Genomic DNA, 70,722 nt, shown 5'->3' with positions numbered 1-70,722 from the left:
ACCAATGAGACGGGGAGACACAGAAGGGTTTCAGGAAAGAGAGGGTAAAGAGAGGACGTGGAAGGAGGAAGAGTTGTAAATGGATCACAGTCATAGAAAAGTAACAAAACATGAAAAGGGGGAAGTCTCGTGGTGATCGGGAGATAGAAGCAGGGAGGAGCCGTCACTGTCATCATCATTACTTTCATCATCCATCATCATCCATCATCATTATCACCTTTGTCATCACAATCATCATCCTTTCCATCAGATTGACCTTCCTTATTTGATATAACCACCGTCTTCCTCCTCGTCCCTGGTTTCTATGCCCCGATCACCACCGCCCTAGTCACAGGCTCGTCACCCGCTGCATCTGTCCGTCGTCTCCATCCGAGGTGGGCTCTGGCGTGTACGCCTCTCCATTGGACGCAAGCGGCGGCGGCTGGTAGAAGGTCTGCAGGTGATTGGGCCGCGGGCCGAGCGGGGGTCGCCCCAGGCTGTAGGGCAGTTCCAGGGCGGGCCGCTGGGGGGGGCCAGTGGGGCTGCTGATCTCCTCGGGACCTTCAGGGCTGCTGTCCGGGTACGAGAGGGTCGGAGGGGAGTTGCGGGTGTAGAAGCGAGGAGGGGAGCTGCTTCGGCTGTACACCTGAGGGGAGTGGCGCGAGTACAGATTGTTTGGAGGCGAGCTAGCGTCTCGAGGAGCGAAGATGTTCGTCGGGGGAGAGCTTCGGGGGAAGATGCTGAGTGGAGGCGAGCGGCGGTCTCCGGGGTAGAGAGGGGAGGGGTTTGAATCCCGGGCGTAGATAGGTGAGGAGTCAGGGTCAAGGTCAAGGTCAGGGGTCAAAGGCAGAGCAAAGCTGTCGGAATCCTCTCGTTCGCCGTGATAGCGAAGAGACCCTCTCTCTTTCCCTCTTTTCCTCCCGTCCAGACCGCCATCTTTGCTCTCGAACAGGAACGATTCGTCCCTGTCTACATCCATCCCTCCTCTCCACACATCCAGTGCTCTATCCTTCTGCTTCTCATTCTCTCGCTCAATCCCTGCTCTCCATCCATCTCTGTCCTTTAAAAACAAGGATTCATCTTTCTCTCTGTCCATCCCACCTCTCCATCCGTCAATCCCAAACTCTTTCTTCTGTGTTATAAAAGTCTCTTCCTGGTCTGTCTCCCCCCGCCACACCTCCATCCTTCCACTTCTCTTCTCCAGCAGATGAGATTCCTCTCTCCCTCTCTCCATCCCGGCTCTCCATTCCTCCATCTCCTCATCTCTCGTCTGAGAGGTAAAAGATTCGTCCCTCCCTCTCTCGTTTCCTCCCCTCCAGTCGTCCATCATTTCGTCTCTTTTTAAGAGAAAAGTCTCGTCCTTCTCTCTGTCTTGGCCACTTCTCCATGCCTCCACACCTGCCTCCCTCTGTTTCATCAGCAGCGGCTCCTCCAGAGCCTTGTACATGGACTCAGACTCCTGTGGAGGAGGAGGAGGAGGAGGCGGGAGGGGCCTGTCCCGGTAACGCTCCCTGTCCCTCTCTCGGTCTCTGTCGGTCCCTACGCTCGGCTCCACAGTGCCCCGGTGACGTGACAGTGTGCCCGGTGTGCGGCTGAGGGTGGAGTAGGGCCGTGCCTGAACATCAGGAGGGCGCGCCTGCTGCCTGTCCTGGAGCCCGCGGCGACTCAGAGTGCCCTGCAGCGACCTGTCCCCGTCTTTAAGCAGCTCGTGGGACTCAGAGTCTCCAGAAACCCTTGAGTGTGACCAGCCATCCTGTAAGCGCGGCGTCGTGGCGTGATCTTGTCCACGTGTTGCGGAATGTGTCTCAGCAGCGTCTTGTGTGTGGTGCCGCGTGTGCGCCCAGGGCTCTTGTGCATTGTGCCGTGCGTTTGGCTGCATGGTGGCAGCCCAGCCCTCTTGGGGCGGCTGTGCGTGTCGAGTCAAAGTGGCAGTGTGTGTGAGGGCTGCCCTGTCGTGGTGCTGAGGCCGCGCCAGGCTTCCGTAGCGCTCAGGAGGAACCGGCATGGCGACCGAGGGCCTCAGGTTGCTCTGCACCAGCTCTGAGATGATCATCTTTTCCAGCGCCGCTGCGTCAGACAGGTTACGACGCATTCCAGCACCGCCGCTCAGATCTGTGGCCCCGTGGGGGGTGAGGAGGGCTGGGGAGATGTCGTCGCCTCCCATCCCAACTCCTCCCTCTCGTAGAAGGTCAGTGCTGCCCACCACTCCAGCTCGGGACCCGGGTGTGGTTCCCAGACCGTGCAGGGTGAAGGTGTTGGGGGTGTAGCCTCCATTGAGACACACGCTGTCCAACCCACAGGACTCCTGGCTCTGGGACACTCCACCTTCTGTTGGAAGAAACAGGAAGGTGGAAATTAACTAACAGGGAATTCATAAAAGATTCACAAGAAGATGTTTAAGTGAATGAATGTATGAATGGATGAAAGCGTTTGGGGTTCATGTTCCTACTGAGGGTGTGGCTTTACCAGAAAGATTTGGATATTGACAATATTCTTTAATGAAATGTTCAGTTATGTAGCCACATGAGAGAGATGTATGTGTGCATATGTTGCACAGGTAGTCTATGAATTGAACAAGGAAGTGGCGCTCAATGATTGGAGTGAGCACAATAAAGGAGGGCTCATACTCTGCTTGTTTCTGAAGGTTCCTACTGGTCCACGTTAAGACAGAGAGACAGAGAGGGAAAGGGTCAAAAAACATTTAAAAGACACACATTTCAAGGTCAAAAACTAGAAACAGAACAACACACGGGTATAAACCAAAAACTTTTTAAGCATTCAGAATGTACAGAAACAGAAAAATGATAAACTGTACAGTGCAAAGGTCTTAGGCCACTCAGGGAAATTCAGGAAGTAGAGCCCAAGCGATAAATCAGTCGCCTGATATTATTGGATAATATTATCTTATCACAGATATAAAAGGTATCCGCAACAAAAAAATCTGTTACTGAAATGCAATAGATAATAAGTGCACTAAGAAGCAGTGTCATCCTCGCTGTTTGTTTATTAGAGGGCAATCGCAAGTTATTTTTTATCCAAGTGCCTTGGTCTATACATATCATGGTCACCAAACTCTCCAATATAGATACCTGTATTGCCCTAAAAAATCTCGTATAGGTTGGTCTCTATTCAACACACAAAAAATGAAAAATAAGTAGACAAAGAACAGTTATGGAAAATTGTCAAAAAGTATGTCAGAATTGAACACATTCAACTTCCTTGAGAGTTGATACTGTGCAACTTAAAAAAAAAAAAACTTTAGGGAGTGGCCGTACTTGGACAATTTTGTGTGGCATAGGAGTTTTGCAAAGTACTGGGAGTACACATTAGCAAAAGGACAATAAAATATGCCAACATAAAGAGGGAGAGTAACTAATCTTAGAGGAAAACATTGACTCAAAATCAGGAAGAATCACAGAGCGTTGTGGTGAGATGTACCTGTGGAGGTGAAGGGTTGGTTGTACCCCTGGGCCAACATCGTGTCATAAGGAGAGGCTCCAGCATGAGTCTGCAGCACCGGATTAGTCAGGAAGTGATTCCCCAAAGCAGCTGAGAAGAGAGGGAGGGAAATAAATAAAACCGAACAACAGAGGACCCAACACTGACATTGAGTAGAGATAAAATCTTAACCTCGGTTAAGAGTAGGTGTGTTGTTAACGTCTGCAGCGATAAAAGACGATTCAGTCTGTCTGCGAACGGTGTCATTCCACATTCTCCTGATACGACTCTGGAATAGAAATATTTCACACAAGGTCAAACTGACTCAGACACAGTAAAAGAGAGAGACAAAGACCCAGAGACTCAGAGGTGCGGTGTATTGTAGTGTACCTGTCTGTTAGCTGTAGCCCTCCGACTCTGGCTGCTGGTGTATCGGCTGTTGGATCGCAGTGCAGCACCCTTCACCGAGTCCGGAGAGCTGGAGGAGGAAGTTACGCAGCACTGGGAGAGGCGCAGGCAACGGCCGTAGTCCTTCTGACCCTACATGGAATATTTAAAACATGTGACATATCTCTTTAGTCACCAATGATGAGGTTACAGATAGGGTCTTGCAGTTACATAAAGACACATGAACACAGACCTTCCTGGCAAGGGTGCAGTGCAGTATGGTGATGAGGAGGCCCTGGGCGGTGTTGAGGGAGGAGAAGAGGTAAGCCAGCAGGAGGGACGGAGCACACAGGAACATCAGGCCTGAGGACCAGGTGACACTCTGCAGGAAGAGCAGCGTCAGGGAGCCCACCGCCCACGCCCTGGAAATCACAGTTTATTTTCATTCTGACAAGAACAAGAGTTTACTTACATAAATCTGTTGATTTTTCTGGTCCCCGAGCTTAAAAGCTACCGTTGGAAACTTGAATGCAAATTACTTTCTGTCATATTTGCTTAAACTATATCCTGGCAGTAGTGGATGATACATATAATCTGTGCAAAATTCAGGTTCCTCCTCTTAGTGCTCCTAATGGCAATCGCACCTCCCCCGAAAAAAAACAATTACTCAGAGCCGAGGAGTCTCTAACGCAGCATCAATCACTGATTGTTAACTCCGGTAAAATTGTCAAACTAATATTTTATATTTGATCTGTGCTGATCAAATATTAAACCAGGATTATGTTACTGCATTTCCTATTTCCCGCATCGTACGTTTTCAGAAACATATAATAGTGTAGGCTACTTATAGCATAGCGTTCACATTTTCCATTTTAAAATCCAATACTTTTCCAAACCCAAATTTTCAAACTTCCAGGTACATTTCTTTAGACCATATATGACTTTGTGACTCTGGGTACAGAGGATGCTGTACCCAGAGTCAGTATATGGCATACAATAGCTGCCCTATCCACATGTTGAAGACAATTTTACACAAAGTTTGCATTTAGCTTTCTTTTCCAATTTTGTAATCCTCAGTCAACCAGGATTTATAGCATTTTTCAAGTCAGCTCTCAGAAAATGTGCATTTTCCCTTTAAGTCTGTTCAGTCCACAATCCTACACAAAAAGTTGGGCAACGTTCCACAGTCAAACATCTTAATCTTGGCAAACATTTAGTCTGTGCTGGCTGCCTGCTACCAGCACATAAAAAACACTATGCTTGTATGATCGATTCATTAGGGCATTTATTAGAGGCAATGGTCTGGAAACACAAATATTTTCCCGCACTCCCTTTTATCCATACTTATCCAGACTAGGAAATTGCTTAAATCAAATTCCATACTTTTCAATACTGCTGTCAAGACTGCTGTATACCCCTTTTTTTCTGATCTTGTAAAAACTGTGGATGTTTGACTTGAAACTTTTTAAAAATGTTGCTGTTTAACAAAATGCTAGAGCTTTAATATAATACAACTGTTTCATTTAATTCACATTGACTATAAATAACAATATAACAAATAAACATGCAACAGGACTGAAAAACAATACATTTAACTTTACTATTACTATTTATAATTACTATTATTCAGTTTACTTTATTTTTCAAATAACTTTGTGGTTGGAGCCAGAGCTACTTAAACACAATGATATCTACACATAATACCACACAACAGATCAGCATGAGACACTGTACTTACCTCAGGTTGTCATGGCGACTGGAGTCTGGCTTCAAAGCAGCAGTGCTGTGCATCTTATGTAAGGTCATCACCAGGACAACCAGGTTTAACTGAGGCCGAAAAAAGAACAAACACACATTAATAATGACCCAACATGATGTTCTTACACACTGATGAAAAAAAAAATATATATAAAAATGTTTGCGTCTGTATGAGAGCATGAATTCTCTGTACTCACAGTAATAACGACACCAACTGGTCCGAGGAAACTCCAGATGAAGTAATTGTCTGTTCGCAGCCAACATCTACACACACAAACACAAATCACAGTAAGAAAATAATCTCGTACATTATGAGAATAATCTCATACATCCCCCCCCCCACATGCACACACACACACACACACATTAGTCAACGTACGCAGTTTTTGAGCCGTAGCCTCTGAAGTCTATGGCTGCGGAGACAGCCACCACCAGGCTGGGAATAGAGTAGCCACACAGGTAGAAATACTTCCTCCTGGAGTTACGTCCCTCGAATACCTCCCGCTGCAGCAAGTACAGTTCCACCGCCTCCAGACACAACCAGCAAAACACTGACAGCAGTGAGAAGTGCAGCAGGCCAGCAATGATGGAGCACACAATCTGCAAATTCAGATAGAGAAGAAGGAATACTTCACAAAAAGAAATGAATAAACAACATGCTTTAAAATACAACAGTAGTGAATGAGCACTTACTGTATACTGCGTCTTGTTGGCACCGACAAGGAAGAGCAGTTCAGTGATGAGCAGGTTGGCCCACAGGTTGCAGTGGATGGTGCTGTGGTCTGTGTGCCACGGCGCCCCCTGGCAGCACAGGGTTGTAAGGCAGGTGGCCAAACACACCAGCGCCACAGAGATGCCAACCCAGGAAACCACATAGACGAGAAGCTCTTCTACACCGACGCCAAACTGATAAAAAGAAGCAGACGAGAAAGAAAGTGCAGAGGGATTTAAGATCATTTGCTATCTGCTCATAAAGGGTACATTTATGAGTGCAGGAACAAGTGCAGATGCAGGATTGTGAGCAATTATGGATGTATTTTGTGGTGTTGAGTCCTCGTGTTCCTCTGGACATCTTGCTCAGAAACACTTAATTCAATTTCATGGCAAGACAAAATAGCCTGCAGCATTTATCACTCTCTTTCTCTCTCTCTTTTACAGCTACAGTCCACAATTATCACCCCCTCTGTGTTTGACTTTTAAACAACATTTTGGACAGCAGGGTGGGGGTGAAGTCCAACTGTGCTTAAGCAAATGGGTGCATAAAGATGGAGTCGGAAAGCCTTTGTTGGTCGAGGATGGAGCTGGATTTATGAAGTGAAGGTTTGGCACCTGGCCAGCTTAAAAGAAGCAGCAGAGGCAGTGATATTGTGTAGAACGGTCCATTCATACATCTGCGCAGAGGCTAAATGCTACATTTTGCTCCACTGTCATTGTGCCCATAAACTGTATGAGAGAAGGTTCACGCATATCAAGAGAAAAAACACCCACACACCTAAACACTGTAGTGTTTTTGTGGTGTGTGTTACTTACAGCAGGTTGCTGATATGTCATGAGGACGGCGTAGCTGGACAGGTGGTTGCAGGCGCAGGTAGTGTGTGTGTTGTTGGTGTGTAACAGACGGCAGCCCTGTGTAGACCACCGGCCGCTCCCAGAAACCCCGGTTCCGTTCCAGAAAGAGCAGTTGGGGCCAAAGTGGTTCTCCAGCTGTGAAGGCAAACGCACAGCAAAACATATATAAGCGCATACAATATAAAGATACTTAGTGAACAGAGGGAATTTGTTAATTTTAGAGGTTAATAGATTTCCAAACAGACCTGCAGGTGCCTGAGAGTGAAGATCACTGGCTCGGAGAGATACACTCTGTTGGATCCTCTGTGCACAGAGGCGGAGATGACATGGGAGTTGACCACCAGGCTCCTACGCCGGGCCTCCGATCCCTGGCCCAGCCCCAAACCGAGCCGCATAGTTGAGTTCTGGGTAGTCAGGAAGGATCCCAGGTTCTTATAGAGAGAGAGGACCAGCTTCACCTGGCCTGCAGCGGAAAGGGGGACATAATAAAAGAGCAAATTCGAGACTCCCGCCTTACATTATATAATGTTTGGATTTTTTAACACGTGGACAAAAACTAGAATTACTTCCACCGCCCAATACTTGTCCCACCTATAGTTTACTAACACAGGCAACATACTTTATAATAACCAGCTGTATAAAATGTTGATCAGTTTTGGTTTGTGTCACAGACCGTTGTTGCTGTACTGTTGCAGAGCCAGCGCTGATATCTGCAAGATGCTGTCGCTGTCGTAGGAGTGAGGGAACGTCAGATCCTGTATGTCTGCCTCTGTATTTAGTACGTACACCTCCAGATCTGTGCACACACAGGAACAGACATACACAAAAGCTTAGACTTATTATTATTTCCATAACGTGTAGAGCAAAAGCAAGAAAAGAGATGGGCCACGTACCAACATTTGGTGCCCTGTCACTGAAGCGGCCTTCATAAAGATTGTTTGCCAGTAGAAAAGCTCCTTTCTCTACTGCGTCTAATAGCAGCGATGCTGAGCGTGACTGGTCGACACTGCTCATATCCGCCCAGGACACCAAAGCCTCAGGACCCAACAAGTTATCAACCGTCTGTACGACCGCCTGACAGAGAGAAAAAAAAGTGTTGAATTCTTACTCTTGATTATATATCTTTCTGTCTGTCTGTCTGTCTGTCTGTCTGTCTGTCTGTTTTACCTGAACATAAGCTCTGCATGTGCGTTCCCTCTTCTGCAGCTGAAAAGAGGAAAAACAAATCTAATGTTAGAATCATCATCACTGACATTTCCGCTCTCATTTCCAGGAAAGGTCGAGTACACCTCTGCACTGACAACGGGAACAAATTACCTTGTTATAATTGCGCGCTGCTGACTCTTTATTGGCCGGTCTCAAGGCCTGGAGCTGCGAGTCCAGGATGTCCAATAGCTGTTCAATTAGCTTGACAGACATGCTGACATCACCAGCGTAGATCCGCCCCCGGGTCAAGTTGACCAACTCCCCAGCGATGTTGGCCGCGTTCTCTCCGCTCTTAATCTAGAGTGAGGTGGGGGTGTTTGTAATGTCAAATATTCTGACATTTAAGAGAGAGCTGCTTGTTGACTGGCTTTAGGGGATTTGCACAGTGTGTTTGTGTGTGTGTGTGTGTGTGTGTTTGTGTGTGTGTGTGTGTGTGTGTGTGTGTGTGTGTGTGTGTGTGTGTGTGTGTGTGTGTGTGTGTGTGTGTGTGTGTGTGTGTGAATGTGTGACTAACCTTCTGTGCAATTTGGCTGACCCAGGGAGAGGTGCAGTTGGAAAGGTCAGGCCCTCTGGAGCTCCAGCCCACCGGAGACTGCATGCACTGATAGGAGGCTATACCTGCAGAGACAGAAAGGGTGACACAGACTGTCAGAAAGAGAAAGGACAGCTTGTGGTTTAAACGACCTGAGGTGGTTTGACACTTGCACATGTTTTTCCACGCATCTTTTACCCTTGCAGCCAAAAATCTCTTCATTTTTCTAGAAGCAAACAATATAGTTCAGCAAAAACAAAATGTTGTCACTTGGTTAAATATGGAATCATTAATAATGAATGAAAGACAAGACAGTCAATAAAACCTGAGTATATATTCATGAAATAAACAGGAAATCAGGAGGAAATATTATTTAAAAAACAAATAAATGTATTATCTGTTGAAATCAATTAATGGATATTAATTTTGTTTTCTTTTTTGATAAAACACTTTTTGACCACTTGTTTGCATAAGGACTCCATTATAAGGACAACAAACCTTACCTACCTTGAAGATGTACACAGAGTCTTATTGACAAGTGTGTAGGAACAACATTTTAAAACAAACAAATGAAGGGTGGGATTATTTGCCTTCCTATCAAAGTGTTTTAACAAATAAATTACCTATTTACACCTCCAGCAAGAAGCAACATTAGCATTAACTTGGGGTCGTGTTAGAGTCCACATCATTGATCCCCCTTTTATCTTGTTTTATTCATCAACTTCTGACAGAAACACATGGGTTTTTGGCTAATTCGCTTTAGTTTGTTGGACTGTCTTTACTAGCGAATGGCTAACTGTGAAGCTAGCCAGTAAATGTACTGTCAATAAAACAATATGAGCTAAAAGATGCTTAAAGCTCACGGAAGCAAGAAGTACAGAACTAGAGTGTCTGTAACACCAATTCTGAAAATATATTTATAAGACAACTGGCACATTGGTGTTCTGTTGTTTAGTATTTAGTATTAGATTATTCCCCTGTGAAAATATCACCTCTGTGCTAAAACCATGTTCAAACCTTTCAACGTGATAAGGAGGAGGCAAAGTGCACTACAGGCTTATCTACATAATCTGCATAACAGCTTTTGCTCAGAGGGAGCGCTGGGCTGAGGAGGACAGCTGCACAGCGAGAGGAAAAGGTTGATAAACCCAGCTTCTCTTGACTCTTTCTTCTTCTCTCTCATGAGGGCAAGTTCAAAGAGGGGACATCCGACTACATTTCAAAGGGAAACAAGATACAGACACACACACGCAGCTCACACACATACACACACACTGCAACACGCATATTGGCATGCTCACATCTGTACAGCGACACACACGCTACACCTACCTAGTGAACCTTTCGGGCATGGCCTCTCCACCGTCTCGCCCTTCAGCGTGGGCGGCCACTGCACCCCTCGTGCCACCCGGCCCTCACATCCGCCCACCTGACCGGGGCCCCCAGGAGCCAAAGGGACACGCAGAGGTGGACGTGGGGTCAGGGGGACCATGGCTGTGATCGGCCGCTGGTCAAAGGGTCCTCGGTTGATGACGCCAATGGGGTGAGAGGCCGACGGCCGCACTGGGGTCAACGAGACAGTGGCCGTGTAGGAGCGGACCGTCGTCATCAGAGACGAGAGAGGACCTGGAGGGATGGAAACACTGTTGTTTCTCTGGTTTCAACACATACCAGTATGTCAAATACACAAGTACACTTGTTCCACAAACCTTTAGTAGGCGGTGGCGGTGTAAACTGTAGCGGGTATCTCAGCACGTAGTAGTTGTTCCACACATACAGCTGGTTGTCTCTGGGGTTGTAGTCTATGGAGGAGATGTACTGGTAAGGGTTGGGGAACGGTATCTGAACGGGCAGCTCCTGTCCTCGGCTGGTGTCGTAGGCATAAACCACCATGTCGCTGCCCACTCGACCTTCTGCCTGCCCCTCATCATCCTGGAAGACGGAGCGCACGGCGTAGAGCACGCCGCAGGCCATGAAGGCGTTGCTCGCCCCGCGTTTGTCAAAGCCGGTGGCCCACGTGCCTTCAAAACGCAGGGTATATGGGTTCACCTGCAAACGAAAAATGGGAAAATGAGAGAACTCATTAATAAAGCCCTTCATTCTTTTCACTCATCGATCTGTTTTTCCTTCCTCCTTCCGTACCTGGCTGACCACGATGTGTCCATTATTGGCTTCAGTAGAGTAGATCACCCACAGGCCGTTCTCGTCCACCGCCAGATCAATGTCTGACTTCCCTCCCCAGCGGTAAGGCGAGGTGTCGTGATAGTTGGCATTGACCACCACCGCCTCGCCGCTCTTGATGCGCGTCCGCAGGTCATATTTGACCAGATTGCGCGTTCGCTCCTTGTTGTAAAACACGGCGCCGTCATACACCACAAAGCCGGTACCGTCCACGCGGCTAGGCAACCTAGGACAGAGAATGATGGAAAAATGAAGTATACATGGAAGTCATATCATATCATTAATTAGGAAAAAGAAAGTGAAATGCCCTGAAAACCTTTTTTTCTTTAGGAGCTTCTTATCATCCTGCAGGTGCTAAACAAGCTGATTTTTGCGTGTGTGCAGCATTTAAGGCCAGAGTGAAAATGGCAGACTCCATTTTCATTCTATAGAGAGGTACTAAATTAGTGTTAATACATTTAATGGCTATGACAGGTTACATACCAGTCACAAATAGAATCAAAAAAAATGTTTTTTATATGATACAAATCTAAGGTTTATAACTTTAACTCTGCTAGTTGCTTATTAAGTCATAGATACTTACTTTTACTACTAGATTCTTAACATTTGAATCCAAGCTGTATCCCCATTTTGAATTGATTGGACTTAAACTGAAAAATTAATTGAACCAATTTTCGATTTTCTTTGGAAGAATTGAATAATCGTTTAATCCAAAGGCGTTTGAAATGCCTATGTGTCCATAGCCCAATGTCTCATCTTCAGAAATACACAGTGTTTACAGAGACATTACTCACTTATATGTGGTGGTGACTCTGTTCTGGCGGTAGTCGTCCCAGGAGGCGTACTCATAAAGCACCTCGGTCCTATATGGCGTCCACGGCATGACGTAAAGCCTGTCTCCAGCCTGCAGTGGGTCCTTACACCATGCCCCCGACTGATGCTCCGCCTCCAGGAGAGAGGAGGCCGGCTGGACGCTGAGCAGAGAGCCAGGACACACGAAAACTGGAAGACGGAAGTGGAGGAGGGGAAGACAGCAGGATGTGAGAAAAAAGAGGAAGAGGGAGGGAGAAGAAGAGCGGGGAAGGAAGTGAGGTGGAGAAAAGTGTGGAAAGATAGTGGAGATGGGGAGAAAATGGATCAATGCATGAAAAATGGAATTGAATTAGATGCAGTTGATGCAGCAAGAGAAAAAGAATGAAGAGAAAAAGAGAGAGAGAGAGATTTAAAACACCTGTGTGATCTCAAGAGGCAAGCAACAGAAACGTAAAACTGTTGAAACTCACACACTATTAGCGTGTGTGTGTGTGCGTGTGTCTGTAGTGAGTAATACAACAGGGACACTGCAATGAAAGGTGTGTGAGTGTATTTATGTGCTTTGTGTGCGTGTGCATGTGTGTGTGCGTAAGTGTGGGTGTGGGTTAGTGCAAAAAGAGTGAAAAAGAGTGTGAGGTAGAATCAGGGACGCAGAAGGCGGAGCTAAATTTTGCCTTGAAGTGAATGAGAGGGCAGGTTAGTTTACGCCGAGCACAACGATTGGTCCACCCACATGTCAATAACTGAATGAACACATATGTTTACTGTACAGTCTCACACTGGCATGCAGATAGGCATGCACACACACTCACACACAGAAGCAGTGCTTGGTAAGCACACATCCAGAAGGATATACAATCACACACATTTGGTCTTATTTTTCCTATGAAGATAAATAAGGGGCTCTTCCTATAAGGGAAGAAAAGGGAAAATAAGCATGAGGAGGATGATCAGACAAGTAGGAAGGAATGATTGCAAGAAAGAAAGAAAGAAAGGTGCTTGTGTGTGGAAAGGAAAAGAGAGAAAAGGTAAGAAGATTATGTTTATGTTTGTGTGAGCAGTTGTGTTTATGTTTGTGTTCGCACAGAGTGACTGAGGGAGAGAAATAAGAGACAGAGAGATCGACCAGGAGCAAGAGAGGAAGAAGAAGGGGAGAAACCGGAGAAAGAAAGAGAGAGAGAGAGAGAAAAGAGGAAGAGAGACTATGTGCAGAACCTGGATAAAATTGGATAAAAGGACGGGTTTTCAACCACGAGAGATGGATAAAATGAGGGCGACAAAATAACCAAGTAGGAAATGAAAAAAAAGGGGGGCAACATCCAGCATGACTACGAAACAACGTCCTAGGGTAGGAGGAAGAGAGAGATGGCAGGAGAGAGGAAGAGAAGGAGAGAAAAGAGTGGGGGTCGGGGGGTAAGAGATCAAGATGCTACAATGTTTTGTCTTTACCTTTTTGGTCCACTTCTACTCAAGCATAGGAAAAAAAAGAGGGAGAGAAAGAAAGAGAAGTCAGAGGGTGAAAGAAGGGAAGTAAAGAAAAGCAAGCAAGAGAGAAAGAGAGAAAGAAAAAAAGAGAAAGAAAGAAAGAATTGCACAGATAAAGACTTTGGAACTCATTCTCACCACAAACTTTATAGTTCACGTAAGAAAGAAGAGAGCACAAAGGAGACCCAGCATACCCCTCTCCCCTCTTTCCTCCCTCACCCGCCCCATCCTCCCCCTTTACCCTCCCTCCACCTCTCCCCCCCCGATCTCTCCTTCCCTCAATCAGGCTCCTGTGGAGAAAAGAGAGCAACTCCCGTGGCGTGAATCTGAAAAAGAAAACACACACGCATGCACGCGCAAGTGCATACATGCACTCTCGCATACACACACTCACACACACACATAAAGAAGACATACACTATGCAAATGTCCTACAGTTTCCCTCTCTGTACTTTCTCCATCCATCTTTCATTATGTATTTCACACACACACACACACACACACACACAAACACACACACACACACACACACACACACTCCCTGAGAAAAAAAAAACTTCTATCCATAAATCTCTTAGGCATACAATTGACATCAGAGGTTTTAAGAAAAAGAAAAACACAAGCGTACAATATAGCTAGACAAATATAGGTTAAATATTTGTGTTTTGTGTACATATGCACATATTTGCATGTAATCAAGTTTGTGTGTGTATGTATGTGTGTGTTTATGCATGTGTTTACATATATGCATACTTACTGTAAGGGACGCACTCGTACTGGATCTCCAGGTACTTGTATGTTCCAGGACAGGGGTCTGGGAAGACGTCGACCCCTGCAACCACCACACACTGAGTCCTGTTGTTACACCTGGAGGACAGCAGAGGGGTGGATAAGTGAAAGGGATGATAGAAAGAGAAAACAATGAAGGGAGGGAGAGTGATTAACAGACAGGAAAGGGGAAGCAAAGGACACTCCATTTGTCTACTCTCCCTCTCCCTCTCACTGAATATTGATCAGTTCTTCTAGGAAAACACTGCTGAGTACACAGCTAATGGTGCAGTCAGCCACTCAGACTCAGCAGGAGAGATTACTGCACTCGCACGCACACATGACTAACAACAACAAGTATTGGCTTTGTCTAATGTTTCCTCTAACATGAATCCACAGGTACATTGTATAGCAGTGCACACATACTGTATGTACGAAACAGTAGATGCTCTCATTGATCGGTTTAACTGCTTCCAAAATGTTTGCACATACTCAAACAATACAAGAATGACACTACAATTTGCGACTTTGCTGTATGATTTAAGCTCTTCGGTCAGCGAAATGTGTAACACAACACATACACACCTCTGGGCCATAATCTTGAGTGCATCAGGGAGGTAACACTGTGTGTTCTCCATCTGGAAGGGGTCTGCGTCACAAATCTTGTCATCGGTGCGTCCATAGTTGGCGGTCTCCACCATAACCACGTCACTTCCTGGGCAGCGCAGCTCTATGGGGTAACCCTCGCACGCCAGCTCCCTACGCAGCAGCCCGAACGGCATGGCGGCCCGGGACATAGCTGCTCATGAGGGGTGGAGGTGGGGAAGACGGGGGGGATAAGATGAGGCAGAGGGTAAAGGGTGGAGGTAGAAGGAAAAGAAGAAAAATGAAATCATTTTTTAAGGACAATCAGATTTTACTATGTATTCAGACTGCAATGATTTGGAGGTCCAGTAAAGAGAAATCATTGTGATGTTTTCTAAACTAATGTATCTGATAGTCTCTTCCTAGGAAGTAGGATATACTAGATTTGTAGTATCCTATATTAACAGCTTAATATTTTTTTTTTGCTATACATAGACAGTTTTGCTATGCAAACTGTCATCTAACGCCCACCCATTGGCCACGATGCCCGGGATACAGTTAGCTGCACAGTAAGCCATACTATGTCCGACATTAAATAAACAATTCTCCAAAAGCCACAACAACCACAAATTTGCCCAAGAGGTCAAGTTCAGTGACTCTAATTAGCTGAGGTGAGCCTACTTCTTCTTCTTCTTTGTTGGGGTTTGACGGCCGACGGCTTCCGGTAGCGGAAACGCCCTCATTTATGTGTAACTTTAAGCCTTTACATTATTTAAACTGAAGTTGGGTATAAAAGTCACCCTTACGCCTTTTTTGAAAGGGGAAATGAACTCAAGAGAACAAACATATTTTTTGTTTGCTCAAAATGTGTGGTATTCTGCTGTGAAGTTTTAGCATGAGGGTCTATGGGGATTGACTCGGTTTTGGAGCTAGCCTCAAGTGGCCATTTGAGGAACTGCAGTTTTTGGCACTTCATTGATTTCAGTTATCATGAAGGTTGCCGACTTAGGAATCCATTTTCATAAAGTTGGGGAAGGCATGAGTGTTACTTTGAGCGAAATGCTAACATGCTCACAATGACAATGCTTACATGCTGATGCCAAGCCCCACATTTTCCAAATTTCATATCCAATAACTGTTGAGCAAACTCCATGAAAACCACAAATGTGAAACTCATGTTGTCACTTTAGTCAGTGGATCACCAAATTCAATTGGATTCAACCCCTATGGGATGTGAAGGTCAAAGCAATTTATCCAAAAGTTGTGGTGGACCAATATTGCCACCCATAGAGCTACGCCACTAGCAGCCATGCACAAGTGGTCACATTTAAAGCAACAGTGGCTCAGAGAGAACTGTTTTCGCAGACATAGTAGTCATGTAAAGACATGTATGGACGAGTTCCCTTTAAATACTATTCCAGGGATGTAATCAGCCATGAGAAGGTATGATTATACACATTAATTTCCAAAACACAACAAATGTCACAAACACCATACCCTGATTACCTCAATCTAGACATGCCAATACATAGCTGTAATGCAGACATGTGTGAGAGTTAACACTGGAAGGATTCCCAGATGCAAGCAGAGTGTGCTTGTTGACATAAATCACACTGCACCTCCACTGTGACACCTGCTTGTGATGTGATTCAGGTACCTGTATGTCACAATATCTTGTGTTTGAGGTCAGCGGGGAGGATAAAGCTCAAACTGCTGGCTGTCAGACGCTTGGTAAACACAGATTGATGAGAAAAATATTTCCTTTGAGGGGGTCTGCGTCACAAATCTTGTCATCGGTGCGAGACACTTTGTCACACGTCTCTGTGTGTAAACTCACCTCACTACCATATGTAACAGGTTTATTGTAGAAAATCACATTACCATATCCTTAATCCGGTTGTTCACATCATCCTGAGTATCATGTTCACACATAAAGAGGTGTTTGCTGCGTCAGGATTAAACCCACGGTTGAATCAGTATGCTACTGGTGTACTGTAACTGTCCATGGTGCTGAATGACTGATTGTTTATTAACTAGGAACAGGCGGCTCCTGAGGCAACAGGCTGAACACTTCAGATGTTTTGACAAGCTTTTGTTCATGCAGGTCACGAGATGACTTTGCCTTCGTTTAGCGGCAGTGGGTTCTACTTTTCATAACTGACTTTGCTCACTTTACAAAACAATGACTTACATAGGAGTCACGCAAATCTACCTAGCACTGATATCATCCATTGCTTCCTTTAAAAATAAATGTTTGTGATTCATCCTGCTGATTGCTGTGTCATGATCAACACCTCTGCATGATACTACCTCAGCACCGTGACTCTTACCTTGGTCGGAGGGCGCGACGTGAGCCAGAGTGAGCGCACACACACCCAGGAACCACAGTGACACAGCCATGCTGGGCAGGAAGATTTAGGACGTCACACCACCAGCCGCGTTAGGAGAGCCTGGGGAGGAAGAAGTGTAAGTGTAAGATTGAGAGTGAAGAAGTGCACTCTCTCCTTTTGTGTGTGTGTGTGTGTGTGTGTGTGAATCAGTGTGTGTGTGTGTGTGTATATTTGTTGGATTGCCTATAACAAACACTGACAGCAAAAGAGTGCACATGAGCAAACACAGCGGGGTGGTAGATGGACAGAATAATAGAGACAGACAGACAGACAGAGAGGAGGGAGAGGAATAGATAACAATTGAGCATTTGGTGCAGCGAAAAGTCCCTCAATCTGTTGTTACCATGGTGATAGCACAGTGCAGTCTGAGAGAGAAAGAGAGAGAGAGAGAGAGGGAGGGAGAGAGAGCGAGGGAGATGTGCTGGGTGTGTGTAACTGCGTGTTTATGAGTGAAAGCACACACACACGTGTGTACGTGTTTTAGGTCCGTAATTAGCCAGGCACAACAGTAGCCACTGACCCATAAAAGAGTCTTAATCTTTCTATCCTCACACACACGTACACACACACCTACACCTACACACGCACACACGTGCACACACACACACACACACACACAGGCAGAGGGCTGGGCTCAGCTTAGGCTACTTTTCAGTAATCCTAAATAAATGATGTTGTGGAGACGATCTCCTCCCCAGCAGGGGTAACGAGGTAAACAGCTGACTGAGGGCGCAGGTGATCAGAGGGTGATGCTGCACTGTGGAGTTAAACTAGGGAACATACGGGACACGCAGGCGGATGAGATACAAGAGAACAACAGTAATACGACTCCCTAATATAGTCTGAACTCGTGGCCCTGGACAGAAGGGAGGATGGAGGCTGAACGGCATCTTGCACGGCATTACTTTTTTCCCCTCCACTGCTTAGCATTCCAATCTGCTGCTGCAGTGTGTGCATAGTATCCAGCATGACGGTCTCCTGTTTGTGTGTGTGTGTGTGTGTGTGTGTGTGTGTGTGTGTGTGTGTGTGTGTGTGTGTGTGTGTGTGTGTGTGTGTGTGTGTGTGTTTGTTAGGGGGCAAGAGCGCATGTGTGTGTGAAGATACATATGTGTGCCTGCGCCTGTTTGTTCCTGACTTGCTTTACTCCCCGTCTTCTTGTTAGGTAATGATGGCAGACAGATTTAGGTCACTCCTCAACAAATGTCCATCATGCATTCAAAGACGTGTGCTTGTACAGGGCAATGCCAACACACACACACACACACACACACACACACACACACACACACACACACACACACACACACACACACACACACACACACACACACACACACACACACAAAAAAAAAAGATATAAAAAAGAGAAGATAGACCTCTGCCTTCTTTAAGTTCACTGAACCAACTAGACTGTAATAAAGGCCTCAGGACCACTGTGATACACACACACGTACACACACACACACACACACACACACACACACACACACACACACACACACACACACACACACACACACACACACACACACACACACACACACACACAACACAAACACACACACACACACACACACAAACACAGCACATAAAAGACTCACCAGAATGAGAACCTTTCTGTTTTTTCAACACGTACACACACTGATACATACACACACACACACACACACACACACACACACACACAGCCACACTATACAACTCATCTCATCCAAAACCCTTATGGCAGCATGTTCTTTTGCTCGCAACCCCCACCATCGCTCTCTCTCTCTCTCTCTCTCTCTCTCACACACACACACACACACACACACACACACACACACACACACACCCTTAAGTGTTGATGCAGAGTAAGTAGAGCAAGGACACTGATGGGCCTTGACAAAGCCACACACCCAGTCCCCCTGTTCGCAGTACCATGCTCCCTGCCTGCAACCAAAAATCCAGCCCCGGGCCACCGACCGGCCTACTTGGAGGAGCAGCCTCCTCTAAGTGAGTGTGAGTGTGAGTAGTACACATACACACACCCAACCATGTGCACATACAGTATACACAGTGAAACTGCATTTATCTGCATATATATAGCAGTGTTAATAGTGACTCAGTAGCAGCAGAAAATGTAAAAGCAACAATTTTTCTTCAAACAGTACTCCATTTTTAGTCCCATTAAGTAGCTTGTTGTTAAAATCACATCATTCTAGTCTGTCAGTAACAGCTTTTTCCAACTTTCCATGATGTGAAACATTCAAACACAAAACTCCATGTTTTTTTATGTCTGCACCGTTAAATCAAATGGGAATATGATATAGTCGTGTTCATCATTTTACACAAATTCACCCTAAGCTCAGCCTGACATATCTGGTATCTTTGGAAATTGCGGAAGTTCTGCTAGAATTTAAAATAAGGTCAAGTGGGTTTCAACAGTGTTTGACTTTAGAGGTTTAAGTCATTGGTTTGGGAAAAATGTCAAATATTTGCAGGTTCAAGCTTCTCAAATGTGAGAATCTGCATTTGGGGAATTTGTCATTTCACTTGAGGGGACTGCAGTAGACAATTTTACAATTTTTTGACATTATCTAGCTTCAACTGGTTCATCCATAAAATAATCTATGTTTTACTTGAAGAGAAGTCACAAAACCTGAATGTAAGCATTATATAAGAAATACATTTGATTGACTCACTGCCTTGGGGAGCAAATGTTACCTGAAAGCCATTAAAGTCAGCCTGTTGTAAATCATTCAAACTGACTTGAAATCACGGCAGGTACAAAGATCACACTGATGGAGGCGGAGGCTGTAACATCAACAGAGACAGAGAGAGAGAGAGAGAGAGAGAGAGAGAGACACAGAGAGAGAGCGAGTAACCTCCCCCTCATTTTGGTCAGAGAGCTATCAGCGCCTCAGGGCAGATCACTATGAAGCACAAAGTGACAAAACAGCATTGTAGTGTTATGGTCCTAATGGAAGAATGAGTTAGTGTGTGTGTGTGTGTGTGTGTGTGTGTGTGTGTGCGTGTGTGTGTGTGTGTGTGTGTGTGTGTGTGTGTGTGTGTGCGTGCGTGCGTGTGTGTGTGTGGTGTGGGATGGAGAGAGAGAGAGCAATCAAGAGGCGAGGGAGAGACAGAGAGATTAGACTCCTGACAGCACAGCGAGAGTAAAAGCTTTATTGGCTGAAATACTTTTTTAATAACAACAGCGTCGAAAATTTTTCTTGTCGCCGTCGATAATATTTAAGGCTTAAGAGAGGATTTTAAAACACGCTACAGTGCCCTCTGTGACGGCGAGCCCGCTTCAGACCATTGACCTCTACAGCTCCCAGAGGGCTGAGGCCTACTCACCACAGTCAAAGCCACTTACAGGGTTTTAGAGCCTGTATGTTTGTCTGGTCGATGCGTGACTCTGGGGAAAGGAGGTGTCGCCCTCTGTCAATCATTCGCTTGTTGCAGGCAGGAAACCGAGCGACGCTCAGAGCCAAGTTCAGAACGATACCACCTGCACCGCATGTCGGACACCCCTGAGAGCGTTTTGGGTTTGGGAAATGGGAGTGAATGGCTTGCAGATATATCCAGATCATGTGTTAAAAGTCATTTTCAAAGTCATCCACTGCATTTTTTTTTAATTTGCCATCATTTTTCACATAAGTCATCTGCTAAAATACCAAACTGACTACATATCGTAATGCTAACACTGATAAAGATAGATAATGACGTTTAAAATATGGATGCGGAAACGAATGCGATTTGTGGCTTCTCGTACTTTTCCACGTGTGTGTAGCTACATCCTTTTTGCGTGAGTAGTCCTTTCCTTTCCCCTAAAGAATCGAGTCTCTTCTAAAGACTGCAGCAAGGTCGATTAAACATTGATAAGATTCCTCACATATTTATCACAATCCTAAGTCTGCCCTCGGCACTCACTCCCCGACTTAAAAGCTCACCGTGCCTTAGTGCACTATAAGCACTTTCTGGGAATAAGAACATTTCAGGAGTGTTTGGTCATCTATCACTGTTTTGTTTTTTACCTCATCACTGTTCGGTATGAAGCAGAATAGTTGAGATGTGTAGCTGTAAAGACGAAGATCACCACACACACAGAAAAAACAGCCCACAGGACCTTAAAGTGATCTTAAAGGATAGGTTCACCGTTTTCTAAAAGTCGGTCTTAAATCAATACTTGTACGTTTAAAGAGCTATTTGTCGCTGTAATTGTCCCCCTCTCTTTACAGTCTGTAAAGCAATCCCTTCTTTGTGCGACTCCAATGTAAGTGACGGGGAACTAAATCCATAGTCCTAAAACAAATATGAAGCTTCAGCAGTGTAAAATCGTCCCTCTTGCCCAGTCAGAGGTGGAGACCCCACTTCAATCTGGTAAAGTGAACAGATAAGAGACCTATGCAGTGTGGCAGAGAGGGGGAAAAAATCCCATGTTAACGACTTGTGAGCGTTAATGTCATTAAGAAGGTTGTATAATTAAAAAGTTGGTCGTGTGAGGATTAAAATACTGTGCAATGTAACAACATATCTGTTAAATCTTGGTTTAATTACATTGAATGGAGGACTAATGCTGCGGCGTCCATGTTTGTCTGATTTTTAGGCACCTTTATTAAAAGTAGAACTGGGCTTTCAAAAAAAATCTGATTTTCACAGTTGTAACTACGACTTGGATGTTGACTAGAACTGTAACAATTAGTGATTTGACCAAAAAACTAACAACTAGCAACTACTTTAATGCTCAAATAATCATCTTTTGGTTTCAAATTCTCAGCTTCTCAACTGTTGATTGAAGATCAAGTCAGCTGAAGACGTCACCTTGGGAAATTATAACCGGCATTTTCTATATTTTCTGAAATTTCTAATTGGATTTTCACCAGATATAATTAATTTATCTGTTACACACAATCATACTAGTATGAAAGTATGATGGGAAACCAGTGGAGACGATATGGCCAAGACAGATGCAACAATTAAGTATGTCATTTTCAAAGGTTTGTCTTCAAATTACCATACTGGCTTTACTGCTTTACATTTTTACCCAGAACGAGTGACATCGATGCTAAGACAGGATCTCTTCATGGCCAGGAAGGACAGCAATAGCGTTGGTAAGACATTTTGCCACACTAAGTGTATTATGCTACAGTGAGCAACACAAATCAAAGAGCAGAACTGCTCTGTGGAAATATTGGATTAACTGAAAACAGATATTCCTCTCTGCTTATTTTTCATCCATCAACGTGATGATTTTACAGAAAAGGCACTCTATCACATTATATATCCACATATGGAATTCAAATGACATATCCTGTGATGATGTGAGTATTTTTTCTATGCAGGAGGAACAATCAGTCACTAATAACTCTTTTACTGCACATATGGGCATGTAAGTAAGGTGATACTGTAAGACACGTTTTTTTAAAGATGGTAATTCATCCCTTTAAAATGACACATTGTGTTAGTGTCACTTATTCCCAATGCACTGCTCGCAGCTTTCACATTAAAAAAACAGAGAAATGCTGCAGTAAAGGTCATGTTGTAGTTCCTGGAAAATGTAAATTCCAATATGTGAAGTGACCGCGAACCAAATGTCTTGGGGTTGGGTAAATATTCATAACGGGTTGCTAATGTTTAACACATGACACATCTATGGTTGTAGTAATGCGCGTACAGGTTGATGCTGCCTGAGAGCGTGTCATCATAGAGAGTTTGAGAATGAAGCACATAAAGCGAAGGTACAGTATGTGAGCTTTTCCTGCTCTTTCAGCATTCTAAGAGACTGAATCATCTTAGTGGAGGGATAACGTGAGAAACCTTTGTGTGTTGACAGAGGATGACATTCAGAGAAGTACGGACTGTTATTCGGAGCAACCTTGAGCATCGTGTGTTGTACTGTATGTCCCGTCCTGCCTCTTTACACTAAACATGATTTGTGTGTCAGCATAACCTCTTCCTATAATACTATCTGTTCCAACATGTCACCAAGACAAAGTCCTGGACAAAGAAAAAGGTTTGTGATCTTGAAGCGTTACTAAAAGTCACGGCAAACGAAAACTGCCTCTGCTTTCCTGTGAAATCATTGACGGAGGTGTGACAGAGCAGAGCCGAGTGCATCCAGAGGCTTTTGTTATCAGGAGGCTTCAGCCGGTCAACTCGTTTTTAGCCATAAGACCAGACCGTTCATACCGTGAGATGACAGTCATGCAACTCACATCTGAGAATATCCCATAACGTTTACAAGATGGAAGCTGTGCCTTGGATATGTGAGGTAGTTTTAAACTACCATTGTTTGACCAAAAGCAGACATCCCTGATTGGTTATTGTATTATGTATCTGCTATACCTCTGTATTATGAAGAGTCAATTAGGGTTTCAAACACTGTACTGAAAAAAATATTTAGAGAATTTGGTTTGCAGTAATCACCTTGTAGTGTTTTGGATTCAGCTCCTGGGTAATAGAGTGTGTTTAGCACAGCGATTGCTGGGTTCATTTATTCAATTTGTTTCTCAAATGTGTTTTCAGAAAATTCACTATACCACAATATGTATCAATATCATGATTTAAAAAAATTAAAAAAGCATACAGTAATAGAAAAAGTACCCATATCACCCACACCTCCTGGACTATATATATTTGATCAAATAATTTTGTACAATAATAATGTTTAAAAAAAAGATATGAATATTTGATCTTTCATAGACATTAACACACAAGATTTTAAGAGACAAAAATATAATAATGACATGATGGTCATCACTGTTCATTTTCAGTTTGATAAGCTCTGTAATGCTGCAACCAATCACAGGAAAACACAACTCTAGGCCCGACAGCAGAATTACAGCAATTACTCGACTGACCGAAAATCAATTTGCAGCTTTTTCCAAGAGCAATTACACATTTCAATAATCTTTTAAAACAAAAACGGCAAAAATATTCACTGGCTGGTGGGTCTCAAACAGAAGGCTGCTTTCCTTTGTCATATGATTTTTTTTCTGTCACATATAATGAAGGTTTTTGATGGAACAAAACAAGCAATTCAACGTCACCTTGAGCTCCAGAGAACATTTTTTTCCTATTTCTTTTTGCATAGACAAAACATTCATTGTCAGTCGATTATATTTTTGGACTGATCTTTAATGAAATATTAATGGCAATATTGTAATAAGTGAAATCCCAGATGATGTCTCATCTCATAACACAATATTAGTCTTTCACTGATAGCCTTGAACAGGCCTGCATACAGGCCTGCATACAGGCTCGCAGCAGAGGCAGGAGACTGACTCAGTGTGTCTGACTGATGCAAAGAGACATGATAGGAACCGGAGCGAGGTGGTCCGAACAGAAAAGAGACAAATATGGTGCGTTTTACAAGTCAAATCCATCCAAATTGTGTGTGTGTGTGTGTGTGTGTGTGTGTGTGTGTGTGTGTGTGTGTGTGTGTGTGTGTGTGTGTGTGTGTGTGTGTGTGTGTGGAATCTGAGTGGTTTAAGCAAATCATGTTTCTTTTTTTCTCCTCAGTGGTGTAAATGATCCCTATATGGAAACAAACCTTTGTTTTCTCTCTCCCATCCAACAAGCAAGGCGCAAGCACACACACACACACACACACACACACACACACACACACACACACACACACACACACACACACACACACACACACACACACACAACTGGGTGAGTCACCTTATTAAAATGTGTGTTCACTAACATTTCTTAATATAAATCAATGCACCGTCACACACTCAAGGTTACAAATGTATCAGAAATTCCTCCTGACAGAAGAGCACGAGTCCTGTCGGTCACTGAGCCATTTTCTTCTCCACTTATCCCTCCGTCTCTCCATCACTCCCTCAACCTTCCACCTCTTTCATTTGTCTCCTCTGCATCTCCTCCCTCCGTTCCTCCTCCCTTCCCTCCCAGCCCCTGGCCTCCTCCACTGACCCAGTCCTCTCATCGCCTCGCTGAAATATTGATAATGGACTCTCACTCGCCCTGTGCTCTCCCCTTCGCTCTCTCACTTTCCTCCTCATGTTCCCATCTGAGGTGAATCAGCAAACCAAACCAGCAAACATCCAGACCAAACCTGTGTGTGTGTGTGTATGTGCGTGCATGTTTACACCGCTTTCCACTGCAGCACACCCGACACTGCAATGAAGGAGTGTGATGTGTGTGAGTGCAATGACCATAACTCAGCCCACTTGTGACAGACCGCTCTGATGGTCCAGCGTGGGACACCCTGAGTCATTACGCCACTTTCTCCCATGCGCTCCTCTAAAAAGGCCCAGAGGAGCCTCATCACGTGCCCATGAATATCTCACAGCACAAACGCCTCACACTCCCATACTACTGACCCAGCTACAATGGCAGGGAGCAGTTTAAGGCCCTGCATCAGATCCCTGTCCCTCAGTGATGAAATGGTCCTTGACAGCAGCAGCATCAGCAGCAGAGGAGGAGGAGGAGCAGGGCACCTCTGCTGTCTTCTCAGGCAATGATCATGTATGTGCGTGTGTGCATGTGACAGAGAGAGAGAGAGGGAGAGAGAGAGAGAGAGAGAGAGAGAGAGAGAGAGAGGAGGGGCGGGGTGCATCCTCATAGCCTATATCCATATCTTACCGTCAATCCTCCGGTTTCCCTCCTCCTCCTCCTCCTCCACCTCCTCCTCCTCCTCCTCCTCGCTCACTGCGTCTTCCGCATTCCGTCTCTCCTCCTGCATCCACTGTCCTCTCCTCCCTTTCTCCTGCTCCGCTCTGCCCGATGCATTAAAAAATAAAACAATAAAAAAATATTCAGTGGGGGTGAAGAATGATGTGGGGCGATACCTGCTGGTCTATAAGGCAGTCATTAGGTGTCCAACAACAACTGGGCGTCCTCCTCCTCCTCCTCCTCCTCCTCCTCCCCCCCTCCTCCTGTGATCAGTGCACCGTGGACCTCACACCCTCCCTCCGTCCCTGCTGAGGCTCGATGTCTTCCTCGCTGTGCTGTGTGTTACTGTGCGTCACGTCGGTATCATAATTCCCACGGGTTTCATGGCAGGAGAAGGTGCTCGCTATGGGGCCTTTATATAGCTCCGATGGACGAGGGAGGGAGGAGGAAAATGCACGGTGATCAGACGCAGATGGAGGCGCAGATGAACGGAGCTGCCCCGGTTCCCTTGTCGCCTTGTTGTTGTTGCTGGTCATGTGCGTCCGCTTGTTACATCCTCGCATTCAGTGGGAAATAAACGTGACGGCCTGCTTTGCATATCCGTGGAGGAGAATCGTGATGGCACATCAGGACGGGTGTGAGAGGGGGAGAAATGTATCAGGTTTTCAAACACAGAGGAGAGAAAAAAAAAAAAAAAAAAAAGGCAGGAATCGTGTTAGAAAAATGATAATAAAAAATAATTTCAAAACGACAACAGCTTGGATAAACCAGGAGAGATCAGGTTTGTTCTGCTCCTGGCATCGCCTTGCATCCGTCCTTCTCTCGTCGTCTTCTTCTTCTTCTTCTGGCGCTCTATGTCTCTCTCTCTCTCTCTCTCTCTCTCTCCATCCCCTGGTCCGCTTGTTGCGCGTTCTGCTCTCGGGAGCGCGCAACGTGTGTGTGTGCGTGTGCATGTGTGCGTGTTTGTACGTGTGCAGGGACAGAGAGAGGCGGGGAGACTATATTACCAAGGTTTGTCTGAGTGAGCAACAATAAGCTGCTGTGTGGGCAGAAGGAAAGGAATAACATGGAATAAACATGTTTATTTAGGCCTCCTGGTCTGTTTCACAGGTCTGACCAGACTCAGAGTTCAGCATTTACCCTGGTCCTACAACATGAGCATTGAGTGTGTGTGTGTGGGGGGGGCTATTGTGTGTGCAGTCTGTGCACATCCACCAAGCACAGGCGTTTGGTCCATTAAACTATAGGGAGAGCTTTGCTTTGAGCAGCTCTGACAGTAGATGTTTGTCACCGGCTGCTTTTAAATGAATCATCATGTCACCGCCATTCATCGAGCACGTCGGTCATACCAATCAACCCGTCACACCTTTGATGACACCTGATGACATTCTGGTGTCATCATCCGTCTCTGCAGAAGCATGTTACCCGAGCATGTGCTTGCTCCCACTCCCATTACTGTCATTGCTCCTACGTCGCAAAAAATAAAGCGCTATCTTATGGCTTTTTTATTTGCATTTTAGGAGTAATGGCAGGTCACTCGAAGGAGAGAGGATGAAAGACATATCATTTGCATATAATTTGGTTTTATTTCTTAAATTCTAACCTCTCCTGTTGTTTCAGTTCCTGCCCTTGTGTGTTTCCCGTGCAGCCTCTTTGTCCACACCTGAACTCAATTACTCACCTGCCCCTGATTAGGTCAGCTGCCCTCCCCATTAATATTCTCCCTGATTTTCCCTGTTCCTCTGCCAGGTTGTCTTTATTCACCCCTGTGTGTTCATTGCTTTCTCGTGTTTGATATATGGATCTGTTCCTACCCGTATTGTAGGAAGGTTACCTCCCGTCCTCCTCTAGTTCATCTAGACTCTGGCTTAAAGGCCTCAATTATGCAGATGACACGTGCAAGAAAATGTGCAAAGACCAAACACAGCCCTTAGTATGAAAAGAGGATATGTCATGTCAAAGGAAAATCACTGATTATGTAGGAAAGCCAGTTTCTCCATAATTTCACTTGACAGCCTTTGAATGGCCCTGATTGCTTCTTGTGTCGCCTGTAAAGTGGAGCTAGACTTCATAAACACTCAAAGCACAACAGTCACCAACAAAATTATTTTAATGGCGCTGAATAATTCATTGATTTGGGATTATGCATGACGTGTTTTGATTGGATGGTACAAATGATCATGTAAAAAGTTCATCGCATTACAGAGATGTGTCGTTGAAAATGAGGAAATGGTTGGAATAATCTCCCGGGTGTAATAAAACAAGCCATTATGGTATTTCTTGGCTCAGACGTGACCTTGGCTTGACAGTATACTTGGCAGCTTTCAGAGACATTAAAAACAGCCAATTCTAAGCTGAAGTTAGCAGTATTTAGTGCTCCATTTTGATAGATTTACATTACTTTTATTGCTTGTTGGCACATCACACCACTTATACGAGAGATGTGTCTGCAGCCAGATTGCGCCCGTAGCTTGGCTCTGATATAAAAAAGCAAATCTAGTGACATAAAATGTCAGTTTGATGTGTCTACCTCTTTAGTAAGATGATAAATGTTGGTATTGTTGGACATTGAGCTGTGAAAAGGGTTTTGTTTGGTTAATTGTAACTGTGTATCATTGGCAGCGTCATCAACCAATGGAATCATGGCAACTCTTGAGGAAACCAACAGTTTTGTCCTCTTGTTGGTCGCCATCACCACGGTGACCCTCCTCCATCCACCTCTGCATCTTCCCCTCCTCCTCCACCTCCACCTCCACCCCACCCTCTGCTCTTTTTCTCCTTTTTTTTCTTCTTCTTCTCATCTTCCACCTTATACTTCAACCTCCTCATAGGGTCGCTCAAGCTGCGCATGGACTTCCCCTCAAAATCCTCGCTGATCATAAAGCTCCTGTTGATGATTTCTGTTGCCTCCTGCCAGTTGCGGTAGCAGTCCGGACCGAGGCGCAATATCTCCTCCACCGCGTTAGGGCTCAGGATGGAGCAGTCCGGGCGCAGCACCACAACTGTGGGCAGCTCCTCCACGTTAAACATGGCCTCGAGCTCCCTGTGGACACACACACACACACACACACACACTTTGGCATACAGCTAATGGATTTATACAGCGAGGTATATTTACATTACAATCACCCACCAGCAGGTTGTGCACACAACCAACTGGCCAAAGCAACCCACCTCCTGTAGGGGTCCTCATAGGCCAGGAACAGGCACTTCTTGGGCAGCTCTTTGAGGAAGCTTTCTTGCTTTTCCTCTGACTGGTCCAAACTGACAGATGAAGGAAAAAGGAAGATCATGTTGCTGGGAGATGTAGGCGGATAGACTCCAAGTCTGGAAACCTTTCCAAATGTTTGTTAGAATATGTATCCCTGTCTTATGAGTACATTTGGTTCTCACATTTATTGGAATACACGGCAAGGCAATTTCTGAGAAATAGTAAGAAAAAGCATATTTCCTTATCTTTTCCAAGATATAGAATATGAATTGTATGTGTGCAAGATTACACATGTAAAAACTTGTGCACAGTATTCTTTAAATTTAGATTAGGGAAAGAGGTATGGTTGAGCATCTAAGTGGTTACAATTTGGGTAATGGGGTTTGTAAATAAATGTGGTCCTTTGCAAAACCAATGCAACACCATAATGTGTGTCTTTGTGCGTGTTGTACCTAATGTACAGGAGAACCAGCTGAGCAGCGCGGTCCACATAAAATTCATCCGTCAGTTGTTTGAAGAAGTCCTTGAGCGTGGGAGCAAACCGCTGGCAGCTCTCACATGCAGCAGATGCAAAGAAGAGCATCAGGATGCGGTTCTGCAGGTGCATTACGATCTCTCGTTCTGTGTCCAGCTCGTCCTGGTCCTTGTTGTTCTTCACCAGGACTTGGTCGACGAACAGGTCCACCATGATGGAGTGACACAGGATGGAGGACGGAGGCTTAGGAGGCAAAGGGAGTGATGAACAAACTATTTATGTACATCGGTTTAACAGGGAAATCGTTAGAAAGGCACCAGCAACAACGTATATAGTGGAAGGAAAAGAACAAAAACAGATGAGGGTTTTTACATGCATGCATATCTGTGAGAAACAACCAACCAAACACACATGAGGATTGTTTTGGCATTTGTTAAGGTTTATCTTGCATACTGTATGATATGATGACTGCCCTATAAATTAGCTGGTATGTTTCCACTCAGTCAGACTTCCCATTAATCACATGAGCCCGTCTTGCTTGCCTTTTAAATCGTATAATCCTCACAGTTGCTTACCTCTCACAAATATTATCTCCCCTTGAGGCCGCAAATCCAAAAAGAAAACAGCTTTCGAAATATATATTTGTCCTTTTCTTTTTAAACTCAGTCGTACTTGAATCAGTTTCTCAGCCTGTCATTTTATATCATGTTCCCTCATCGACTGTGTCTCCTTCACCTTGACGTCTGTGGCTGCTCACTCCCTCTTCCTCCTTTGTGTCCCTGCACTCTACCTCCCCTCATCTGTCTGGGAGGGAGGGATTGAAAGACAAGGTGACAGAGGGACAAAAGACATGAAGTGCTCACAGTGTGTGTGTGAAAGTATGCGACTGAGCCGGAAAGCATAGAAATTACAGCATGAGCGGCTTCCTTGAAAAAATTGAAAAAGACCTTAATGAAGTGAGCCACAGTGAGACTTTTATTATTCTGTTACTAATGGAGGAGCAGAACCACAGGGAATATCTGGTTAGTGTGGTTGGTGATAGTTTGATTAACTCCGCAGGGAAGAGCCCAATATGTTCATGAAGCCACACACACAAACATACAAACACACAGTTTGGGTTTGCAGGATATTTACTTTACTTTATTGTTTTTTTTAGATACAATACCACTTATATTTAACAACATTTATATAACAAAATAAAAATTAGTGCAAGAGACACGCCATCAATAATATAATTGATTTTATTTTTAAAGACCAGCAGGCGCCAGCGCCCATATTTATTTTTAAAGCTGCATTGCATTTTTTTTCTTTGCCCGTTACGGGGCACATGAGTTCCACGAAAAGCTGAAAAACACACAGATATAACATATCATCATCGTCACGTGTAAGCGAACTTCTGTTTTTTCCACACATCTAGCAGACACGGAGCAACATTATCATTTATTTATGTTTCTGGCCACCTGATGCATGTTAGTCCAATATTCACTCTGTTTTTAGCTCTGGTTTGGTCTCCACCAAAGCAGAATTTGACTTTCTTCACTATCTTTAGTCGCTAACCTTGTCTGTTTGCCATTTTTTATTATTTACTGATTTTTTGTTGCTGAAAACAGCTGCCTGTTTGTGCAGGAAATTGGGTTGATGTGACTTGACTGTACTTGGCTGAAAATCAGAATCAATGCACTAAAGGGTTGAAAAAAGAGCGTCACGGCTGTGTTTCTCATCAAGAGTAACCCCTTTCTCACTACACTTAGTCATTTCATCCACTGTTACTGTAATACATAAACATTGATTTGTCGAGCTTTATATATAAGCTGGACTTATATCTGCTTATAAAGGCTTATAAATATATGTTTATGATGACTGAAAACTGATCAGTTACTTTTCATTAATTGACTAATTAATATAAGACTGGACTGGACTATAGTTTGGAATGATATATATATATATATATATATATATATATATATATATATATATATATATATACCATAGTTAGCAGTAATGGTAGTAGCATATTTCTTTCATGTAGAGTCATTCAATGTTATTTCATTTCCTTCAAAGTTTTGTGTGATCTGTGCAGAGCGGCACAATTATGTTATGCTTCTACATCAGTGTGTATTTATCTTAGTCCTGCCCCACATGCCATTGCAGGCAGAATATTTTTCAAAGAGACTGCAGTATTAGTAACAAAGGATAAAGTATTTAGGAGGCTGGACTTGAAGACTTCAGACAATCAACACAACACTCTGCCTTCAATATGTATTTATACATGTGTGTTTTTTTCTTTGATTCCCTTCTCTTCTTCATCTTCTCCTCCATATTCCTTTAGCTCCCTCTTTTCTCTTTCTATCCCACGTTGCATCATTCACCTCCTCCACCACCTCCTCCTCCTCACTTCTATCTTTGCCCTTCCCCCATAACTTCCACCATCTCGTCTTCCTCTTGTCTTCCTCCGTCTTGTACTTGAGTCTCCTCACGGGGTCAGTGGCACTTCGCATATTGAGGTTGTCGAACTCCTCGTTGAGCATGAAGCTCCTCTCAATGAGCTCTGCTGATTCCTGCCAGTCTCTGAAACAGTCACACCCTAAACGACAGATGTCCGGCACAGCATTTTTGGAGAGGATGGATCCGTCAGGACGAAGGACCACAACTGTTGGTACGTCCTTCACCTTAAACTTGGCCTGCAGTTCTCTGACAAGCAGAAAAAACACACATATGTATAGCAATTAACAATTCATTTCTTAATTGGACTTTAGAAACATGCACTCAAACATGTTTAACATACAAATACAAACATAATAACTACACAGGCTCTCTTATTCTCTCCACCTACCTCCTGTATGGATCATCAAAGGCCAAAAACAGAACCTTTTTGTGCAGCTCTTTGAGGAATCTGTCCTGCTGCGTCTTTGACTGGTCCAAGCTGGAGAGGGGAGATGGATATGGAAATTTTATGAATGATAAAACAGTGTGAATGTGAGTTCATGCAATCGTGTGTGTGCATCAAGGAGATAAAGAGAAGGAAAGATAGAGACCTGATGTAGACGAGTGCGAGCAGTTTGGGGTATTCAATGAATGCCGGATCTTTCAGTCTCTTAAAAAAGTCATTTAGAACGGGAAGGAAGTCCCGGCAGTTGCCACACTCAGCGGATGCGAAGAACAGCATCAGGATGCGGTTTTCGAGGATCCCGATGATCTCTCGCTCAGTGTTGAGTTCATCCTGGTCCCAATTGTTCTCCACCAGTACTCGGTTCAGGAACAGGTCCACCATGATGACAGAAAGAGTAAAAGCTCTCTGTGGAGAAAGGATGGTGAAATACAGATTTGTATGTTTGTGCTACAATATAAATGTGTGTCTTTATTATGCTTCAGTTCATGGCCTGCATCCATGCCGACTGCATCCAGAGGACAAAACCTACACTGCTGGATATCTTTAAGGGATCATCTGAGACTTTCAGTGCAGCCTCAGGAATTTAACTTTAGTGATTTTCCAGAATGACTTTCAACGTCCCACAAAGTGTGAAGTCATTGCACAAAGCTGTGATCTAGATATGTGTTTGGGAAGACAAGTAGCAAAAGCACCATAGTGGATAGTATAGATTTTTTTTCAAATTTTGAATACACACATTGTGGCATTGCATCATGATCTATAAGCCCATTTGGTTTCAAAACATAAGTATTAAATATTCATGACTGAATGAGACAAACAAATCGGAAAAAGCATCTGTTACTTATGAAGAGTTTTGGCACGCAAGAACTCTGCTTCATCAGGACTGTGTGGGTGTGGTTGGATCAGATTTGATCGATTGTGGCAGCACAAGTAAAGAAAACTCAACAACTGTCATGATTTTGATTCAAATGTTGCTCAACAAAAACGGTTCTGGCAGACTCAAATCTGATTGGCCACTACAAAGACACTTACATACTGTATTGCTTATATTTTTTCTATGTTCATCAAGAACAACTAAAAACAATTTTGAAACAAAACACATCTGTTTCGGTGCAGCAGAGGAAGCTCTTCAGATTCATTCAGAACATAGTCATTTTAAGTATCATCACCATAGCAACTATATTGCAATATATACATGAACATGAAAATACATTTATGAAGGTATCTGTGTCACCTCTTTATACGATACCACATCAGTGCATAGTAGAGAGTCTAGTTATTGAAAAGTGACATATTACACATTTTCTTTAAATGGAGGGAAGACAGCTATTCCATTCTCCATGTTGTCTTAAATGACCTGGATCTGGACGGTTATTATGGTGACACTTGTTCTACGAAGGGACAAAATAGTCAACAGGTTGTCAGATATAAATTGAGATCTGGACACTAGTCCACTTGATAAACAGACTATAACTATTTGAGATGTTTAATTGTCCTTTTTTTTTTTTTTTTTTTTTTTTTTTTTTTTTAATAAAGTACAGGATTACCCTGGTGAAATAAAGTGTATTGTTTGATTGGTTGAGTTATCTGTAGCAATGGGAAAAAACACTGAACCAAAGGGAAAGAAAGGCAGAGGAATGTAACCACCTATTTTTTAAATATGTAAATGTTACTACCTATTTAAAAGGTTTCCTTGAAAAAAGGACAGTGTGTGTTATTTGGTGGCATCTAGCTGTGTTTTCCAAAACAGTCGTAACGCCATTCGCCATGCTCAGAGGTCATCCTTATCAAAAATATAACTATTTTAGGAGCAATGGAAGTCATACGATGTTGGGCATTACCACAGATTTGCACTCTGCAGCTAAAGTTACCACAGCTTCACAAGCGTGTTGGAAAACTACGGTGGCCTTCAGGTATCGTAAAAAAAACCACCCACAATTCTTAGTTTCAGGTGATTATAAACTGAAGAAAACATTGTGATGAATATCATATTTTATTTCTGATGATGGATCTAACGCCACACACTGGCCCTTTAAGTGCAACACTCATTGACAAACAGATTGTCATATTTGTGTTGCGACCTACTGAAGGACACCCAGTCTATAAGCTTTAATAGTTATTGAAGACAAAAGTAATCTATAACACAACAGCCCAGCCAGGACGAATCAGCCCTTTGTGGGATGGTGTTTTCCAGAAGCAGACTTATGGCTCAGAACAAAAAAACACATAAGAAATAAATTTCATATATAGAAATAAAGTTCAGGCGTAACATCTCTGAAATGTGCTTTATCTGCCTCGGCCAGCCTGTATTTCACCGTGGCAGCAGTCGCCGCAGGCTGTGAATTGACAGCGATAACCTCACAAATTAGATTTGGCTCTCTGGCTCTGAGCTGTGCCAGATCTATTTGAGACTACAACTCTGGATGGAAACTTCCAAGGCTGATGTAGGAGAAATATGTTTGAAATTGAGCAGCGTTGCATCTGACCTGGGAAGAAAAGGAGGATTTACTGGAAGTCTCTGAAAGGTCAGGGCTTAAATCCTATATTTGAAAAAGTTATTTCACAATAATCCCGTTCACTTATTGGAGCTGATCGATCACACTTGATATATACCAGCAACACTGCCCTGTTTTGTTAGTTGCTAATTTAATAGGCCATCAATCTTTGTAGGAGCTGTGTCAGCTGCATATACCACAAGTAATATACCTCACCTTGAAGCTCCTCGACTCCTACGAAAAAGAAATATGTCCAGTTCCTGCTCTCTTTCAGGCCATCTTCCTTTTTCTCTGATTTGCTTTCTTTCTTCCTTTTGTGCACCTCTCACTGCCTCTTCACCCCTCTCGCTGTGATTTCTTTACCCAACACTCTGTGGTCTACGGAGGGAGATTACAGATAGCTGGAGGTGTGTCAGTGCTGTAATTCAGGGGCAGAGGTTGCTCCTGTGTGTGTGTGTGTGTGTGTGTGTGTGTGTGTGTGTGTGTGTGTGTGTGTGTGTGTGTGTGTGTGTGTGTGTGTGTGTGTGTGTGTTTGTGCACTGTGGGCCCTTAAAACTCCAGCTCAACAGTAGCAATCTTATTACTTAAAGAGAAGAAGGGAGGGGGGAAAGGAAGGATGAAGTAAAGGACTAATTGGATTGCAAAAGGAGGACTGACATGTGGGTTAAATGGTGTAAAGAAAAACAGACAGGAGACAGATAAAAAGGACAGACATGTTTTATGTTAGCATCAAGTAAAGCCTCCAAACCTGCTCCAACCTTTCCCTCACAGCCAAAACGCTGCTAGTTGAGGTCTTAATCATTACTTATGTCATACATTTACCCCTAGGAGCATATAATGATTATTTTGCATCCTGTCATCAAGGTGATTTGACAGCCAGGATGCGCAGCTTCAAGGAAATGAACTGAGAAGGTCGATGGCTTGAGTTGAGCCTGGTTCTAGTTAAACCCCAGCAGGTCCTACGGTAGAAAAGTGGCTATTGATCTGCAGGGGCGCTAGCAGAAAATACCTAAGTTAATCTCAGAGAGGAGTGAGGTAAATATAGGAGGAGGAGGGAGAGAGTGATAGGATTAGTCTGAGTCACAGACGTGTGCTACTGCACATGGATGCGCACACACACACACACACACACACACACACACACACACACACACACATAATTAACCTAAACATGCTGTGGACATGTGAGCAAAAAGACACAACGTATGCTAAAGCTTCTCAGCCAAGACATTTAGCGGCATGTCTTTACTCTTCAGGATGAAACATTATAACTTTGGTGATCATTCCCATCAACCCCAGTCGGTTCTTTGTGTTCATATAGAGAGTAATAATATTGCTAATTAGCAGAACTAAATATTACCAGCGAAATCTTGCATGTTAGCATGCTGGGTTAGCATTTAGCTTAAAGTCAGTGTCATTTCTCTCACTAGTGCCATATCTTTTTCTAATTCCATCTAGTTGTATGACAAATTATTTGTGTTGGATGCAGATAACATGTTAACATAAAGGATAATCTGTGTAAAACACAGTGAAGGAGGAGGAGTAATGGCGGCCTGCTGCAGCCCAAACTGACCATTATGTACTAGCAGAGCTGGCAAACACCAGCAGGCATTGATTAAATGAAACATCTGTACTGGTCTGTGGGACGTTCAGTTCATGTCCGTGCAGTATCAAAGCTGCTGAACCCACAATTTGTGCAATGTCAGTTATAGTCCAAGCTAAATTCAGTAAAGATCACAACCAATCATTATAAAAGTTTTTATTCTTTCTTTGGTTTAAAAAAAGACACACTTGTGGAGAGAACAAAACATGGAAAGTTACTTAAAATCTATATTAATTTGTTTTACTGATCTGATCAACAAACAAAATGCAACAAAAAGATGCACGTTTAGGTTAAAACTGCAACTTGAACTGAGGGGAAAACACAGAAACACTAAACAAATACATATCTGTTACCAAAGAGGTAAAAAGATTTGACATGAAATAAAAGATCACACGGATACATTCATGAGAGAAACATATGTCAAGTTACTAAAGTAACAACCTTATAAGACTTACTTAAATAACACAATGGCTAAACTAAACAGTAAGATGTGAAGAACATCAAGAAGAGAAGAAGAAAAAGAAGAAGATGATTTGGTATTACTCATCCCAGCCAGTCGACATGTACAACTGGTGATTAGGGGCTGCAGGTGGACAAATCTTCTTTTGAGGGGTCAAAAGCCAAACAGGCTGTGAACCACTGAGAGAATCACACTGTATAGAAAGCCTCCACATGTAATCAGGAGATGTAATGTTGGCCAGTTAAAACTGACTAGAAGTCATTAAGAGACGTGTTAAGAGTTGGGCTAAATACTGCATCTTCTTCCAATTGACTATTTTTATATGTTATTTTCTCTGGAGCACTTTGTTTATAATGTGGTTTGGGAAACGTCTGGGCGAAATGTTATTTAAAACAGAGAACTATTATTGGACCAGGCCGTGGTCAAGGGTTGAGCATTGGATGCAATAAATAAAACAGAAGCTGCTCGCTGACTCTTGAAGAGTTAACGTTACATCTACACCTCATCTATGAAGAGAAAGATCAAAAGAATAGAGAGAGAAACGAGGAAGGAAACGCATTAGTCACCATCTACTCTGCTTTTCCTCCCTCTTCTCCTGTGTTCTGGTATATTCTCTCCATCTTTTCCGTCCCGCTATCCCAGCTTTGTTCTATCTCCCTCGTTATTATCTCTGTTTGCCAGAGTCCTCTCTGTCTCTCCTCCTCACCTCCTCTCTTCTTCCTCACAGCTCGTCCCGTGCGCTCCAGTTCTCCAGTTCTGACTGCAGCACGTCAGAGTTCTGGGCCTCGAAGCTCAGCTCCCCCTGCTCCTGAGTTTTCCTGGACTTGGCTCGGTCCCAGTCGGTTTTGGCGGTCTCGTTGTCCCAGACCACCGATGTTTCCGTGTCACTGATGTAGCCCTGGTCTCCGGTGTAATGGGTTGGATACACCAGAAGCGGCTCGGCGGAAAACGCACGCAGGTCCCGACTCTCAAAGTGGTCCATGTACTCTGAACTGATGAGTGAGAGGAGCGGGGATGTGATTAGACTAACGAGAGCGCCACAGGACAGAATAAAAAAGACAGATGAGAGGAACAGATAGAAGATGAAGGGTCGGATGGGTCGTACTCACACTGGATGTTTGTCGTACATGACAGGGAGGAACTCATCGACAGGAAGCAGCTTGTTCAGAGGTTCGGCCCTGAGGAGCTTCTGGGCTCCTTGTAAAGACAGCAGGTAGCCGAGTGTCCAGTAGGAGTAGTCCGCCTCCACTATATTGTGGATGTTTGGTACAGACTTCTCTTGGTGGTCCACCTGCATCCGCTTCCGCCCAATGTAACTGTATTTAGAGTTTAAGATTACAGGGACAATAAATATAACAAGCACTAAAGTAACACAGGCATTTAAAACAGACGGAAATCAATTCATTTAAACAAATTGATGCAGTCAGTCGATGAGCAAAGCACTGCGACATGAATGTTGAATTTATCTAAAATCTACTTACAAAACAAAACTGAATTATTTAAGCATATTGTAAGGTATTTTGTATAATCTTAAAACACTAACTTTCCAATAGTGGTAAATGTGGCATAATTCTTCGCTCAGCTATTAGATATTTATAATAATACAAACTCCTGCATTGTAGATTTCTATTCATGTTTTTATATACTTAACCTTAAAAAAACGGTTGAAATTGGGATATATGCTCATACACACTTGTCACTATGCAGATAATGAATGGTGCTTTTACTTTGTGTAAATAACTCCTCCTCGTTACTTAATATATGACAGTGATCAGTCCAATGTGAACATGCTGCAGTCTCAGTAGTGTGATGCTAACATGCATAATTCCCACAAGTGCTTGCAGCATGTGATCATGTGTGACAGATGGACAGATTTTGCTGAAGGGGGACGATAATCCTGTCTGTTTACAACGCGGTGTTTTACATCACTCACATGAGATCCCAGTCCAGCTTGTGTGTCGTCACCTCCTGCAGCAGCGTCTGGAGACGACGCTTGAAGAACACCTCGAAGCGGAGGTCGTCCTCGATGACCAGGGAGGTCTGCAGACCACGATCCGCTATCTATTATTGTGATGGAAATGTTTCTTAAATCCTTTACATGTGTCCTGGAGTCTTTTTTTAAGGTACAACACATACTGTCACATTAAACGTACATATGTAAACCTTTAATAAAAGTACCAAATGTTTTGTCTACAGTAAGTACATTTGATTTTCTGATATATTGTTGAACTAAACTGTGAACATAAAGACATATAACCAATGAAAGGGTTCTTTTTGCTAAACAGAAACTTGCTGAAAAACCTTATTCCAAGAAAGTCAGTGCATTTATTGAAACATAAATAAAACGAGCTCATTACTCTCTCCAAGCTGCCACTTCTCACACAAACTGAGTTACTGTGTTGTTCAGTAGTAAATGTTATCTACCGTGCACAGGTAGACCCAGAGGCCTGAGGCCTGCCGGAGCGTCTCACCTCCTTCCAGATGTTGTAATGAGAGAGAAAACAACCCAGTTCACCCTTTGTGAGGGGCCGACCATGATAAGGGTCTTTGTAACCCGGCAGCATCTTAATCCTCATTGACTCTATATCAGTCTTGTTCAGAGCTCTGAGGGAAAGAGAAGAGAAAAACAACGAGGTTAGAGATGGAAACAATAAATCATATGGATGTGATGAGTGTGTGAGAGTGTGTGTGTGAAAATGGGAAGCGAAGGGACAAACATAACATAAGGCATGCATGTGTTGCAAGCTGTTTTCCTATTAATTCTCACCATTTTAAATAAAGATAATAATCAAATATGTAAACTGTTACCTACCGACTGGAGAGCCGACACAGAGATTAGAGCTATATTTTACTCACAGATGAGCTAAAACTTCGTGGTTCAGAGAATATCTAATTGACAGCATGCACCCGCTACTTTTCACCTGGTTGTTTGTCTCGGCTCAGCCTCCCTACATCAATCTACACCGCGTGTTGCAGAGGCACAAATCAAAGACGCAGGCAGTGGGGGAGGAGGAGGAGGAGGAGGAGGAGGAGGAGGAAAGGAGGAGGAGAAACGTACTTGCCATCCACAGCAGCAACAACCTTACAGCTGATCTCCTGCTCATACAGAGTTCTTAGCATTCGCTCGCGACGGTCAGATCTCCGCACCAGATTGATCATAAACACCTGGGTGCACACAAACGCAAAAAAAACCTCACAAACATGCTTAGGTTATTGTGTGTGTGTTTCCATGTGTGTATGCGACTTAGTGTGTGTACCTCATCAAAGCCCATCTTGTTGGGCTGCTTGGGAGGGAGAGACAGGAAGCTGGAGGGCTCCAATGGAGGATTTCTCACTTTTAAAATAGAAAAAAAGGGGAGACGGTTACAAAGAGAATGTGAAATGTGGTGGGACAGAGTTCCCAAAATGTGGATCAGGGATATGCAGTAGATTTCCAAAATCAACCATTGATTTTATACACCAGCAATCAGCAGGATGGGTTTCATGGCAATGCATACAGTTATGCCGCACAAAGACGATTGAGCACAGTAGAATATAATGTTGCAACAAAGTGATACTCAACAATAGGCAGTTTCAGTTGCAATAATTCCGAATAACATAAAATGTATTTTCAAGTCCTTGGAATGAAAATGCTGGGAGTCCCTGGATTATAGAGCTTTAGTGCACACTCTGTTCCTCTCCTGTTGTACTGTATGTCTCATCTGAACAGCTTTCCATGCTAAAACAGAAAAACTGTATTAACATAAGTAATTTTTTACTGTGGCAAAAGTAAACATTATCTAATTAAGTATGTAGTTTTAAGGCCGATGCGTACGGTATATTGTGTTGCTATGGTAGTAGCTCTTTACTCTAAAACTAACTAATATAACCTCATAACTTTAAGCTTTTTCTGGAAAACCTGTCTTGCTTTTTCATGATGGGTACAGTAAAAAACATAAACTTCACTTGAACAGACATTGGGAAAATCAAATAAATGCCAAACCTGCAGAGCAGCACAACATGACAAGTTAAAGATAAAATCAGGGTAACAAAAGATCAGTACATATGCAACTAAACAAACTTCCATAGTACAAAGACATAACCAGGTGTAATCACAACCTACTCCGTGGAAATTCTTCACAAATAAAACTGTCAAACACAAAGAAATAACTTTGGTCTTTGTGAGCGCTCTTTGACCTCTCGACTCACCCATGATCTCTAGCTGAGTATGCACGAAGCTCTCCACCTCATCCTGCAGGGTACCATGGGAACGCATCGGCACCGGGACATACCCATAAGTCTCTTTGTTGCACACGTACATCTGCACATCTGAGAAGATAAAAGCGAGAATAAAAACACATGCTTACAAAGGCAAAGCATTTCCAAAGAGATATCGAGCAGCCTCCCAGATACCAAGTCTACCTCTGTTGCATTTGTCTCACCTGCCATGCGAGCAGAGTAGGCAAAGACGATGACATCATCCAGGGCCCAGCTGTACTTTGGGTGTGGTGGATAAAAAGCCAGCTGACGGGAGGCCTCTTTCTGTAGGTCCAGTAGATAGGTGGAGTGGACCATCGGTACGGCGAAACAGCCAAGGTGCTCCTGTTTACGGATGGGCATGTAGGCCGGTGTACGTTTGTAGTAACCCTGTAGTGAGTGCACACAAACACTGCTACGGTCACACACGGGGTTCTCGTGTCCAACTCTTTTCCTTCTTAAATAAAAAGCTGGGGAAAATTTGATAGATGGAACTTGACTGAGAAGATTGGCTGCCAAAAGTCTACGAGTCTACGTCTGTGTGTTGGTTACAGGAAGAAGACTTATCTGAAACTGCATACTTTACTACTAAAATTACTAGAAATAGTATTTGTTTTAATTGTGAAAAATGAAAGAATAAGTGAATGACACTGAGTCATACTGACAAATAGGACGAGACACTGACAGACATTAGCCTTCAGGCTGCTTCAGGCCCGTTAACCGTCATTGAAGAAAATGAGAGGCCAACTCTTTGCTAGTGGGTTTATTCTCTGCTGGAGGATAGACAATGTCCATATGTCCACTCTGATTTGAAAAGAAGCAAAGATGAGTACTAAAAGGCATCCTGTCTCAACAGATCACAGACAGAACTGTACCGAGACATGCGGAATGTCTCATACATCAGATATGCAAGTTCGTTGCATGTTGGCGTAACTGTAACGACACCATTGTGTCTGCATATTACAAAATCACACTGTTGATTAATCTTTATTAAAATATGAAGGCATACATCAATAAAAAGACACTGTGGGTTATAGTTTTGTAATATCTAGCAAAGCCCGCAGTAACCAACGGAGAAGGTGGAGCAAATTAAACATAATGAGCTGCGTGGGCTGTTTGAGCACCAGTCATATAATAATCTTTATTAGAGCTAAATATTACTATTTCAGAGCATAAAAGTTGAATTCACCTGTGATAAAAAATTATTTACTTTAATTTAGAAAATTATATCAACCAGAACATTCAGCTCCGGCTCAGTAATCTGAGACGAAACACTCAAATACAATAAGAAAACTTCTCAACTAGGCCTTCATATTGACTCATCTAAAGTGTGACTTATTGGCACAAATTTGATTTCCTTGTGCCTAAGAAAAAATAATCAAGTGTGAAATTCCCACAAGATCATATTTATGTGTTAAGAAGGTGGTAATTCAAGAGCTCTATAATTCAGCTGGACTGCATTAAAATTGACATTTCATTCACCACCAGTAACCCACAGAGGAGCAGACTTTTTTTAAGAGACCATGATGATGATGAATCATCTTTGCAGTCTGTTGGTTTAGTTTGCGTGTTCGAGTAAACGAGGGTGCTGGTGGAAACTTTGCCATGTGATGTAACTATGTAAAGAATAAGGAAAAATAGCTGGTCACGGTAACATGCTGTTACCCCATGCTAAATATTTGTATAATAGTCTTATAGAAAGTATCTGTGTACATTTTTAAAAGTCCAATCTTATTTCTAATGTCACCATCGTATTTCCAAATATTCCCATTGTAGCAGAATATTTATACCACATATATCAGACACACAGGGGATGTGAAGGAAATGTGAGTCGCACCTAAAACTGTTACGACAGCGTGAAGACTAAACATCTCCAGTACCTGTGAAGTCATGCCGCACCAGAAGTTGGAGTAGGCAGCTCTGGACTCCAGCATCGGCGCCACAATGGTCTTATTCTCGCTCATCAGTTTCCACAACGTGTCCGTATTGGTGAGCAGGTTGTCACAGTCGGCCACCTGCAGACGGAGAAGGGCACAATATCGACGAGAGTCACACACAAACGTGAACATGCAAGCTGAAACAAAATGTCCCCCGCTGTCACTGAATGATTGATTGAGCCACAGCAACACGTCTCGATCACAGAGGACTGTGAACACAATCAGCTCCTTCCTAACCCGTTTTAACCCACAGGCCAGGATTTACGACAGGCTGCACTTTTATTTGCAGTGTGACGTCCAGAAAGCTTTTTCAAAAACTCAACATTAAACCCTTGTGTCTGTCCACCTTGACGTGTCTCACTAGAGCAGCTCCAGTAAAAAAAAAAACGCTTCTCGTCAACCTTTATTCTCTTCCGTCTTCATATTTTGCCATGTTCTGTTAACAATTTAAAACTGAGTTCATTCTTAAACCGTACTTTTTTGAATTTATTGTCTTTTATCTTGACTGCTAATCAGCGTGGCTAATATATCAGCTGGTGTTAGCATATCCCAGATACATCAGTACTGGCCTAAATGTCGGGCAATAAATGAAAAATAACTTGCCCAAGAGAATTGCCAAAACTATTTAGTATTGTAAGGATTACAAAAATGTAAGGAATCCTTACAAAATGATTTCAATGAAAGAAGAAGATATCAGCCATATATAAGCAGGTTTTTTAAATGCTCAAATATTTGGGAATCAGCCATAAAACTCTTGTTTTGCCCGGACAATAGTTTATATTAATTGTTTAACATTTTAGATCATGGCTATTGAAGAACTCAATGCTGACTGGCTCTGTTAAAGCAAACATCAAGGTTCATTGGAAAACCAAAATATATATACTCACTAGCTCCTTCTGGGGTTTTAAAAGCTTGAGGAAAGCATTTTGACAATCTCCAAATCAGTGCATATGTTATATTAAAATTATTGTAACAATAGTAACAATATGTCGGTTTCATTCTACAATAACAGTAACTCTAAGTGGTACAAACATCTACAAACAAATATTCTAACTCCACCGTTCTCCTTGACATTGTGGCGTTTCCCTGCCTCCATCTTCTCCATTACTTTATGACATCAGCACCGTTTATTATGCAGCATGTTGCATTATTCATTACACAAAGAAGCACTTGCATGTCACAGAGATAATCTCTGGGAGATTAGATGTTAACGCTAAGTAGAAATGAAGACATTATAAATAATGATGTGCATTAGTGAGTAGTCAATGAAAATGTCTATTAGTCTAAAACGTGGCTTTATTCATTGTTCATAGATTTTCTCTCTTTAATGCAGTTCCTTTAATTCCCTATGTAAAAGATTGAGCTCGGCTTTCTCCTCCACGTTTTTTAACTTTCACCGTGTAGACGAAGGATGCCTGTGCACACATCTGACCCAGAGTCAGAGACATCACAGAGAGTGCTCATAAGAGGAGGCTTATGAAGCTGTTGCATTACATTACATTACATTACAGTCATTTAGCAGACGCTTTTATCCAAAGCGACTTACAGGAAGTGTATTCAACATAGGTATTCAAGAGAACTACGAGTCACCAGAAGTCATAAGTGCATCTCCTTTCTTAAACAAGCATCTTAAAGCATAAACCAGAGCAAAGTGGATGATGACATACCAGCAGGTAGTCGGCCCAGATCTCACGTGCGGTCTCCAGCGCTGCCTGACGCAGCTTCATTATGTGTTCATAACGGAGATTATTCCAGTGCTTAGGCCCCGTCTCATCTTCAAAGGCCCTGAGACATGCACAGGCAGACCCATTAAGTAGTGTACATCTCACACACACACACAGACACACACACACTCTCACTCTCTCTCACACAACCACATGCACACACGCAGTACCTGGGTTCATCTTCAGGTCTCCACTCCACATAGTGATAGTCATTTTGCACCTTAACAAGCCAGTCCCTCAGGATGGCCGTGGTGTTGTCTATGTTGTGATCTGTCGCCACCCTGTGGGAGGCAGACAGAGGGGGGGAGGGGAGAGAGAGAGAGAGAGAGAGAGAGAGAGTCCTTTATTAGGGACTCACCATTCTGATACGCTTGAACGGTATTCCTCCTGATAATGACCTTACCAATCCAGCCCGCTCCTCATAAAAACTGTTTCCTTACCGCTGCCGTTAAAATTCAGTGATTCCACACGGTTGAATTGAGCCACTAGCTGCAATCCTCTCTGCACAATAATGCCTTATTCATAAATATCTGACAGCGGTTATTATTCTGTCACTCAAATAGCACTCTCACAACAGGGGCTCTATTGTTTTTCTCGATTTCCATTCGTTTATTGCAGTGAGCTGATGCCTCGGAATGAATAATGCTTCCACTTACAGTAAGAAGTGAGGTGTAGTTAAATGCTCATGTTACCTGAAAGAGCCCAATCACTTGCATGCATTGAGGTATGCAGATTATAAATGAGGGGGTAAAAAAACACTTACTGGTATTTGTATCTCATTGGTATTGACCAATAATCCCAGTGAAGGTATTGGAATCTGTGTTCCTATCGGTATTTCAATTGGTCCTTCAGACTACATCTGATCCAAGGAAATGTATCCTGATATAGCACATTATTCGGGTATTTCAAGATCTAATGGTTTATAGATTAAATAACATTAAATAATAAATAGTTAGCAGTGGGCAGTTTTGATAAAACTTACATTTTGTAATATTTCAAAATAAGCCTGGAACGTTCACTTATTCAATTCATTAGTAGATTGACTTCATTAGTAAAATAAAACAACAACAGATTGCAATTGATAGTTCAGTAATTCTCCAGTCAATTGTGCAAAAACATTGTAATTGTAAAGTCAGTAGTTTTAGGTTTTTGACCATGGGTCTGACCAAGCAAGCTATGTATCCATGCTATCTTGGTCGTTGTATAAATGTAATGGGTATGTTTCACTTCCCTCTGATATTTTGCAGACTTAACAATTAATTAATTAATCAACAACACAATCAAGAAATTAATCAATAATGAAAATAATTGTTTATTGCAGCCCTATTACAAAACAATAACTTGATATCAACACATGAAGATAATAAAACAGTGGGGACTATCACTATTGGCGCCTTGGAAAAAAACTCAAAATAATCTGCAACGTGAACGTTATGATCAAAATTATCTAGAATCATTGACTGTTCATTTATCTGAACTAATTAACTCAAATAAGATCTAAAGTATCTGATAATAAGTATAGCACTTAACAGTAACACAACCTTAAAGCTGGGATGAATGCATTTTTGGGGGTATTTGAGGGAAGCAGAACAATCTGAAATCCAGATATTGACAAATACACACATATTTTCGAACTGTTTATATGAAAATACAGATCACTGCTGCTTCAAGGTGATAACAACATTAAAGATATACTCCGATAAAACCAAATCCCAGATGATGCAATATTGATTCATCATCCATCTCTACTTTGGTCCTGCGAGGGCCTTGTTGTCTCTAGAGCAGAGTTGCACATCACTCACGTCAGACGTGGACAAAGAAGAGCACAGACAGACAATAGGGGCTGATAGAGGGGAGCAGCGGCATTCGTCTGCTGTCTGTGTTATCACAACAACATCTCAGTCTGTGTCGGGGGGGAGACAGAGCCAGAGAGAGGGAAGGAATGGGTAAATATGAGAGAAATGGATTTACTCCCAGCCCCGTCATGTAGTGGGTGACAGTCGGCGTGCTGCAGCTGTTAGCTTTTCCAGCGGTCTGTGGTGTTTTAACACAGCAGTGCCGCCCCCAGCGCCTACATGTGACCGACTCACCCATCCATCTTCCTCCTCACCCTCTCCGGTCTCTCCCTTTCCCTCTCTGACTGCTGTGAAGTTTTGAATGAGCAGAAGGTAGCGAGAAGTAAATAAATAAAAAAAGGATTTAACCGGTATGTGCTTGCATGCCAGCAATAGAAACTATGCCTAAAGGATGAGAGAGAGGCAGACGGATAAAAAATGAATATTTATGGATTGATAACATCCATCCTGAATGGCCCTGCAGAAAACACACACACACACATCATTAGACAGTCTGCATGTGTGTGTGTGTGTGTGTGTCTATGCTGCCGCTTGCCAAGTACTCCATCTTAACCTGTCAGGCGGATAACTGCAGGTATCGACAGGTGGCCAGCCAGCAGCTAGTTTTTAGTCTTTTATGCAGCATTTCAAAATCTCTTTATATCTATTCTTCCACCGAAGCAAGTGTTCTCAGATCAAAGCAACCAAGCAGAAAACTGCCACATGGGCACAGTTAGACGGAGGCACCGAGGCTGTATTTGCTGGCTGGGATACAAGGGGATAAAAAAAAAGCTCCAAACATCCAAAGCTGGTTTGTTTAAACAGACACACAGACACTTGAATCCCTCATTCTAGCTCAAACTGAAAAAAGTTCACTTCAACATTTACTCTCAGAGGAGGCCCGGCACCCTGTTGGATCAAACAATCAACGTATTCATATTTTAAATCCAAACACAATCCCATTAAACACAACTCTTGCAGAGGCTTTTATTATTACTTGCATTTCATCAGGTCACTGTGTTTCCAGGAAATATAATCTAACCTGTCAAGTCTGAATGCTGATGAAAAGATTAACTTAATCTTCAGGATCAGATCTAATGGCAGGAGATCAAAAGAGGAAGTGAGGAAGAAGGATCTGGAAGGCTGGGGGCTGGGAGACACAACGACAGGCCGCCTGGATTAAGGAAGGGAAATCCAGTTGTATTGACATCTACATTGACACAGTTTGTTGAACACCATTTTTTATGGCAATTTCAAAGCCAATTTTTACAACTACTGATTTTGTTACAGTCGAGCCTGCAGGGAGAAGATGTGGAAGGAAAAGAGGGAGGGGGAATACAATGTGAGGGTGGGGTAGAGGGAGAGACGGTCTGAGACTGAATGGAACTTTTTCACAGGCAATCAACCCGCCTTCCGTGCTCCTCTGCCGGGGCAAGGTCACCACCACACCCCTCTGACTGCCACTCACTCCACCGCTGATTAGATTTGTAAAGTGTGGTGAGATAAAGTGTCCCTATTATTAATAATAACACAGCGGACGCGTATCAGTTCGCTGCACTTATTGAATTTGTATTTGTTTACTGCACTTATCCTATTCGTAGTAGTTTGTAGCACTTACTATATTCGGATTAGTCTGTTGCAATTATTGTTTTCGTAGTAATCTGCCTCTGCACTATACTTTTGCTCTGGTTTATGCTTTAAGATGCTTGTTTAAGAAAGGAGATGCACTTATGACTTCTGGTGACTAGTAGTTCTCTTGAATACCTATGTTGAATACACTTATTGTAAGTCACATTTGGATAAAAGCGTCTGCTAAATGACTGTAATGTAATGTAATGTAATAATAAATCTTTATTATGGACTCAGATGGTCCACTCACATCCAACATACACACACACATATGACACATTAAAATACATACTCAAAAATACTGTACTAAAATAGGTGCAAGCTATCATGCCAATGCTTTCGAAGCCTGGATGTGAACCGATAGCCCATCATAGGGTTGGTTAAGGCTATAATGATGCTATTTTCTGATAAATCCAATCGACACATGAAATTGAACATTGTAATGTAATGTAAAGGCATGCGGAGTTCTCCTCTGTAATGCGCGTAAAAGTTCTTGACGTGTCTCATGACGTAGAAAAACACACTTTACTGCCACTTCTATATTCTTAAAAACACTTTTCAAAACTTTTGACATTAGGTGCATAACGAAAGCTCATGTTTAACAGGTTTACAGGGTGTGACACTCACCACAGAGCAATGCGCTCCTTCGGGTAGTTGAGCCGCTCGATGGCTCCGAGGAACAGCGGCAGAGAGTGCGCTGAGTTGCGGCAGGCCAGAGCGACGACGACCCGGGGAGCGAGGAGCGGAGACTCGGGGCTCCAGCGCTCCTCCGGGAAATATCCCCAGCTCGGACCCGGCAGGAGGACGGACAGCAGGGCAGGCAGAAGAGAGGTGACCCGGGGCATGGCAGGGGAGACGGAGAAGGAGAAGGACACGGAGGATGTGTGGAGCTGAGGGAGCCGCTGTTATGTTATGCCGACAGCGGCTACATGGCGGAGGAGCTGGCTGACTTAAAGGGCATGTCTGGACTGGTTGAAGGGAACTTGGTGTTCTCAAAATAAAGTCTTGTTTAAACTGTTATAAAGATTCAGTTTTATTATTAATCGTTTTTCATAGGAATAACTTCGAGTACCCTTTAAGGCCAAGGAGATAGTTTGGATAGTTTGGCTTCCCCATGCGATAGGATGTCCTCCCCTTTAAGGACAGATCCAGCTGTAAGACAGATAGAGAGCAGCATGGGCGTGTCCACGTGTTCAATGTCCTGCAGGCTTGTTTCATCGGCCTACCACATGGTGTTACTGGCCATATACATTACTGCAATGGTTCCCAGTCATAGTGGCCAGTGGAACCCTTAACATTACATTACATTACAGTCAAAGACAAAGACTTACAGGAAGTGTATTCAACATAGGTATTCAAGAGAACTACTAGTCACCAGAAGTCATAATGATCTCCTTTCTTAAAGAAGCATCTTAAAGCATAAGCCAGAGCAAAAGTATAGTGCAGAGGCAGATTACTATCAATAATTGCAACAGACTAATCCGAATATAGTAAGTGCTACAAACTACTTAGGATAATTAAACAAATACAAATTCAATAAGTGCAGCGAACTGATACAAATACAGTAAGTGCAACAACTAATACGAGTGACATGAAACAAGACTGTCTATTTCCGACCCTTAATGACAAGAGTTGTGAGCAGTTCAACCAAAGAATGTGTTGTCATTTTCTGATTGTTTCATATGCAGAATTTAAGAGGCCTTGAGAGTTAAAAAAAAAAGAGTATATTGCCAGACGAAAAGCAAAAATTCATATGTAAACAATAAACAACACTCCTAGGTTGTGAATAACTGCTTTACTTCATCATCAATGCTACACTATTCACTCACATAAAATACATATATGTATCAAAGACTTCATCATTTTTCACAGCCAACTTTACTTATTTTACATGAGCCAAAAGTAATATGTTTATAACATTATAAAAGCTGTTTGTGACAACTCAGACCAACATAACATGCAATAAATCTACTCTACTGTATTCCCGGATCCAAAGATATTAATTTCTCTATAATGAGCAAAGCTACTTATCCTCACATTTTAGAAACTTGAATAAGCTAGTGTTTTACATTTTTGCTAAATACACATCCTAATTAATTTCCAGTGACAAATGAATGAATCACTTCACCTCTAATAACTAAATAATAGACATACAGTAGTGGAGGTACAGGGAGGTTGTTGGCTTTAGGTTTTAGTATATTTTCTTTTTTATTATTGAAATTTGTAGTTTTATAAATTATACATTTTAGGGTTTCAATGCTTGTCTATGAGGCTAAACCAATTTCACTATATGTCTTTCAATTTGTAACCTTTATATTAAAGTTTTGTTGTGAAAAATGCAAATAGACATAGCTATACAAGAGACACATAACTTCACTGTGGTGGTGTTGCACTGAACCTTCATGGCTCAGTGAGATGGATGTATTCTCCCTCATCAAGCAAAGCGGACGTGTCGTTTTCAGAGGTTTCTGCGTTGGCCAAAGTGTCATCCCTATCGGACACGGTGCTGCTTGGTGTGAGTGTTTCAGATCCTGAGGTGGAGCCTTCAGAGGTTTGGCATAAGGTCTGCTGGCTGCAGCTCGTGGTGCTTCAGAGAAACTAGAGCTGGAGCTGCAGGGGTTGCTGGGACTGACAGAGGCGTGAACCGCTGTGGCAGGGAGCACCTCATCACTGCAGGAAAGGAAAAATAAATCTTGACATTACATTCTTGAATACGTAGCAAACAAATGGTTCGAATAAAAAGGCCTATAGTTACAGCGCTGATGAGTTGTGATTTTTTCAAACAGGGCTGAACATTTAGCCCTTAATCTTGTCTCTAACCTCTCAATTATTTTGATCCAAACAGTAACTAAAACAATCCCTCATCACACTGTACCTGACTGGATGTAAGAGGTCAGGTTGTCTCTCAGGATGGAGTGGAAGATGGTGTCAGGGTAGATGAAGAGGGCTTGTTCTGAGTTCACCATAGCATAGTAACGAGACAGATCCTACAATGGAGGAGAGTCAGATTGAAATGGGGACCAAAATAAAGAAGATAAAAATACAAAGAGATATGAAGTAACCAACCTGCTCACCCACTCCTCGCGTGAATGCCTGCAGTGATATCTGCAGGATCGCCTCCAGAGTTAGTATCCAGGTGCTGTCATTTTTTGCATTGTGACATAAACAGACTGAGACACGTTTGGTAGAGTGACATGAAGGAAAGAAGTGTGTTTTATTCCCCCGAGCCCACCCTGCTACACACTTTGACCACCCTCGTTTTGATCCTACACAGCACCGCCATGAGCTGGGAAGAGTCAAAAGAGAAGCATGATGTTGAGAGAGCAACCTCCAGAACATCACAGCACACATATCAACCACCTGGAAGAGAAAGAAGAAGAGTGGAGCGATGAGACAGACAGCATGGTGCGTCTTTTTTAAGAACACACAAACATATTTGTTAAATTACTTTGTAGAGAGCACAATTTGTGAATGTGCTGCCTGTTTTATCAGTTTACTTTGGAGTGTAGCTCTGTGTACAAACCTTGGACTTCTTGCAAAAAAGCTCAATAGATCATATTTTCTACACACGTTTAACAATACACATGTATTTCATACATTTAACTAACTAAGAATCATTAATATTTTAGAAAGAAACATGAAACATGGCACAAGCTCCCGATAACCTATCATGCCTCAGGTCTCACATTTCATCTCCACCTCACATTCCATCGCATAGTTACACAATTGCATAGCTGCCAGTCAAATAATGAAGTGGTCTAAAGTAACTATAAAAAAAACTCTCCTGTCACCTGAGGGGAAGTTTTGATTAAAGATCCTCCGTCTGCTGTTACTGTGTGCGAGACAAAGAAAACTCTTCAGCTACCACCGTTTAGTCCAGAACAGTAATTCACACAGAATTAATTAAATCTATTCGTGACTTCTAATCACAGATAACAACTAGTAACAACTAGTGTGAACTTGTGTTGCCGGCAGTTCAGCCAAAGAGTGACTTTTTTTAATTTTTCCAATTATTTCTTTCGAAGAATGTAGGAGGCCTGAACAGCTGGAAATATCATCTTTTTTTTTTTCTCATCCCTTTAATCATCTTGGAACCACTCAGAATAACGGCCCACACATGGGTCCTGATGTCAAGGCAACTAGTTTAGAATATTTCATTGCAGAGCAACATCAAAACTCACATCTTAAAAAACGTCAAAAAAGGGGTTCAGGGGTTAGAAAGGCATATAAAAATGTTTCCCAACCCCCCTCTTTTTTGTTATATTTCACTGTTGCACTGACTGATCCCAGGTCTATGATGTTATCACATGTCCCCAGGAAGTGTTGCCAGGTAGAGGCAAATCCATCAAAGGTGGGTGTGGCCACTTCCTGCAGAGAACGGTCAAGCTTTGGGATGATGGCGTGTAGGAGGGACTGTAACATCGGCTCGCACATGTCCTCTACGGTGAAAAGCAGTATAAAAGGATCAAGATGCTGAACACAGTCACATTTTACATCTTCCGACTTCACGGACACAAACGCCTACCTGTGATGGTGTGAGCGATGGTGCTGCAGCAGACCGGCATGTCGCAGTCCTGCAGAGATCTGTTCCTCCACATCACAACGATAGAGTGACAACTCCTCCCTCAGGGCGACCATGGCAGCTTTCACCTGATTCTTTGCTGTCCTGTAGACCTCAGACAGCAACTAACGGGCATGTAAAATATACATATATGTATTATTTGTATACATTAAACCTTCATGTGTTGTCATGTATTATTTGTCCTTTTCACTCACTTTGAACCAGGGTGTCCTCTTCCTGCTGTGATGCACAATAATCCTGGGAAATACTCGCTCCTTGAGGTACGACATCACTTCTTCCATCACCTTGCTTACCAACACCTGAAGGGCAAAGAGAGACAGAAGAAGAAGCAGAGAGATGAAAGATGGCAAATATTAGAAAGGCAACATGGCTAACATAATAAAAAAAGAAGGTAGAAAACAACAACACAAGACAGGTCTGTCCTTGACCAAATAAATTCTTAGTTGTCTAACACTCATATGATTTTGTTGACTTATCGATTAGTTGATTTAATCAACCGATCTGTAAAACTGAGTTTATCCACAAAGAATCACGACTTTAAATAATTCTACTAGAGAAGCGCTTATAAGTTTCTTGAAAATGAGTCATTCAGCATGGAAAAAGTATAAAACAATGACTGATCGACTAAAGAGAGACCAAAGAGAACAAAAAGAATGATTAGTTGACTAAAAATGGGGACGCTCTTATACACTAATAAATGACATCATACAACACAAATAGGTGAAAATACCAAATATTTTTGTTTAACATTGAAGGCAAACAGGAAGTAGCATGGTTTAAAATGGACAGAGGAATAACAGAAGGAAGATTTATCATCTTGTCTGATGATGTCTCACCTCCTCATCGCCCACTGGATGGACCTCTGTATTAAATGTCTCCTCTGAGCTTCCTCAAAGAACACACAGCGTCTAAGAAGGCCCTGGACTCTGGTGAATATGCACACCAGAGTACTAACAGACAAGACATAATCAAGGGTGTGTAAAATAATGACTTGAATAGAAGGCATTAAAGCCTATTGAAACTTTGTCTGGCTCATCAGTGATATAGAACCGTACCAGAGCTCTGATGTTGTGTTGCAGCTCGTAGTCTGTTGGACCAAGGTGTCTGTTCATGGAGTGATCCGGCGCCAGACAACCTGGTGCACTGTACGGGTACATACATGATGAGACATTCAGGAGTGTTTGTTTGAATAAAGCAGAAAAATGTATAGGGACTGCCTTTAGACGGTATATCTAGTCATCTAGTAGACTAAAAGCATACCTTGGATGTGTCAGCACATGTCGTCCACTAACTCAAGATGTTCTTGTGTTGAGGTGCAGATAGGACACCCAGATAGCACCCCCATCTTCTTACACCCCCATCCACCTTCAAAAACCTGCGGTATTCAAAGTCACATCCAACCACACACACACACACACATAGACACACAATGTGCAGATGAGGCTACAGAGGCAGATGTAGGTCAGGGAGCAGATGGCTCCTGGATTTCTGTCCGTACCTGTTTGGAATCACGACTCTCCACTGTGAAACTGCTGGTGACCCGTAGGTGCCGATGTGTCCAGATCCCCTCCACGTATTGAGGTTTAAGTCCCCTCCAACACAATCCCAGCATGTGCAACAACATCCTGGAAGCACAGAGTCCAAGTGTGTTATAAAAAGCTACTGTTCATCTCTAAGGATGTGCAGAGATGAATATAAAGTATATATTTCTAATTTCTCACAGGATGCTGAATCAGCGGGCAAGGTTCGGTGGGCTCAATGTTTTTGGAAAGACTAGATTTCAGCAATTTGGTACCAGAATGCAATGTAAAGTTTGGGCGAAACATTAAAGGAAAATCCAGAATACATAAGTGGAGAAATGATGCTCCCACACAGCCACCAGATTGCCACCAAATTGAACCACTTTAGGAGATTTCGGTGTTAAACAGCACTAGATTTGTTACCCACCTGTATGTATAGGTGACACAGAGTTGATGTTGACGACTAAGCAACAGATATCAGGTAATAGTTTGCATATTTAATCTGTGTGCGTGTCTCCGTGCACTTATGGATGTTTGGTAAATAGCAGCATTCTCTGCTATTGAGGACAGAAAGAGTGAGGTTAAAGGTGTCATTGATCATTGAATTCTCAGCATCTGTCTGTAATTGACAGACTTCTTTAGGAATAGTTTGACATTCAGATATTCAAATATTCAGATAAACATGTGAGTGGCCCGGTCGTTACAATAAACAGAACTCCCTTCTTCACATAACGATCCTCAAAAATATTTGACCCTAATTTCTACAGACTGACCTGAGATGTACCTGTGTTCTGTGGAGTTTAGGTGACAGGTGAGCTTCCCTCCCATTCTCTTTCATCAGTCTCTCTCTCTCCTGTCGTTGTGTACTGTCCGTATATATCTCTCTTCCTCCATTTCTTCCTTTACTCACATGTCATTTCATCGTGGTGTATTCAATAAAACTGATTTATGTTGACAGTCTCTGACGTCACCCTCTCAACACTTTGGCCAAAAAAAAAATCCATTATCTGAGCATGATGTGACTGATGCTTAGTGACACAACCCACAATCAGCTGTTGTAATTCAGCAAACTGATGACAGAGCTGTGCAGGCGAGAGGGAAAATTGTGTGCTGCAACTATGGAACCACTTTTAAGAGAAATACAGTGAAACTTTTAATTTCACCACTGCCATTGTCTCTAAAACTCTTCATGTCAGAGGAGAGAGACGTAACACTCTGCTGTCAGGATTATCGGAGCCCAGTGAAGAGGACAACAGACAGTCTACAAAACCATTACATAAAATACATGCTAACAAACATGCAGAGATAGCTGGCGTAGGGTGATGTGTCTCATCTCGTCCCAGCCAAAAAATGCAAAAAATGATGATGCGTGTAAAGTAGCACCCGTACAAACAATGAAGACATGGATATGTCTTTACATGATAACAGTTCAACCTGCATGAGACAGTGAAAGAAAGTTTTGAAGCCATGATCACATGTTTATGTCTTTCATTTACTCTTAAATGGTCCAACCAAGGGCTAAAACCTTTTTTTTCTTCACTTCTTTGTTACTAGTTTTTATTTTCATATTTAGTATTTAAGTTTTCAAATTATGAGCAACAACAGGGCAGAGAAGGTGTTGCAACTGTATAGTTTCTGCATGAATTATACTCTTAACATGTAACAGATAATACAACAACAAAACAAAAATAACAATAAAATGAAAAGTAAATATATACAGCAAACTAAATAAACAAATATTAAATCTTTTAAGAGGAGTGGGCAGAGGTATGGACTGAATGGATGACAAAAAAAGCATATGTGTAAAACTCCTGACTTTGTTGTATATAAAATAAACATGAAAGACTTTATTTTAATAATATAAAAAAATAATGATTTGTATTTCTCTTTATCTGTAAAGCATGGTGTTGAAAAATCATGAAAAAGTCATCAGAATTTTGGGGGTTAATTGAAATTATTATTTTCAGGCAGCCTTTTAAAATGTAACTACATTTTAAGGTTATTTTTTGTGAGAACTTCACAACAAACAAATCATAAAATAATTTCCTGGGAGGAAGTCACCTGGAAAAGGCCAGCTTTTGAAAAACCAACTATACCCCTGGGGCCTGACATACTTCTACCAGGACAGCACGGCTCAAAATGTTCCACAAGAATGAACATACCTAATGTCATTCGTTTAACTTGAGAGCCTATGATTCAAAGAAATATGATTCGCCTGTCAGAGCTGATCTGGTCTACATGTTCTCTGGATCTGAGCAGATCAGATTGTTACAGGCCAGTGAAACTGGATCCATTCAACATAGGCCTGACATACAGTACATGATGTGCTCCTATAGCTCTCCTAAAATATACAATAATTCAATACTACGTGTGAAAGTTTAAAAAAAAGAATCTTCACATTACAGAAATTAACAAGCAAATAACAAAATGTCCAATCACACCTTGCATGTAAAGTATGTCATTTAATGAAAGAGGTGCTATACCTCCGTAGTGGGAAATAGGTGAGGTAGTTAAGGTAACAAGCACAGGCACATAAATGATTCTGGCCTTGGGATGTGAGGTTGTACCATAAATCACCTGTGTCATGAAAGTCACACTGACACTACAGAGTGATGTATGGCTATATCTGGTGTGGGAACTTTGGCTAAGCTTCAAGTTTGAGAAAGACTGTGTAAGCAGATCTACTTTAAGTAACTTCAGTGCCTCTCATGTTGTACATAGTTAGAGACTGATGCATGGCAACTGAACATACAACACTGATACGGAAACACACAAACACTGCTCCTCCCCCCTTTTCATGCCATCCCATGTAGCCACTTTTCATCTGATTCATGCAAACTTGCTGCAACAGTCTGGAGACCACCAGTGGACCCTCCATGAGCTGCCAATCCGTCCCCCCCGGTCACCCTACACCGGGCAGAGGCAGAAGGTCTGGCCTCAGAGCCCCGGTCAGTTGACTCTCCAGAGCAGTGTGAGGAGCAGAGTCTGTCCATGTCCATGTTCTGCCTGGATGACATGGAGCCTTTATGTGAAAAATGTGCAGCTGTGAGTCATGCAGAACACAGGGTTTACCTCCTGACTGGAGCTGCAGCCGACTGCAAGGTAGGAATCAGGTCGCACGCTCTGCAACTGCAACTGATGTGTTTGAGCCCTTGAGAGAAGATTGGCTTGTGGGAACAATATGGTGCACGTTTGCAAAGTTCTAATGAGCCTGCATGTGACGTAAGGAAGGGGAGACAAATCTGAATGCCTTGTTGAATCACATGTTTTTGGATCAAGGTGTCCAACATCTTTTTAAAAAAGAGCAAGGAGAAATAGGACCGCGACCGCTTCGATGCAGCCACTGAAGTTAAAGGCCTGAAATCGGCCTCCTTATTCCTCCAGTGAAAGCAATAAAGCATCATGATGAAGGGTTGGATACAGATACAGAGCAGCTGGCAGAGATTCAGTGCTGTCCTCAAGGACACTTCAGCCAGGCAGATGATTGCCAACAAGAGTGCTTGAATGCTGGTTTTCCAGTTAGAGCCGTCCGTGCTGCCAGAAAGCCAAACAAAACAGCAGTACAAAGACGTAAAATAACAGCAGAGCTCTTCCAAGATTTGAACCCTGTTGTTTTTTTTTTTTTGCTGAGACTAAGTGTACCCCCTCATGACTGTTTCCATACTTTTTCATTAACATGCTTCCTGCGACCACAGCGAGTTGATGCTTCAACAAGGAGGCAGTCAGGCATTTTTTCCACTCCTGTAAATATTTATTTTTCTGCCCAAACAGATGCTGCGCCGTTAATCCAAGATTAGTTTGCACAGGCAGAATATAGAGTGAGGTTTTAGAGACGCACCGGGCTGAAAACTAAGCTGGTAATTACTGGTGCTATCATCGCGTCTCAAATGCATGTTTAGATCTCATTAGACATGCAATCTGACACACACAAACTCAGCAAGACGCCAAGAATAACCGGAAGAGAGCGTGGATTATGTTGATTATGTGTGAAGTCAATGTTATATATTCCTTTCAAATATTCCAGATTTATGAATACTGATGCATTCAAGTATTAGCAGCATGTTTTAGCTGCTTGAAGTAGAACTAATCTTATTACACTGTCATGTAGTTTACTCAATAAAATTCAGATGTCACCATATATTTTGTATGTAAAACCTTATCGCTCCTGCACACCCATTAGTCCACCCACACAGGTGTTTTCACTTACGTTGCCTCATTAGGACTCTTCTCAGGAATATTGTACCCTGTTATCTTTTTGCAGTCACCACATAATCAGGGTGTCTACAGGTTTCACCAAGTTAAATTTAAGGTATTTTTAATACAGCAGACAATTCAATTTAATACGTTTTTCATAGTTATGCATATAAAAATATGACGGTAAACCAGCAGGGACATAAAGCGTACAATTATTTTTTAAGTACATGAATTTATTGACCTTCATATTGCATTTGTGTCACTTAAAGTACTCATTATACAGAATGTCCCCTGTCAGTGTACTATTATGGTATATCATATCAATGATTGATGTTTCGATATGAACGCAGCATGTTAATGTTGTTGCTTTTTAAGATAAAGATGGAGCTTATTCTAAATCAGTAAATGTCTTCTTTTATTAAATCATCCTACATTTGTTTTCTCTAACTTTATCTAGAATAAATGTAGCTGCCAAAGTGTTCTTTACTCATGTAAACTAAAAGTGTCTGGCTGAGGTAGAGTACTTGAGATAATGTGCTTACTACTACCTGCCTGTGGCTATTTACTGTGATGCAGTTAAAACAGATCTACTAATGGAGCGTTGTTTCTTAGTAATTGTCCTTCTGGCCACTAGGAGGAGCTCAAGACGTCACTAAATGGACTGATGAAGAAGATGACTCTATGAGAAGGTCACACAGACCTGTGTAGATGCAAACAATCATAACCAGGTTGAACTGCAACAAAAACATACATTTAAAGAAGTTCAGATGCATTTCTAACTTTATGATCAGTTCTCTCTTCTTTCCTCACATGTCCTCTGCTTTTCCTATCCTCCATAGGTTGAGGCCAAACTCACAGAGGAGCACATGAAAAAGGAATTTGAGAGTCTTCACCAGTTTTTGAGAGAGGAGGAAGAGGCCAGGCTGCTCGCGCTCAGGGAGGAGCAGGAGGAGAAGAAGAGAGGATGCAATTGGTTGAGGAGGAGCTGGATGAAGGAGGAGACGGGGTGGGATATTTAGAGGTAACAATCGATCAAATGTTACATTATGAGTCAATGAATGGGTTCAGGTGTTTCCACTTAAAATAGTAACCACACACACTGGTTTTTTTTTTTTTACAGAACCACGAGGACAGGATGAATACGTATGTAATAGTTCTGGGTATTTTTCCACACACAAGCACATATACATGCAAATTAAATTAAACTATGTCTTTACTGCAGTGCATGGATGGGTCACAGGGAGCCTCAGAAGGGGTGCAGACCTCTAATAGATGTGGCCAAACACCTGGGCAACCTCCAGTATGCTGAGTGGGAGCATGTGAGCATGTTAGCATTTAGCGCAATGCACCGCTCAGCACAGCGTTGGTATACACTAGATGTAAACTGCAAGTCTTGTTTTCTGTTTTTAATGAGTGTGATGAATATATATATTTTTTTGTTGTGTGCTCATCAGTATTTAAATCCTCTGAAATTGTATTACATCCAAACAACAGAGGCTAATAACGTGAGTTTTACTTTAAATTTGAAAGTGGAGTTTTAGCTCCATTTATCCTGTTTTGTTCTGTTTGTTTTTATTTATTGACATATTGTCTTCTTTTCCAATGCAACACATGAAAATGTGCATTCAATTTCGTTTAAAAAAATAAATGAGTTTATTTGATGCAAGAAAAAACAACAGTGCTACAATCATTTTCCACATCAGTATTTAGAGATCTATTTGTCCCTGGAAATAAATGCCTGTGTTCTCCTTTTGAATATATACACACTATCCGTTTCTTCTCAGCCTCCTCTTGTCTCACAGACACACTTTCCCCTCCATGATGGCATTATATAGTTCATCAGTAACAGCCTCGTAACGCCCAGCACGACTGTTCAGAAAATAAATCTTTTCACTGGAGTCTTGTGGCTTGTATCCTTCCTTCTGCAGACGTGTCTTCTGGATTTTAAAGGTGCCTGAGGACAAAAGTGGAAACTTAAGTTCACGTTTGACTTTGTGTATGTGTGTGTGTTTGCATGTCCTCGCATCACCGTCTCACCTGTAGTGTCAACAGATGGCATGAGTCGCAGGAAGACGGGGCGTGCGTAGGAAGGCAGGGCTTTCTGTACAGCGATGAAGAACGCATCGAGGTCAAACTGGCCTCCTGCGTGAGCTATTGCTGCCATACCAGCCTTCCCCTCCACACCTGCACACAGACAGACAGACAGGTGAGGCAATGAACTGTAACCACACATTAAGCACCGCCTTTTTTTGTCGTTCATTCATGCAGCGACCCGTCCTGACTGCGTTGTCTCATCTCTACCTGGCACTGAAGCTCCATAGACGGCTACGACTGTGTTGCCCAGCAGGCGGCTGAGAACTCCCTCCACCTCCGTGGTGGAAACGTTTTCCCCCCGCCAACGAAATGTGTCGCCGCTACGGTCCCTGAAATAAATGTAGCCATATTCATCCATCACCAGCATGTCACCTGAGAGACAGAGACAGACAGTGAGACAGACAGACAGAGGCAGAAATAAAACAATCATCATCATCATCATCCCTTGAGGCGATCACAGAGTAGAGGACAAAGACAAAAGTAGAGTCTGTAGTGACGATGACTCACCAGAACAGTTTTGGCTTTGATCTGATATGACTATGATTAACTGTGTGCTTCACTGTGGCAATAATGGACATTAATAACTTTTTCTAATGATGAGTACTTGTAACTGAGGTGAAACGTAATGTCTCCTATGTCCACACTGTGTAACGCCCTCAGTGTATCTGTGAGTGTTTGTGTCTATTGCTGTCCTGTGTCTTTCTGTCTATGAGGTAGCCAGTTCATTTACAAGGTTAAATAAAGTGTAGTGTCTCTATTTATCATAATTTGTTGTTTGTCTGTTATCACACATAGGGAGATGGAATTCCTCCCTGCAGGTGGACGTTGGGAAACACAATGGACAGGTTCCCAGTCAGTCATCACAGACAGTGAATCACTAACTAACAATTCACATTTATATATTTAAAGTCTCCAGTCTGGCTGCCTCATATTGTGTGTTTTCAGACTGTGGGAGGAAACCTGTATGAACCCAGACGGTCGATCATTATTATTCTGACTGTGCTCTAGAGAAACACAGTGAGACATACCTGAGACGTACACAGAGTCCCCCACATTGAAGACATTGTGAGCTATTTTCTGATTTGTGGAATCCTTATCAGCGTAGCCGTCATATCTCCTGAGTGGATCAGTGTGGTTGATGCGCCCTACCAACATGCCCGGCTCACCTGCAGAGACCGAGAGGGACAGGGGGACAACAGTTTCAAATATTTTCATCCAGTTGTGACTGTGCATGTGTGTGTGTGTGTGTGTGTGTGTGTGTGTGTGTGTGTGTGTGTGTGTGTGTGTGTGTGTGTGTGTGTGTGTGTGTGTGTGTGTGTGTGTGTGTGTGTGTGTGTGTGTGTGTGTGTGTGTGTGTCTCACCAGGCAGACAGGGAACACAGAGGCCTTGTGAATCCCTAAGCAACTCTCCATTCTCCTTCTTCACCTTGACCAGTCTGATGGGGTAAAAGCTGGGCAGGATGCGACTGCTGAAGCCACACGCTCCCACCTGGAAATGTAGGACAAGAACGTGAGACGGAAGCAGTTTGGAAAACACTCTACTTTACCTCAAAGTTATTTAAGCCAACACACACCTTTCCATCTATGTTGAGCAGGCTGCAGTTGCACTCTGTGGCGCCATAAAATTCCCCGACTTTTGGGATTCTAAATCTCTGGACAAACTCTTCCCACACAGAATGACGGAGGCCGTTGCCAATGGCAACACGGACCCGGTGGTGTGCCTCGGATGAACGGACCGGCTGGGCCAACAGGTAACGACAAATCTCACCTATGTATTGAATTACCTTGATAAAAAAGGAGAACAATCAGTTTTGGTACAAGGGAACCAGTTGGGCGACCGGCCTGTAGCTTGATACTCCTTGTTGTTAACTGAATGACGTGGCGGTGTGAACTCACAGTGCAGTTGTGTTTGACACAGTCATCCCAGAAGCGACTGGCTGAGAACTTCCTTCTGACTACAACAGTCAAACCAAAGAGCAAACACTGGCCAACTCCCATGATGGTACCTGGTAATTCACATTTTCACATGAATAAACACATACTGTATACATACAGAAAGGCACAATAATAATGCTTATTTGTTTACATTAAGCTTAAAATATTCTGGTTAGACAATTTTAAGAACACCAGCCAGATGTTACAGCAGAAGACACCACAATAAGCCAGGGTTATTGCGATTCAATGATATTAAACACCAGGGGCATAAAGACAGACAAGCACAGAAGAACCGTTGTACTGTTACGGTTCATTCAGAGAGAAACAGTTGGAATTTATTGGAGAATCCCGGTACACAGATACACCAGTACAGCACCAGTACGATGGCGAGTTACTGATGAAGAGTGGGATGACGGTTTAATTCATTGTCATAACGACAGCAATCGTATCACATTTTCTGAGATGCTTTTGTAAAGTTATTAAGTTTGATTATGATCATCATAGTAGCATCATGGTGGAATCTGTATGGTGTTATGTTTTGATAGTATAATACAAGAAAACCTGGGATTCTTTTTGTAGGGTCTTCAACCTCTATGACAATTTTTTTTTTTTTAAATTATGCATTTTTAAGAGACACAACGATTACATATGGGGAGCAACAGGAAAAACAGATCATGGCTGAGAGAGAGTAGATCGAGTGATGCCTACCTGCAGAGTGATACAGGGGCAGACAGCTGTAGATGACGTCACTGTGACACAAACCAAAGGAGTGGAAACCAAAGGCAGCGATGCGATAATAACTGTAAAGAAAGATGGAGTAAACTGAATGACATCCATCATCACCAGACCTCATCAAACGACACTGACCAGAAATCCTTATGGCCCTGATTTGAATTATAGCACGTATAACTGCAATAAGAGCTACTTACAGGACAATGAGAAATGAGACATATAAAAAATAGTCAGATGTGTGTGGGCAAATCATGAGATTTGATGCAATTTGGGCACAATTGTAAAGCACTGTTTGCTTTAACTTGCTACTGAAAGTGTCATGTCAAAATTTGCTTTCAAAATTAGTTACATTGCATCAGATGAGATCACAGACAAACTCACCGACTCTGCACCACCACTGCTGCCTTGGGCATGCCTGTTGTACCAGAAGTGTAGATGTAGAAAAGTCTGTCTGAATGCAGAGAGAGAGAGAGAGAGAGAGAGAGAGAGAGAGAGAGAAGAGAAGACTTACTTTAAAGAAGCTTTAGATTATTTTTTGGCCTTTTGGCCCTCATCAGATAGACTGGACAGAGCGGGAGACAGAAGGGACGGGTCAGATTTCAACTTGGGCGCCCATGGAGCTGGATTTTAACAGGGAAAGTTAAATATTTCTTTCTTCCCATCATGCTTTGTGTTGTGTTTGTTTGCCATAGTGTTGCGTGTGTGGTATGCACCCAGACTCTCCCCTTCATTCCTGAACTTGTTTCTGTCTCTCCTTCCATTTTCTCTCTGTAAACTTGACAGCCTGCAAGCAAAGACTTGAGCAAAGAGTATAACCTTAGGAATGTCATGAGAAAGCAAAGGTAAAAAAAATTCAGATAATAAGCAAATCAATAAGAGGAAAGTCAAGGCACAGATATATATTACCTAATATATCACTTCAAAAGGGAAATTTAGATAGAAATGTATTATACCAAATAAAAAGTAAACAATGTTTCAAGATGCACTTAGACGTTGGATGATATTCAGTGTTTCTTGGAAATGAGTTGATGATTTGTTTATCAGTTGTGTGTGTGCTCATGTGCATGTTCCATCGAGTGGATCAAAGAGGACCTGAAATCTGTCTGCGAGCCGTTCACCCTAGCAGGCAAAGACTTGCTAAGGAGAAGATGATGTTGCAATCAAAACTGATTTAATCTAATATGAGAACATTATGTGACAACACAGTCACACCTGCAACCCCAGAGCCTTACCGTTAAAGTCCTTCCTGAGTGTGTACTGCGGTGGGTGTTTGGGCGAGCGGTCCAGCAGGGCGTCCAGGTTCTGGACCTGAAGGCTGCAGAGCTTCTCCTCACCATCCAGCTCTCCTCTGATGAACAAAACCATGTGGGGCTGCAGAGACTCAGTCACCTCTGCCACCACTGGGAGACAATCAAAAGTCATGTGTTACAGATGTGACTGTAAACCGCCTTCTGCGTACCCAATAACCTCCATCTGCCTTACTGTATCCACATGTTCCTACCCTCTCTCAGCTCTGCCCCGAACACCATTGCCCGAGCACCAGACACGCTGACACAGTGCAGAAGCGATTGCTGACGGAGGTTGTGGTTTATGTGTGCAGCCTCTACGCCGACCATAGCCAGACCCAACCACAGAGCAACCACCATGGGATGGCTCTCCATGTACAGGGCCACCACGTCTCCCTCGGCCCACCCCTGTCCCAGCGCCCAGTGAGCCACAGCATGGCACCGCTCCTGCAGCTCCCTGAAACTCCAAACCTGGAATAAAATGAAGAATGAAATGTAGCAAGTCTATCCATCTCAGTCAAACCACGTTCATTTGTAATCCTCGATGAGTCCCCACCTCTCCTGTAGCCTCATAGATCAAAGCAGGTTTGTCTGGGTGCAGTGTCACCGTCTGGGCAAACAGGGCAGGGATAGTGCTTCTATTCCGCAGATTACGGCTCATGGAAAACCTCACCCGCAGGATTACAACCAGACACCTTTTAGATAGAGAAGAGTTGAACAGGGGTTAATGAAAGAAAGTTTGAAATAGGACTGGATCATGCACTTTCACAACAACAACAAAAAATCACTTACATTAAGTCTCTTTTGATGGTTCGTAGAGCGACATGCAGGAACTTCCAGGAACCCCTCCAGACCATGAAGAGCCCCAGCCCTGCCAACAGGCTGCAGAGCCAGGGGAGGGAGAGCAGTCTGACAGCCCCAAACACAGCGAGGCAACCTGTCACAGCACTCATCAGATGCATGGTACTATCTGTGGGCAATTGAAAACAGTGACTTCATGCACAAAAACATTCACAATACATTGAACTGTGGTTTGGTGAGATGAGGCTTACCTCATAGATCCAATCCTGCTCCACTAAGAAATAAAGAAAGGAGTCAACAGCAGCAAAGCGCTCCTAGACAAGTCCAAAGATGTATCAGTAACTTTTTTTAGTGGAGCCACTGCAGCTTAGACGAGCTGTCAGAAGTAGTCTACAGCACGTACTGGATCTGAAAGCAGCGCAATATTTAACTCATAGCCTCCTGCGTCACTGCAGCACCGCTCCATGCGCAGTGATTCATCCACCCCCAGGAGAACGACATGTAGAGTCAGACTTGTTAATTCATGGATGTCTGATTTCGTAAGAAAAAAAAAACTATATTGGTCATTTCAGTAGTAACTGTCAGAATGACACATGTCGTAAATGGCCGCGGGGAATACATTTAATGAAGGAAAAATGATAGCGAAACAACTGTGCGATCAGAATCAGCTTTATTGGATATGTATGCATACAGGGAATGTGTTTCTTCCGCTCACTAGTACACAGAAACAAAAACAAAAAACAAGGAAATCCAAGAAGAATAAAGGATCAACATTTGCAAAGGTATATATATATATATATATATATATATGTACAGTACCAGTCAAAAGTTTGGACACACCTTCTCATTTAACTACTTTGAAGAATGTAAAATATAAAACATATTCTGGTTTGTTGAGCATTTGTTTGTTTACCACATAATTCCATATGTGTTCCTTCATAGTTTGGATGTCTTCAATATTAATCTACAATGTAGAAAAAAATAAAAATAAAGAAAGAAAAACCATTGAATGAGAAGGTGTGTCCAAACTTTTGACTGGTACTGTATATGAACATAAAACACAAAAAACAACGACAATGAAATGAAGATAAAAGTGCAATGATGCAGAGTGCAAGGCTGCTTGAATAAATATGGGAAGGTTGTAACAGGATGTTTAATGTACATGAGGAGGATGGGATGTGTTTAAGTATATGATTTACAATTGAAAAATGTACGGTAATAGAAAGGTACCGGGTTATTGCACATGGAATTGTTCCTGACATAGTATGAATGATTAATGTATACAATGGAGGAATACAAGTCAAACAAAAGGCATCTAAACGTGAAGTATTATCAGCAAAGTGCATCAACTCTTAAAGCACGGTAGAATGGCGCCAGAAGTAATATTAGATCATAACAAACAAGCAGAATTTGAGAGCAGTTTGTTTGCAATTTGTTAGAAGTTCATCCTATTTTATCTAACTATAGGCTACATGTTTAGTCAGGTTATACAACATTTCCCCTTGAACTGTAGAAGTATAACGGAGCATAAAATATAAAAAGTACAAGTACCCTCAATCTGTTGAAGGAAGATTAAGCACATTATTACATTAGGGGGGTTGCTGCTACAACCTGACTTGGTCTGGTATGACCAATGTCAGCAAACTTTACAGAGATCCTGCTGTCTAATGGACATTACTGAGTCAGTTTGATATATTTATGAACTGTGCTTCATTTAAAAGTTGCTCAGTCTCATTTGTAGTAGTCTATACCTGAGTGAATTATTGCCTGTGCTGTCACCATCGCCGGCAGATATATTGTAGGGTTGTAATGTTTCACAATCATCATGTCAGCAAGTTTTATGAACCATTCTTGGTCATTAACCACTACTCCATGTACTGTCTTTGATGCAACAGTAAGAGGGTGAGTCATTGCTACTTTTAGAAGTCTCACTGCTAAGGAAAATGTTAGTCTTTTATTCTGAATGTTAACAGTGTGAGTCACTAATTTGTTTTGTTCACTCCATTGAAATTGAAATCTATCTATCTATCTATCTATCTATCTATCTATCTATCTATCTATCTATCTATCTATCTATCTATCTATCTATCTATCTATCTATCTATCTATCTATCTATCTATCTATCTATCAGTTTGGGACTAATGCTAATAAACCACTCTACACCTTTTTAAGATGAAATAGAAGCTTTAATAAAAATTGTGGTGGATATTCTTTAAAGAAAACAGTACCAAAATGACATACAACAAAACAAAGTACAAAAATAAGTTCATACACCTTAAAACCAGAACACCTTCAGAAGGCCTGGATCTAGAAAATAAGATTCTTACATTCACAAAATGCTGCATAATGCACGTAGCCTTTTCTCATAGAAATACAATGCATGAATAAAACATATCGCTGGTCACAAAGAGAGTGCAGCCACACATATAAGAACTCAAAAACAGTTTAACTGTTAAACCAACACATACTCTCTTAATCAGGCTCGTAGATGAGTAAGGGAGAAGTCATTTAAATACAAACAAAAGGTGCAGGAGAAAACCAATCACATACAAAGACTGATTTTGTATTCCAAAAGGCCTCTCTATTTATAGAAAATATAAAAATATATAACTGATAGCTTTTTTACTAAACTGTTCAGGTTCTGTGAGTGAGGCTGGTTCTCAAATTGATTGTTGCACCATATGAGTGAAGATGTGCTGGATTATTATTTTTGTTACAATTGAAAAGTGCAATAACATAAACAAACCTAGGTCCATACAACTCCCATTAGACCTCATTAAAACGGCTGAAGTTCTCATTTCAGGGATAAGATAATTAACAGTCACTAACAATGTGTGGAGACATTGGCTAACAGCTGTAATAAGAAAACATGACAACAAAATGGAATTTTATTCCATAAACACAGCTTGATTGCAGGAAGCTGCAGGCTTATCAGCTGGGTGGGTCTGTTTTGTGAATTTCCCAAGCAGCTATTTCGGGGCTTGATTTGTTTTCGTATCAAAAAGAAAAATATATATCTTAACAAACACCAGTGACTAAAGGAAGAGCTGCAAATCTGCAAATCAATTGCAAGAAAAGATTATCTAAAAACAGCCACAAGTGATGAAAATCACTTATTTTGTTAAAAAAAAAACCAGACATACAGCCCTGCATTAGCATATGTTGGATTTGCAGGACCATGAAGGGAACTTCATAGGCACTTCATGGGACATATTCATCATCAGTCAGTTGCTTCTTTGACATTTAAATACAGTAAATGGATTTTTTTTTTTTTTTAAAGCACACCCAACCTTATATTTTTGCATAAAGCATTCACACAAAATACAGCACAAACCGTTTGCCCATGCTTTAAGCTTAACGAGCATCACTCATATTTTCTTGTAGCCTACATAATGTAGACTTTATAGACTGCATACTGCTCTTGAAATTAAATAGTCTACGTATGCATGTGTCACTTTTAATCCTTTGAAAGGCAATACAGCTTATATTATGTTTATGATATGTTTTTGATTAACCGATTAGATACTGAAATATCTTTCACTTGCATTTAAAGAGTTCCTGAATAAACACTTTTAGTAGTTGGCTACTTCTTGCCTGCTGTGACAATAATGACAGTAAATAAACAAATTCAGTCATCATCAATACAACTTGATCCACCATTTGCAGCAGTGAGGAAAATAAGTGAAACTAAGAGGTACATAGCAGGCTCCCTGACCCATAATGCAATTGATTGGCAGGCGATGTTACTCTTATTGGTGGAGTTTTTTGGTTGTATAGAATTTGGTCTTATAAACGCCTCAGATTTAACTTGTAACCTCTTGGGGGCTCTGATTAGCGGTACCATTAAACAGTTGGTATAGTGGTACAACAAAACTGTAATGGTATCAATTGACATCATGGTAATAAAATAATGACTGAATTTAATTTGAGTCTTCCAAACCTCTAAAATCACGGCTAACTTAGCCCGGATAGGTTAAAGGCTTTAAAGTCTGTCTTTGGGGTACAATAACTGACAGAGCGTTTCATCTTTGGGATTCTCCGGTGTGCTGCCCACTCTTGGAAACCTGAATGAACACAAACAAAGTTCAGAAACAATGTTAGACAACGTACTGTAATGTGTTTGCCGAAATGGAAGAAGTATTATTTTATTAAAGTAAAAGTAGCAATATCACAATGTTAAAATACTGCATAACCAGTAATTGTCTGGCATTCAAAAGTATACTTACGTAAACATTCATAAGTATTACCAACAAAATGTACTTAAAGTATACATTGCAAATGTATGCATAATTCAACATAAAAGCCATTGCTATATATATTATTATATTTGAGCGTTAATGCTTAATTTCTAACAATGCATTATGTTTTATTAGATGATCATGTGTTTTGTATGTAAATATGAATCTGCAAAGTAACCTTCTACCATAAATATAGCAAATATAAGCAAATAAGAATTAGAAGTACAAAATCTCCACCTGAGATGTTGTGGAGTTGAAGTGTAAGGTAGTATAAAAATGAAATACTTAAAGGGGTGGGTATTAATTAATTAATTTCAAAATCTCCACCTGAGATGTTGTGGAGTTGAAGTGTAAGGTAGTATAAAAATGAAATACTTAAAGAGTGGTACCGCAAAATTGTACAAAAGTACAGAAGTTTAGTACATGTCTTTGAGATAGTGAGTGAGGTCCCCTTAAACTTACTTTTGACTGACTGCTGGAGGGATTGGTGGTGCTGAGGTCGGAGTACCTCTTCTGTTCTGTGCAGATACAGGAGAGGAAATGGGCGTACTCATCTCTCACCTGCAGAGGGCAGCAGAACATCAGAACCAAAATCCACTGCTCAAAACCCTTACAATTGATGTCTCTTTCTGTTGTAGTTTCATCTAGTGTGTTAATATCTTGCCTGCATGCATAGAGACACACACACACACACACACACACACACACACACACACACACACACACACACACACACACACACACACACACACACACACACACACACACACACACACACACACACACACACACACACACACACACAGCTGCTGGGTCCTACCTGTTTAGACAGTAGGCAGTGCATGATGAAGATCAGCGCCCCCTGCAGGCTGTTGAGGATAGTGAAGATGTATGCTTCCACTGTGGAGTGCTCGTCAAACAGGAAGGCCCCAAACACCCACATCAGACCCAGTATGCACATCTGGGCAATGGCTGTCACCGTGAAGGCTCTGCAGAGGGAAGAAGGAGGATGGGGGAGGGTGGGTTCAGAGAAAAGGCAACAGTTAGAGAATGAAAGGGAAAGATTAACATGAGCCCAGACACCTGGAAGACTCAGTTATAACTGTGACGTCTGGAAAATCC

The 70,722-nt window shown here is 42.4% G+C and overlaps 6 protein-coding genes across 6 annotated transcripts in view; all 6 read right to left on the bottom strand.

The window, feature by feature from the left end:
- Positions 1–328: 328 nt before the first annotated feature.
- LOC129095280 (adhesion G protein-coupled receptor L1-like) lies at positions 329–17,101 on the bottom strand. Its single transcript, XM_054603666.1, has 25 exons — positions 17,032–17,101; positions 14,702–14,915; positions 14,106–14,215; positions 13,313–13,327; positions 11,845–12,052; positions 11,012–11,276; positions 10,579–10,918; positions 10,202–10,495; positions 8,852–8,955; positions 8,449–8,634; positions 8,299–8,337; positions 8,025–8,205; positions 7,805–7,927; positions 7,377–7,594; positions 7,093–7,266; positions 6,256–6,468; positions 5,942–6,162; positions 5,760–5,826; positions 5,543–5,631; positions 4,058–4,226; positions 3,808–3,957; positions 3,610–3,706; positions 3,418–3,528; positions 2,607–2,630; positions 329–2,307 (listed from the first exon to the last, which is right to left on the bottom strand). The coding sequence occupies exons 1-25, from the start codon at positions 17,099–17,101 to the stop codon at positions 329–331; spliced, it is 5,661 nt and encodes a 1,886-aa protein (XP_054459641.1).
- An 11,312-nt stretch (positions 17,102–28,413) lies between these two features.
- LOC129095760 (nucleoredoxin-like protein 1) lies at positions 28,414–29,621 on the bottom strand. Its single transcript, XM_054604318.1, has 3 exons — positions 29,386–29,621; positions 28,897–28,986; positions 28,414–28,765 (listed from the first exon to the last, which is right to left on the bottom strand). The coding sequence occupies exons 1-3, from the start codon at positions 29,619–29,621 to the stop codon at positions 28,414–28,416; spliced, it is 678 nt and encodes a 225-aa protein (XP_054460293.1).
- Positions 29,622–31,711: 2,090 nt separating this feature from the next.
- Positions 31,712–32,679, bottom strand: LOC129096506 (nucleoredoxin-like protein 1). The gene is made up of 3 exons (XM_054605308.1): positions 32,444–32,679; positions 32,242–32,331; positions 31,712–32,099 (listed from the first exon to the last, which is right to left on the bottom strand). Exons 1-3 carry the CDS (start codon positions 32,677–32,679, stop codon positions 31,712–31,714), a joined length of 714 nt encoding a protein of 237 aa, XP_054461283.1.
- A 3,906-nt stretch (positions 32,680–36,585) lies between these two features.
- colgalt1b (collagen beta(1-O)galactosyltransferase 1b) lies at positions 36,586–49,114 on the bottom strand. The gene is made up of 12 exons (XM_054604349.1): positions 48,845–49,114; positions 44,924–45,034; positions 44,697–44,814; positions 42,973–43,107; positions 41,278–41,482; positions 41,045–41,164; positions 40,114–40,190; positions 39,915–40,021; positions 39,328–39,460; positions 38,790–38,917; positions 37,966–38,172; positions 36,586–37,848 (listed from the first exon to the last, which is right to left on the bottom strand). Exons 1-12 carry the CDS (start codon positions 49,060–49,062, stop codon positions 37,578–37,580), a joined length of 1,830 nt encoding a protein of 609 aa, XP_054460324.1. The 5' UTR covers positions 49,063–49,114; the 3' UTR covers positions 36,586–37,577.
- Positions 49,115–60,255: 11,141 nt separating this feature from the next.
- LOC129096048 (long-chain fatty acid transport protein 1-like) lies at positions 60,256–65,522 on the bottom strand. Its single transcript, XM_054604697.1, has 13 exons — positions 65,353–65,522; positions 65,117–65,255; positions 64,776–65,031; positions 64,507–64,674; positions 63,656–63,725; positions 63,251–63,342; positions 62,504–62,613; positions 62,182–62,391; positions 61,970–62,096; positions 61,636–61,773; positions 60,815–60,979; positions 60,551–60,697; positions 60,256–60,467 (listed from the first exon to the last, which is right to left on the bottom strand). Exons 1-13 carry the CDS (start codon positions 65,520–65,522, stop codon positions 60,310–60,312), a joined length of 1,950 nt encoding a protein of 649 aa, XP_054460672.1. The 3' UTR covers positions 60,256–60,309.
- Positions 65,523–68,486: 2,964 nt separating this feature from the next.
- The window catches only part of LOC129095990 (adhesion G protein-coupled receptor E5), a 14,891-nt gene continuing 12,655 nt past the window's right edge, over positions 68,487–70,722 (bottom strand). Inside the window, exons 15-17 of the mRNA XM_054604619.1 lie at positions 70,421–70,589; positions 70,063–70,161; positions 68,487–69,426 (exon numbers count right to left, since the gene is read on the bottom strand). Of these exons, the coding sequence (XP_054460594.1) occupies positions 69,385–69,426; positions 70,063–70,161; positions 70,421–70,589 (310 nt within the window). The 3' untranslated portion in view covers positions 68,487–69,384. The remainder of the gene's footprint in view (positions 69,427–70,062; positions 70,162–70,420; positions 70,590–70,722) is intronic.

Source organism: Anoplopoma fimbria, chromosome 9, assembly GCF_027596085.1.
Source record: "Anoplopoma fimbria isolate UVic2021 breed Golden Eagle Sablefish chromosome 9, Afim_UVic_2022, whole genome shotgun sequence".
Lineage (NCBI taxonomy): Eukaryota > Metazoa > Chordata > Actinopteri > Perciformes > Anoplopomatidae > Anoplopoma > Anoplopoma fimbria.
This window is presented reverse-complemented; position numbering and strand designations above follow the sequence as displayed.

What these genes read in the sequence shown, in the direction of transcription:
- LOC129096048 (XM_054604697.1), bottom strand. Translation starts at nt 65,522, where the DNA reads ATGCATCTGATGAGTGCTGTGACAGGTTGCCTCGCTGTGTTTGGGGCT. An exon ending in CTGTGTTCCCTGTCTGCCTG is followed by an intron (nt 61,774 to 61,969) that starts GTGAGACACACA and finishes CGGTCTCTGCAG; the next exon opens with GTGAGCCGGGCATGTTGGTA. An exon ending in GGACTCTGTGTACGTCTCAG is followed by an intron (nt 60,980 to 61,635) that starts GTATGTCTCACT and finishes TCTGTCTCTCAG; the next exon opens with GTGACATGCTGGTGATGGAT.
- LOC129096506 (XM_054605308.1), bottom strand. Translation starts at nt 32,679, where the DNA reads ATGGTGGACCTGTTCCTGAACCGAGTACTGGTGGAGAACAATTGGGAC. An exon ending in CTCGCACTCGTCTACATCAG is followed by an intron (nt 32,332 to 32,443) that starts GTCTCTATCTTT and finishes TCCCCTCTCCAG; the next exon opens with CTTGGACCAGTCAAAGACGC. An exon ending in TTTGATGATCCATACAGGAG is followed by an intron (nt 32,100 to 32,241) that starts GTAGGTGGAGAG and finishes TCTGCTTGTCAG; the next exon opens with AGAACTGCAGGCCAAGTTTA.
- LOC129095280 (XM_054603666.1), bottom strand. Translation starts at nt 17,101, where the DNA reads ATGGCTGTGTCACTGTGGTTCCTGGGTGTGTGTGCGCTCACTCTGGCT. An exon ending in CCAACAAGACGCAGTATACA is followed by an intron (nt 6,163 to 6,255) that starts GTAAGTGCTCAT and finishes CTGAATTTGCAG; the next exon opens with ATTGTGTGCTCCATCATTGC. An exon ending in GGCTACGGCTCAAAAACTGC is followed by an intron (nt 5,827 to 5,941) that starts GTACGTTGACTA and finishes TTGTGTGTGTAG; the next exon opens with ATGTTGGCTGCGAACAGACA.
- colgalt1b (XM_054604349.1), bottom strand. Translation starts at nt 49,062, where the DNA reads ATGCCCCGGGTCACCTCTCTTCTGCCTGCCCTGCTGTCCGTCCTCCTG. An exon ending in CTACTCTGCTCGCATGGCAG is followed by an intron (nt 41,165 to 41,277) that starts GTGAGACAAATG and finishes TTATCTTCTCAG; the next exon opens with ATGTGCAGATGTACGTGTGC. An exon ending in AAGCTGGACTGGGATCTCAT is followed by an intron (nt 38,173 to 38,789) that starts GTGAGTGATGTA and finishes CTCTAAATACAG; the next exon opens with TTACATTGGGCGGAAGCGGA.
- LOC129095760 (XM_054604318.1), bottom strand. Translation starts at nt 29,621, where the DNA reads ATGGTGGACCTGTTCGTCGACCAAGTCCTGGTGAAGAACAACAAGGAC. An exon ending in CTGGTTCTCCTGTACATTAG is followed by an intron (nt 28,987 to 29,385) that starts GTACAACACGCA and finishes TTCATCTGTCAG; the next exon opens with TTTGGACCAGTCAGAGGAAA. An exon ending in TATGAGGACCCCTACAGGAG is followed by an intron (nt 28,766 to 28,896) that starts GTGGGTTGCTTT and finishes GTGTGTCCACAG; the next exon opens with GGAGCTCGAGGCCATGTTTA.